The 72,089-nt window shown below is 40.3% G+C and overlaps 4 protein-coding genes across 9 annotated transcripts in view; 2 read left to right on the top strand and 2 right to left on the bottom strand.

The window, feature by feature from the left end:
* The window catches only part of LOC123758350 (serine-rich adhesin for platelets), a 246,208-nt gene extending 228,548 nt beyond the window's left edge, over positions 1 to 17,660 (bottom strand). Inside the window, exon 1 of the mRNA XM_045742651.2 lies at positions 17,261 to 17,660. The gene's annotated coding sequence lies outside the window, so the exon portion shown is untranslated. The remainder of the gene's footprint in view (positions 1 to 17,260) is intronic.
* An 11,632-nt stretch (positions 17,661 to 29,292) lies between these two features.
* Positions 29,293 to 41,804, top strand: LOC138363454 (dCTP pyrophosphatase 1-like). 3 transcript variants are annotated; one of them, XR_011228084.1, is made up of 5 exons: positions 29,293 to 29,435; positions 31,591 to 31,685; positions 32,053 to 32,209; positions 34,123 to 37,525; positions 37,613 to 41,804. XR_011228084.1 is itself a non-coding variant. In XM_069322671.1 (4 exons), exons 2-4 carry the CDS (start codon positions 31,630 to 31,632, stop codon positions 34,399 to 34,401), a joined length of 492 nt encoding a protein of 163 aa, XP_069178772.1. In that variant the 5' UTR covers positions 29,293 to 29,435; positions 31,591 to 31,629; the 3' UTR covers positions 34,402 to 41,804. The 3 variants fall into 3 exon arrangements, 2 of the variants coding, with proteins under 2 accessions (XP_069178772.1, XP_069178773.1); XM_069322671.1 differs by having other exon boundaries at positions 34,123 to 41,804; XM_069322672.1 differs by lacking the exon at positions 29,293 to 29,435 and adding an exon at positions 29,524 to 29,546 and having other exon boundaries at positions 34,123 to 41,804.
* Positions 41,805 to 43,556: 1,752 nt separating this feature from the next.
* Positions 43,557 to 61,891, top strand: LOC123758351 (aurora kinase). Of its 3 annotated transcripts, none has more exons than XM_045742652.2 (7): positions 43,557 to 43,637; positions 46,527 to 46,680; positions 49,542 to 49,745; positions 49,950 to 50,123; positions 52,001 to 52,120; positions 53,415 to 53,646; positions 59,265 to 61,891. In XM_045742652.2, the coding sequence occupies exons 2-7, from the start codon at positions 46,547 to 46,549 to the stop codon at positions 59,373 to 59,375; spliced, it is 975 nt and encodes a 324-aa protein (XP_045598608.1). In that variant the 5' UTR covers positions 43,557 to 43,637; positions 46,527 to 46,546; the 3' UTR covers positions 59,376 to 61,891. The 3 variants fall into 3 exon arrangements, with proteins under 3 accessions (XP_045598608.1, XP_045598610.2, XP_045598609.2); XM_045742654.2 differs by having other exon boundaries at positions 43,580 to 43,702; XM_045742653.2 differs by having other exon boundaries at positions 43,587 to 43,765.
* A 3,494-nt stretch (positions 61,892 to 65,385) lies between these two features.
* Positions 65,386 to 71,846, bottom strand: LOC123758352 (aminopeptidase O). Of its 2 annotated transcripts, none has more exons than XM_045742655.2 (3): positions 71,757 to 71,846; positions 69,676 to 71,451; positions 65,386 to 66,980 (listed from the first exon to the last, which is right to left on the bottom strand). In XM_045742655.2, the coding sequence occupies exons 2-3, from the start codon at positions 71,313 to 71,315 to the stop codon at positions 65,513 to 65,515; spliced, it is 3,108 nt and encodes a 1,035-aa protein (XP_045598611.2). In that variant the 5' UTR covers positions 71,316 to 71,451; positions 71,757 to 71,846; the 3' UTR covers positions 65,386 to 65,512. The 2 variants fall into 2 exon arrangements, with proteins under 2 accessions (XP_045598611.2, XP_045598612.2); XM_045742656.2 differs by having other exon boundaries at positions 71,656 to 71,836.
* Positions 71,847 to 72,089: the final 243 nt, after the last annotated feature.

Below are 72,089 nucleotides of genomic sequence, written 5' to 3'. Positions count from 1 at the left end.
TAGCAATCATAGAGACTAGTATTGACCTCATGTCTAGTTTCCTATTCATGGGTTCTCGGGTAGGTTAGGTTCAGGCAATTTAGTACATCAATTTAGTGACGATGTGAACGCTCGAGAGGACGACCTGGTATGTATGATCTCACTATACATTCAAACTGTTGCTGTTAGCCTTACGCAACTTGTCGTGGTGACAACGATTACACGGCGAGTGTCATAGGGAGGCTGGGGTCGACCCCCATGCCCACCTTTAAGAAGGATTGGTTCCTATTGCGATAACCAACGACTTCTATGATATCTGAAATGTGGGTTTAATTTTCCATAGTTTTTCTAATTGAATTTTCAGCTGTTATCGACGTTAAATTAACGTCGATAACAGCTGATATCTCTAACCCTGTCCATGGAGGACAGAAGAAAATGTATATATGCTGGTTAGCATTGTAAATGTGTGGCCACGTCTGTGGTAGAAAAACAAGTATATACACAAGTATATACACAAGTATATACACAAGTATATACAGAGGGAGCCGGTCGGCCGAGCGGACAGCACGCGGGACTTGTGATCCTGTGGTCCTGGGTTCGATCCCAGGCGCCGGCGAGAAATAATGGGCAGAGTTTCTTTCACCCTATGCCCCTGTTACCTAGCAGTAAAATAGGTACCTGGGTGTTAGTCAGCTGTCACCTGCTGCTTTCTGGGGGTGGAGGCCTGGTCGAGGACCGGGCCGCGGGGACACTAAAAGCCCCGAAATCATCTCAAGATAACCTCAAGATAACCTACACACACGAGGGAACACATGTTGACCACACACTAGAAAGTGAAGGGACGACGACGTTTCGGTCCGTCCTGGACCATTCTCAAGTCGATTGTGGTAAGAGGCTACAACCTCTCACATGTTTGTTGGAGGTTGAAGTCCAGACGCTAGGCGCTAGCCTCACCAATATTAGCAGGGTGACTGGTCGTTGGTCCAGATGGTTACAGTAACAATACTACTCATGAGTAACGTAGATGGTGACAACATTGAAGGTTGTAGGTCTGTTGACGTGCCACAACGTACACAATCCAACGTGTTAACCTAGCCAGAGATGCCGCAGCCCAGCCAACGACATTACAAGATTCATATTAATTATTAATGCTTAAATTACACCAGCTAAATAGCTGTTTCGCGAACCCCTTTTCACCATTTATAATTCTGTAATATATTTAAGGAATTTATTGCTTTTACGAACATAAATTTATAATTTTGTCAATTAGTAATTCAAAACAATTTTAAAATTTGTTGATCATAAAAGTTGTAAAGCGTGTTTGAACACGTCTAGACTGTAATACAGTCTTTAAATATATATATTACTGAACACACAACTGGTTATGGTCCGGCGGCGTACGCACGCGCGCACCAGTACTTTGTTAAAGGCACTACGGGCTCACCATAGCCCGTGCTACTTGGAACTTTTGTTCCAGGTAGCGAATCTTTAACAACAACAACAACAAGCAACAATTCCTGACTTGTGTGAGTGACTTGGTGACAGCTGTACTATACTGCAACCCGTTCTCGCAAATTCGTAAAGTCAATATTGACTTATTAAATAAGTGCATAGGTGACATACTAAACATAATAGATACCCATAAAAAGCTTCATAGAAAACACCGACCTTACCTAACCTTGTTAGTATCTTAAGATAAGCATCTTATTGCTTCGTAATTACAATTGTTACTTAACCTATTATAGGTATAGGTTAAGTAATAATTGTAAATACTGACACAGCCCCACGGGGCTCCGCAGCCTTAGTGCTGGTGTAAGCAAGCCAGGGGCCAGATTCACGAAGCAGCTACGCAAGCACTTACTAACGTGGACCTCTTACCTCACAAGATGAGTGGCGGTGCCCAATAAACTCCCCCCCCCCCCCCGGGGCAAAATTTAAAAATTTAAAATCTTACTTCAATCTTTGACGGCTTTGGTTACATTTATTGAACAGTTTACAAGTATGAAAACTTGCCAATCAACTGTTGTTATTGTTATTGTTATAAACAGCCTCCTGGTGCTTCGGAGCTCATTAACTGTTTAATAATTGTAAACAAACCCGCCAAAGATTGATAGAAGATGTACTGGTTCGTAAATGCTTGCGTAACTGTTTTGTGAATCTGGCCCCAGGTTCGTAAGTGCTTGCGTAACTGTTTTGTGAATCTGGCCCCAGGCTTGTGGGGGGTTGTAATGATTCTTCACTACATGAGCGTATGCTTGGGTTCATAGGGGTTCATGAGGAAAGAATATTTGATGTATGAGAAGCGTATGATAGGCGTAACTGGAGTATCGTATAGGATGAATGCAGGTCATGGGTTATTTTACCACATAATGAGGGAGATTTATGTAGATTAGTTGAAAGTTTAATTGACGTGTGAGAGAGAGAAGACTAAAACGGAACGTCGACTTAGTTATTGTGTGGTTGAGAGGTAAATATGTGCGTGTGTGTACAATTATGGTGAATGGTGATGTGTCGCAAGTGGGAGAGTAAGGCGGGGGTGGGGAGTGGTTGTTGTGGTGGTGGTAGTGGTGGTGGTGGCAGAGTAAGGCGGGGGTGGGGAGTGGTTGTTGTGGTGGTGGTAGTGGTGGTGGTTGTGGTGGTAGTGGTGGTGATGGTAGAGTAAGGCAGGGGTGGGGAGTGGTTGTTGTGGTGGTGGTAGTGGTGGTGATGGTAGAGTAAGGCAGGGGTGGGGAGTGGTTGTTGTGGTGGTGGTAGTGGTGGTGGTGGCAGAGCAAGGCAGGGGTGGGGAGTGGTTGTTGTGGTGGTGGTAGTGGTGGTGGTGGCAGAGCAAGGCAGGGGTGGGGAGTGGTGGTGGTTGTGGTGGTAGTGGTGGTGGCAGGAGCACCGGGGTGGCAAGGGTTGTGGTCAACATGTTACAGGTGGCGGCGCCCTTCTCTCCCCCAAAATTATTTCCTCGTTTATATACCACAGTGCCGGCATATATCGTTTATATACCACAGTGCCGGCATATATCGTTTATATACCACAGTGCCGGCATATATCGTTTATATACCACAGTGCCGGCATATATCGTTTATATACCACAGTGCCGGCATATATCGTTTATATACCACAGTGCCGGCATATATCGTTTATATACCACAGTGCCGGCATATATCGTTTATATACCACAGTGCCGGCATATATCGTTTATATACCACAGTGCCGGCATATATAGCAGTGAGAACATATATGAATAATATACTCTGAACAACTAACTTCACAGGACTGGTATTGGCTTAGCTGAATTAACTCAGAGGTTCAGTTCCTGATCCCATTATGTGCCTCTGTAACCTGTCCACCACGGGATGGGGTATGGGGTGCATAATAAAGTATAATATAGTGCATTGTACTATACTGAGGCTGGCCGCACCTGGGGTGTGTATTCACCTAGCTCTTTACGGGCTCGCCATAGCCCGTGCTACATGTACACTTCCTTCTCTGTAGCTAAATCTGAAACAACTTCACCTAGTTGTGCTTGCGGGGGTTGAGCTCTGCTCTTGTGGCCCGCCTCGCAACTGTCAATCAATCAACTGTAATTAACTACTAACTTCCCCCCCCCCCCCCCACACACACACAGGAAGCAGCTCCGTGACAGCTGTCTAACTCCCAGGTACCTATTTGCTGCTAGGTAACAGGAGCATCAGGATGAAGGAAACTTTGCCCCATTTGTTTCTGCCTGGTCCGGGAATCGAACCCGGGCCTCAGAATTACGAGTCCTGTCCGCTCAGCTGTTGTTGTTTCAGATTTAGCTACTCAGGACGAAGTGTGCATGTAGCACGGGCTATGGTGAGCCCCGTATCCACTCAGTTACCAGACCCCCAAGTTATGTGGTCACTTAGACCTGGCCAGACCCGTCCACTAAGCCCTCATAACTCTCCCTTCGGCTAAGAGCACATCTCAGAGCAGATCTCAGAGCAGATCTCAGAGCAGATCTCAGAGCACATCTCAGAGCAGATCTCAGAGCAGATCTCAGAGCAGATCTTACAGCAGATCTCAGAGCAGATCTCAGAGCAGATCTCAGAGCACATCTCAGAGCAGATCTCAGAGCAGATCTTACAGCAGATCTCAGAGCAGATCTTTTACCTCGTGCATGTTGGAGCCAATATATAAATGTCTGGTCGGCCGAGTGGACAGCACGCTGTACTTGTGATCCTGTGATCCCGGGGTCGATCCCGGGCGCCGGCGAGAAACAATGGGCAGAGTTTCTTTCACCCTATGTCCCTGTTACCTAGCAGTAAAATAGGTACCTGGGTGTTAGTCAGCTGTCACGGGCTGCTTCCTGCGGGTGGAGGGCTGGTCGAGGACCGGGCCGCGGGGACACTAAAGCCCCGAAATCATCTCAAGATAACCTCAAGATAACCTGGTGTAGCCCCAAACAGGCAGGTGAACGGGGTGAGAATAGCTTGAGCTACCTCATCCCTTTGTGTGTACTTTACCTCAATAAACTTATTTCAATTTCAATTTCAATTTCAAACAGGCAGGTGGTGGGGCCCGCGAGCTACATCTTGTTTACCGTAGCCACAAGTACACGACCAATAGCGTATATACACAAATGGAGTAAAGATTGAGAAGCGGAACCCAAGAGCCGTAGCTCATCCCCCGTAAATTGCACTGAGTGAGTACTCAGTGCACAGAAACCTATACCTATAATAGGTTAAGTAATAATTGTAATTACGAAGCAATAAGATGCTTATCTTAACATACTAAGAAGGTTAGGTAAGGTCGGTGTTTTCTATGAAGCTTTTCAAGGTAAACTAGTATGTTTAGTATGTCACATATGCACGTATTTAATAAGTCAGTATTGACTATACGAAAGTGCGAGAACGGGTTGCAGATACACACCAACAATAGGATATAAAGGTTTGAGACAATAAACAAACCATTGTCCAACAGACAATGCCAGTCAAAACAGCCGGGAATAACAAGACATGCAGAGGACACAAGAGGACCTAAAGGAGGAACACAAACGTTGCCCTCAGAGCCAAGACACCTCGGAAGCAACGCTAAAGGGAAGAGAACGACAAGGAAGTGTGTGAGGGACCTGAATGGCAGCTTTCTCGAGTTATTCACCACTCAGCCGGAACACCTCCCTCCTCTTGAAGACATTACCCAAGATGAGCGAACACCTTATTACCCTCTTCCTCTACTTCTCTCCCACTCCCTCCCTCCTCTTTCCCGCTCCCAACACATCGAAACCCCCTCCCTCACCCCCCCCTCCATCACTATACCCTCCCCCCACAGCGAGAGAACTCATCTCGACAGCTTCCGGTGCGAAGGTCTTGTGTTGTGAGGGCGTGACCCACATCCTTCACCACGAGAAAGTCTCTTATACCTGCTATGGTTCATTGGTGGTGGTGGTGGTGGTTAGTGGCTAGTGCTGGTGGTAGTTGGTGGTTTGGTGGTGGTGGCTAGTGCTGGTGGTAGTTGGTGGTGGTGGTGGTTAGTGGCTAGTGCTGGTGGTAGTTGGTGTTAGTTGGTGGTGATGGTGGTGGTGGATAGTTGACACGCTGAATTTAAATATAATAATTACAACTGCCGCTTAGCTATTGTTATAGGAGTGACGGTGGGTGCACACTCTTGCTCTACTCCACAAGTGGTGACCGCTGAAGGGTCGCCAGCCAGGCTACAGTGACGGAGTGTGTCTGGTGACACAGTAGCCACCTCTCCCCCACAACAGTACTCTGCACAGCCCCGCTCCTGTGCCAGGTAAGTCCACTACGGGCTCACCATAGCCCGTGCTACTTGCAACTTGTTCCCAGTAGCTGAATCTATAACAATAACAACAGTACTCTGTGTATCCACCTCCTGGGGTTAAATCCAAGACACACGGGTTAAATCCTCCTAACAATTTAACCTCAATTTTCTTGTCCATATTAAAGATTGAAGAACAATTTTTATTTATTTTATTTTTAAGCTGCACCTCCTGTGCCTCCATCACTGTCCTCGTGTAGCAGTGCGCAGTAGAAAGTTACCTCCTGTGTCTCCATCACTGTCCTCGTGTAGCAGTGCGCAGTAGAAAGTTACCTCCTGTGTCTCCATCACTGTCCTCGTGTAGCAGTGCGCAGTAGAAAGTTACCTCCTGTGTCTCCATCACTGTCCTCGTGTAGCAGTGCGCAGTAGAAAGTTACCTCCTGTGTCTCCATCACTGTCCTCGTGTAGCAGTGCGCAGTAGAAAGTTACCTCCTGTGTCTCCATCACTGTCCTCGTGTAGCAGTGCGCAGTAGAAAGTTACCTCCTGTGTCTCCATCACTGTCCTCGTGTAGCAGTGCGCAGTAGAAAGTTACCTCCTGTGTCTCCATCACTGTCCTCGTGTAGCAGTGCGCAGTAGAAAGTTACCTCCTGTGTCTCCATCACTGTCCTCGTGTAGCAGTGCGCAGTAGAAAGTTACCTCCTGTGTCTCCATCACTGTCCTCGTGTAGCAGTGCGCAGTAGAAAGTTACATTCATAAATCTGTATATTGCAACATGTATAGCCTAATGTAGTTGATTGTAATCATGATATACATATGTGCTTCAGGCTACAGCTATAGCCATGATATACATATGTGCTTCAGGCTACAGCTATATCCTTGATATACATATGTGCTTCAGCCTACAGCTATAGCCATGATATACATGTGCAGGCGATGAGTCACAATAACGTGGCTGAAGTATGTTGACCAGACCACACACTAGAAATTGAAGGGACAAAATAATCTTTCCTGCCTCTACTCTACACAGACGCCGTCTTGTAGAATCGGCTCTTATTAACAATGTACCCAACATGAACTTGAGTCCTGGCTTTGTTGCTGTGGACTCTTCCCTTTCACAGTATATACTCAAATGCTCTAATCTTTCTAACAAACGTGACTTAACATAAGCTTTCCCCCTTCCATTTCTTTCTTTCTCTCTTCTCCCTTTTTCTGTTCATTGTCTTCTACGCTCCCTTGCTATCCTCTTCTTATTCCTATTACTATCTCCTTCGGTGGTTATAATAGGAGCTGCCTCGTATGGGCCAATAGGCCTGCTGCAGTTCTCATTACTACTATCCCCTACACCTGACTTTCCTCCTCAGCTCTCTCTTGCCTATTTAATGCCTGTCCCTACCTGTCCTCATCACAATCGACTTGAGAATGGTCCAGGACGGACCGAAACGTCGTCGTCCCTTCAATTTCTAGTGTGTGGTCTGGTCAACATGATATACATATGTGCTTCAGCCTACAGCTATTGCCATGATATACATATGTGCTTCAGCCTACAGCTATTGCCATGATATACATATGTGCTTCAGCCTACAGCTATTGCCATGATATACATATGTGCTTCAGCCTACAGCTATAGCCATGATATACATATGTGCTTCAGCCTACAGCTATAGCCATGATATACATATGTGCTTCAGCCTACAGCAATAGCCATGATATACATATGTGCTTCAGCCTACAGCTATAGCCATGATATACATATGTGCTTCAGCCTACAGCTATATCCTTGATATACATATGTGCTTCAGCCTACAGTTTAGGCCTATTGTCTTGTGTATGACCCTCTATGTGATAGGGATTATCATCCTCATTCTAATCAGACCTAATTGAATTACTGAGATTAGGCAAAATTGTAATTAATTTTGTCAATAACGATGTTATTATTAATAATAATTAGAATTTAAGACTTTTCTTGGATGAGACCATTTTCAGTGATCAATAATTGACTTCATTTGTGTCAGAAGCATTTTGGCCGTAGATTTGTGTTATTAATGTCTCGCATATTGCTCTTTATTATCCTTATGCTTCTTCCTTCCTCCTTATTGCTCTCTCCTCCCTCTCTCGCCCGTCTCTCCTCCTCCTGCACGTGGTCCTGGTGCACGTGGTCCTGGTGCACGTTGTCCTGGTGCACGTGGTCGTGGCCATCTTGCACGTCAAGTGTCACCACCACCAGGGGGGGGGAGGGGGGGGGGATGGTCACCCCGGGCGCGTCATCGACCAGTGGACGATAGTGTCGCTTGACTCAAACTGTCACTACACCCTCTATAGTGTACCCCCCCCTCTCTCTCTCTCTGTCTCTCTCTCTCTCTCTCTCTCTCTCTCTCTCTCTCTCTCTCTCTCTCTCTCTCTCTCTCTCTCTCTCTCTCTCTCTCTCTGTCTCTCTCTCTCTCTGTCTCTCTCTCTCTGTCTCTCTCTCTCTCCAGGTCTTAAAGACTCCCGTCTCGGAACTATCTCGTCGCCATCTTCTCATGTTCGCAGTTCCCGCTCAGCGAGCCACAAAGACAAAAGAAGCGAGTCAGTCCAAACACAGTTTCCGTTAACATTTTTAATTGTGGTAAAAAGCAGCTCAGGAACACGTCGTAAAATCCGGATTGTCATGAGGACTCGCTCTCGAAATCATCATACGAGTGTGTGTGTGTGTATGTGTGTGTGTGTGTGTATGTGTGTGTGTATGTGTGTGTGTGTGTGTGTGTCTGTATTCACCTAGTTGTGTTTTGCGGGGATTGAGCTTTGCTCTTTCGGCCCGCCTCTCAACTGTCAATCAACTGTTTACTAACAAGGTAACTACTTTTTTTTCATACCACACACGCACACACACCCCAGGAAGCAGCCCGTGACAGCTGACTAACTCCCAGGTACCTATTTACTGCTAGGTAACAGGGGCATTCAGGGTGAAAGAAACTTTGCCCATTTGTTTCTGCCTCGTGCGGGAATCGAACCCGCGCCACAGAATTACGAGTCCTGCGCGCTATCCACCGGGCTACGAGGCCCCTCGTAGTGTGTGTGTGTGTGTACTCACCTATTTGTTTGTGCTTGCGGTGGTTGAGCTTTGGCTCTTTGGTCCCGCCTCTCAACTGTCAATCAACTGGTGTACAGATTCCTGAGCCTATTGGGCTCTATTATATCTACATTTGAAATTGTGTATGGAGTCAGCCTCCACCACATCACTGCCTAATGCATTCCACCTGTTAACTACTCTGACACTGAAAAAGTTCTTTCTAATATCTCTGTGGCTCATGTGGATACTCAGTTTCCACCTGTGTCCCCTTGTTTGCGTCCCACCAGTGTTAAACAGTTTATCTTTACCTACCCTGTCAATTGCTCAGAATTTTGTAGGTATTGATCATGTCTCCCCTTACTCTTCTGTCTTCTAGTGTCGTAAGGTGCATTTCCTGCAGCCTTTCCTCATAACTCATGCCTCTTAGCTCTGGGACTAGTCTAGTGGCATACCTTTGGACTTTTTCCAGCTTCGTCTTGTGCTTAACAAGGTACGGGCTCCATGCTGGGGACGCATACTCCAGGATTGGTCTTACGTATGTGGTTTACAAGCTTCTGAATGATTCCTTACACAGGTTCCTGAATGCTTTTCTGATGTTAGCCAGCCTCGCATACGCCGCAGATGTTATTCTTTTGATGTGGGCTTCAGGAGATAGGTTTGGTGTGATATCAACTCCTAGATCCTTCTCTCTGTCCGTTTCATGAAGGACTTCATCTCCAATTCTGTATCCTGTGTCTGGCCTCCTGTTTTCACTGCCTAGTTTCATTACCTTACATTTACTCGGGTTGAACTTTAGTAGCCATTTGTTGGACCATTCATGCAGTTTGTCTAGGTCATCTTGTAGTCTCATACTGTCTTTATCCGTCTTAATCCTCCTCATAATTTTTGCATCTTCAGCAAACAATGAGAGGAATGATTCTATACCATCTGGAAGATCATTTACATATATCAGAAACAGTATAGGTCCAAGGACTGAACCCTGCGGGACCCCACTGGTGACGTCTCGCCAATCTGTGACCTCACCCCTCACACAGACTCGCTGCCTTCTGTTACTTAGGTAGTCCCTTATCCAATGGAGTACCTTCCCTTTCACTCCAGCCTGTTATTTCTATAGTTTCTCCATGCTCTTTTACTTTGTTGCTTAGCTAGCATCTCTGATTACACCATGGGTTTCTCATCTCCATTTCATTTTTTATTTTTTGGGCCGGGATAAACTTTTCTGCTGCCTCCTTGCACTTCTGCGTGATGTATTCCATCATGTCTTGGGCCGTCTTTCCCCTTAGCTCCGATTCCCCATGTTATATTCGTTAAGAATTTTCTTATCTCCTCGTAATTTACCTTACGGAATGCTAGCCTTTTGCTTTCAGTTCCCTTTCTCGAGTACTTTAGCCTTTCTTTGACCAGATACTCAATCGTCAGTACACTGTGATCGCTCATTCCTACTGGGGCTTCAAAGTCAATTTCCCTTATGTCGGAGTCATTCAGAGTGAAGACTAGGTCGAGTCTCGCTGGTTCATCGTTTCCTCTCATCCTAGGGGGTTCCCTGATATGTTGGCTTAGAAAGTTTCTTGTCGCCACCTCCACTAGTTTGGCTCTCCACGTATCCTCTCCTCCATGCGGTTCCTTGTTCTCCCAGTCAATCCTTCCATGATTGAAGTCCCCCATGACGAGAAGATGGGATCTATTTCTACAGGCAGCAGAGGCTGCCTTCTCAATTATGTTATTAACTGCCATGTTGTTGTTGTCATACTCTTGCCTGGGTCTTCTGTCATTTGGTGGAGGGTTATATATTACTGCTACTACTATTCTTGGTCCTCCCATCGTCATGGTGCCTGTTATGTAGTCTCTAAACCCTTCACAGCCTGGGATAACCATCTCCTTGAAACTCCATTCCTTTCTTGTGACTAGGGTCACTCTTCCTCCCCCCCCCCCCGTACCCTCCCTCTTTCCTTATTGCAGTATAATCCTGGGGGAACACCGCATTCACTATGATTCCTGAGAGTTTTGTTTTTGTGAGTCCAATTACATCTGGGTTTACTTCTTGTGCTCTTTCCCTAAGTTCACTCGCCTTGCTTGTAATCCCATCTATGTTCGAGTACATCACCTTATAGCGGACTCTTTTCTGTCCATCCTCAGTTTCTGTTGATTCCACTGGAGTAGGTAAACATGGAGGTTCTGGGATGGGGGGGGGGGAAGGATGAGCCCTGGGTTGTGAGGGGGGCTGAGGGTGAGGAGGACCTGGGTTGTGCGGGGGGGGGGGCTGGGAGGATCTGGTTTGGAGAGGGTAGGGGACGAAGTGATGGCTTGGAGGGGTGGGAAAAAAGAGGGGAGTTTGGAGGGAAGGGGAGAAGGGCTTGGGGGGTGGGGGAGAAAGGAGGGCTTGGAGGAGAAAGGAAGGGAAGAGGTCTTGTGGGGAGCAGGAGAGGAGGGAGGGCTTGGGGGGGGGAGAAGGGAGGGCTTAGGGTGGTGGAGGAGTGTAGTGGCTTGGGTACGTAGGGATTCTATGGGTGGGAGGTGGGAGTGATCCTCCTCCCATTGGGGCTGTTGAACTGCCTGTGGAGGGTTCCCCACTCTCTTCTGGGATCGTAGGGTTCTGGGCTGTGGTTCCCTGATTCCTGTCTCTCTCCTTGCGTGCCTTCGTCGCTGCTGCTACTCTCAATCTCTCCTCCCAGGTCATATCCCTTTGCAGGAATACCTTTTTGGACGTCAGTACATTGAGTAGGGAGCATTGAGTGTGTGTGTGTGAAAAAAGTTGACTGATTGACAGTTGAGAGGCGGGCCGAAAGAGCCGGAGCTCAACCCTCCCAAGCACAACTAGGGGAATACACACACGTCTTAAGGATGCTGGCCGTAGCACCTGTGTAACTCCCAAGTGCCTCCTGACCTTCCCCGGCACCTTTCTCCATTGTGCATATAGGAACCTGCCTCTCCTTCACTATGGTCTCCCCAAGTAGTCTACCGTGAACACTAGTCCTAACAAACACCAGCTCCTCCATGACTCTAATATCTCTGTTGCTCCAACAATTATGTATTAGCGATAAGACCTGCCATTACTGTATAAATGATTTAAGGTAAATATATAGCTCTTGAAATACAACATTCGCTGTAACTTGCTGACATTGTAATTATAAGGTGTGAAGGATAGATGTAATTGATAATGTAATAATCTAAGATGAGGTTTGATATAGACCTTTTGTGCCCTTTGTAACGCTTTTGCGCTACCGCTCACAAGTAATAGGACTTAATTGAAATCCTCAGATTAGGCAAAATTGTAATTAATTTTGTCAATAAAGATGTTTAATAATAATAACCGCTCACAGGATGAGTATGGGGTGCACAATACACACATGAAAATGTGTTCTTCCGTTCCTCTCCTTATAACTTTGCATTTGCCAGGGTTAAAATCCAGTAGCCATTTTTCAGACCACCTGTAGCGTGTCTCCATCTCAGCTTGGAGGATATTACACTCACCTTCTGGTCCTTGTCATTAACTCTACATCATCAGCCAACACCGTTATGAAGGTGTCAATATTGTGTGTTAAGGTCATTAGCCATGAGCAGGATGGGTCTAGATACTGACCCTTGCGGTGCTCCGCTCGTTATCTCTCCACTTCTGCTATCTTTCTTCCCAGTAACCCTTATGTGTCTGCCAGCGAGGCGCTCCCTCGCCCAGTTCCGTGTTCTCCAATACACGCCAGCCAGTTCTTGAGTGTTCTTCAACACAGGCCAGCCAGTTCTTGAGTGTTCTTCAACACAGGCCAGCCAGTTCTTGAGTGTTCTTCAACACACGCCAGACAGTTCTTGAGTGTTCTTCAACACACGCCAGACAGTTCTTGAGTGTTCTTCAACACAGGCCAGCCAGTTCTTGAGTGTTCTTCAACACACGCCAGCCAGTTCTTGAGTGTTCTTCAACACACGCCAACCAGTTCTTCAGTGTTCTTCAACACACACCAACCAGTTCTTCATTGTTCTTCAACACACACGTCAGCCAGTTCTTGAGTGTTCTTCAACACACGCCAGCTAGTTCTTGAGTGTTCTTCAACACACGCCAGCTAGTTCTTGAGTGTTCTTCAACACACGCCAGACAGTTCTTGAGTGTTCTTCAACACACGCCAGCCAGTTCTTGAGTGTTCTTCAACACACACACCAACCAGTTCTTGAGTGTTCTTCAACACACACCAACCAGTTCTTGAGTGTTCTTCAACACACGCCAGACAGTTCTTGAGTGTTCTTCAACACACACCAACCAGTTCTTGAGTGTTCTTCAACACACACCAACCAGTTCTTGAGTGTTCTTCAACACACGCCAGACAGTTCTTGAGTGTTCTTCAACACACGCCAGCCAGTTCTTGAGTGTTCTTCAACACACACCAACCAGTTCTTGAGTGTTCTTCAACACACACACACCAACCAGTTCTTGAGTGTTCTTCAACACACACCAACCAGTTCTTGAGTGTTCTTCAACACACACCAACCAGTTCTTGAGTGTTCTTCAACACACACACCAACCAGTTCTTCAGTGTTCTTCAACACACACCAACCAGTTCTTGAGTGTTCTTCAACACACACACCAACCAGTTCTTCAGTGTTCTTCAACACACACACCAACCAGTTCTTCAGTGTTCTTCAACACACACACCAACCAGTTCTTCAGTGTTCTTCAACACACACCAACCAGTTCTTCACCAGTTCTGTACTGATTTTTTTAACAAGCAAATTTAACCAACTATTACAAATTATTTTTTCTTTGTTTTTCATATTTTTTTTTGTGATCCACAACTGGTTATATTCTGAGTCAACTTCTCAACGACTTTAGTCTAAAATTTCAATTACGACTCGGGCTAACTTTGACATTAATATAATTATTGTCTCATATAATTATGAAACTACTAAATTACTCCAACTGGCCCAACCCCAAACCACCGACCCCCTCTACCACACACAGAGATCACACTAACGTGATGCATCAAATGAACAGATCCACAAAGGGCCGTGACGAGGATTCGAACCTCGTCACGGCCCCTTGTGGATCTGTTCATTTAACCACCCTACCATTACCCCCCACACACCACCAAACAACTCCAAACCCCATTGGACCCATTCCAGCACCACCCCTCAGCCAACCCCCCACCCCCCCACCCATTACTCCCACGCTGGCACACCCCCACCCACCCCAACCCACCGCCCACACGCACCAGTAATCTTTGTTCTCACACAATAACCCCCCACCCCACACCCCCTACACACGCCCCCAGGTGAACGTGAGGCAGGTGAGGGGGGGGGGAGGGGGGGAGACATGTGATGAGTCCGTTAAGAAGACGGGGGGGGGGAGGGGGAGAAATGAAGAGGTAGAAGGTCAGGTTAGAGGAGTGTGTGAGAGAGAGAGAGAGAGAGAGAGAGAGAGAGAGAGAGAGAGAGAGAGAGAGAGAGAGAGAGAGAGAGAGAGAGAGAGAGAGAGAGAGAGAGAGAGAGAGAGAGAGAGAGAGAGGGGGGGGGGGGGTGAGGGAGGGAAGTGAGAACATACATCTTACGGTAATATAGGCATCAGCCAGAGTGTTAGGGCCCGCCATATATATATATATATATATATATATATATATATATATATATATATATATATATATATATATATATATATATATATATATATATATATATATATATATATATATATATATATATATATATATATATATATGTGCCAGCCATGGTATATATATATATACCATGGCTGGCACATATATACCAGCCCACCAAAAAGGTTCCTCATGATATACTTCCCTCGTGGCTCTGGCTGCACAAACTCAGTTAATCAACTTTCTGGGAACCTCATTAATTGACCAAAATCTCCCACGATATTAAAGTTAATGGTGTACATTAAAATAATGGGAACAATATGAAAAAAAACGTAACTTCATTAGTGTTGAGATTGTATTTAAAATTTATAAATATAAAATAAGTTAATTTACTTGAGAGACCATTGAACAATGAGGTTTCTGAAGACTGTCACACAGAGAGAGAGATGTTGGCCCTACGAGAGCCTAATGACGCCCTACGAGAGGCTAATGATGCCCTACAAGAGGCTAATGACGCCTTACGAGAGCCTAATGACGCCCTACGAGAGGCTAATGACACCCTACGAGAGCCTAATGACGAGCTCACGGCCATTCTCTTGTTTAATTCCAGTCGTTGGGGACAGGAAGCCTGCGCTTTAAGTTATCAAGGGGCCACCTGTTGGCTAGGCCCACTACTGACCGTCCTCACGATGCAACCCACATAACAAAAGCCTAACTCCCGGCTACCTATAATGGTACAGCTTGGCGACCAGAGACTTGCGGGCTCACCATACCCCGTGCTACATGGACACTTCGTTCTGCGTAGATATATATATATATATATATATATATATATATATATATATATATATATATATATATATATATATATATATATATATATATATATATATATATATATATATATATATATGGCACCATCTAATAAAAACCGTTATTGAACAACTAATATCAAAATGTTTTAATGCAATCCAATTTTTTTTTTAAACTTCAAATATTTTTGAGGAAAGCAAAAGTGCATTAGACACTTAACAGTAATTGTTGAGAAGTGTAACAAGAGACTGTGATAATTGAGAGCGGTGTGAGTGATACAATGGGTCGTGGAGGAGGAACCAGTCTTATCAACATAGACCAGTTCCTACACGTGTCCTGCCCCAGGCCGCCATTCATGAAGCATGTACACAACCACTTACGATATCTGGACATTTTTTCCCTCAATCACGTCGGCTTTGTTTACATTTCATAATCAGCTGATGAGCTCTGAAGCACTACGAGGTTGTTTATAACACATATGGTCACCCCCACACACCTGTGGTCACCCCACACATGTGGTCACCACACACATATGTGGTCACCCCACACACATGTGGTCACCCCAAAATTTGGTCTCCAATCATCCAAAATTTTACGTATAGTAAAAGAGCTGTAGCCAAACACAGCAGCTGAACTGAAACTTTGACTGAAAGAACACACATATATATATGTTTCCTGTTGACCCCAATATCACTAAGTACTCGCAAGTTGGTGCTTGCAAGCACCAAGTGTCACACACACAGCCTATGTGTTCACCCTCACAGTGCGAGGGACGCACACATCTTGCCTCTGTGCAACACCCTAAGACGGGAGACAGCTGGAGAAGTTGCAACTTTGGGTCCATTAGGTCAAGGTCGATAAGGAAAACGCTCCGACGTAATTACGACCTCGTCAAGGAAAACGGGAAACTTGCGCAGCGCCGGCTACGCGTTGCATGTCTTAGTGGGTCTCTCGTATCTTTAAGTAAAGTCTCGTTTTCTTTAGATTTGTTTTGTATATTGTTACCACAATATTATTGTTGATGAGCTTAAGTTGTTATTGTAGTTGTTATTTGCTGTGTTTCGTAACTTTTCCTTGTTTATCTTCCCATTACTGCAAACAGTATTGTTTATATTATTTAATTCGATTACCTCCACTAACTTGTTTATTTTACACGTGTTATGTAGTTAGCTAAAATATTAATATATATATAAATAAAGACAACACCATTCCTTATACTAGCTAATATTAGTAGCCTACTGGCAGTTACTAGCCTAGTATATTACAACATATATACATGCTACATGCTACAACTGGTAGCAGCAGTTGTAACATTACTTCCTCTCAACCATCGTTGTGTTGTTAAGGGATGAAAATACCCTATGTAGGGGAAGCGAAGATAATAGCGGTACATTAGAAGCAAACGCAGAATTAACACCACACACATCTCCGTTGTTTTTGTTATAGATTCAGCTACTCGGACCAAGTTCCAAGTAGCACGGGCTATGGTGATCCCGTAGTGAACTTACCTGGCACAGGAGCGGGGCTCGGCTATGTGTAACGACATCTCCGCATTGTTTCCGGGTTAAATAGGAAGGCGTGTCGGCTTGAAGACCTTGGGAAGACGATAGAGCCCGACCGACAGTTGGTTATCACAAGTCAATCTTCATTATGATGTCACACACGCAATTGGGTGACCTCCATAACAAGACAAGCGACCTAATGGGAAAATAATAGACTATTACAACTCTCTCTCCAACCACAGGTAGCAAACGCTTCTCTGAGGGTTGTGTTTAGCGACTATTGATGGTGTTTGGCTCCGGCGACAAGAGGGCGCAGCCTAATGTTCCTCCAGAGGCTTAATTATACTCAAATTCATTCAGTACGATATTATACTTGGTATAATAATCCACCGATACCGAGGATACGAAGTCAGTTAGGCTTATCGAGATCCCTCAATACCATTAACCTCCCCCCCCCCATAGGGTACAACAACTAACATTTCTTATTGTTGTCGCCAGAGACGGCTAGTTTGTTGTCAACAAACACATCTAATAAGTATATACACACACACACACACTAATGTTCCCTCAGATAACAGTTGTACTGAAAGATATCTTAGTACCTTACCTGATCACACCGACGACCAGCAGTTTGGTGACGTTGGTAATTCCGGGTAATTTGAGGTTGGAGGAGTTAGTCAGCCTGGCGCCAACAGTTGGGGATGAACCATTAACATCCAGTGACACTTAACGATGTTGAACAGTATTAACAACAACACTAATAACCGGTAAACGTTGATCACAGTTCTGGGGGATTTTGTTTAACTCGCGGACACCACAAAAGGAAGACTTTTCTCATTAGCTCTCATTAATTTCACATCTCGAAGGTGTATGGCATGACTTTATGAGAACACCTTCAGTACTCACATTTTTATAATATTAATATTATCACTTGTTTAAAGCAACAGAATTTTTCCACATTTCTGAAAACGCAACTCATCGTGAACACTAAAGGAATGATTTTTTTTCTTTTCCAAATCTATATAATTTAATGCACTGCCAAATTTTTCAAATTACTACAATAGCTTTAAATTTGTTTATCAAGAAACTGGAAAGTCACTGAATATAGGGATTATAGTTATGAAATCTAAATAATCATCAAGGATGAAGAACAAATGATGAAATTGATGAACAAATTGATGAAATAACATCAATGATGAAGAACAAAAACAAATTTATGTGTACAGTAATATCAATTTGGCATTTCTTGTACAGGTATATGTTTTTTTTGTTTTTGTTTATTAACAAGCTTAGGAATGCACAGCAATGTGCTGCTACCGTATTCTATATAAAAGATTACACAGTGTAGATAAAAAAACTAGCTATAAATATAAATTGTTCTTGTTCATCCTTGATCCGCACCAGTAGTTGGTGTTTCTATGAGTTGAATAGATATTTGACTAAAGATAAACATACAGGTGGGCTCTGAACCTAGCAGATGAGAATACGACTTCTCTGTAGATGTAAACATTCAGTTTACACAGTGTTAGGTTATCATACAATGAAACTATAATGATTAGGACTTGCATTGGATTATTAGATACTTCGTATTATGGGGGAGGGGGTAGAAATAGCCTAAGCTACTCTAGCCCTTTGAGATGTATTTCTTTCTTGTCTCAATAAACATATTTAAACTTGAACTTCGTATTAGATAAGGCCAAGGGGCCAGATTCACGACGCAGTTACGCAAGTACTTACGAACGTGTACATCTTTCCTCAATCTTTGATGGCTTTGGTTACATTTATTTAATAGTTTACAAGCATGAAAACTTCCCAATCAAATGTTGTTATTGTTATAAACAGCCTCCTGGTGCTTCGAAGCTCATTAACTGTTTAATAATTGTAAACAAAGCCGCCAAAGATTGAGAAAAGATGTACAGGTTCGTAAGTGCTTGCGTAACTGCTTTGTGAATCTGGCCCAAGGCCATTAAGGTTTGACTTTATAATCGCCCCAGAGTTTATCTTAGCTTGTACAGTGTTCTTTTAGATGAACACTGTACGTTGAACACTGCAAGTTGTACTTGTCTAAAATCAGGTACATTTGACAAATGAATACCGCTACCTTTTCACAGTTGTAATGTGTAAGTTTATTGTTTATTTGTCCCAACAGTTTTTTGGTGACTGATATTGTGACCAATGTGTTTGTCGCGTCACCAATAACTGTCCCATATTAGACGACCATAGTTTTGAGAGAATTAGGATAGATTTAGTTTATTTTGTTAACCGCAAGTGCGGCTAGGATAGGTTAATAGGCTTACTTTTAGTTACGCTTAAATTAGGATAGGATAATACATAGGATAGGATAATACATAGGATAGGATAAGTTTGATTAAATTATGATAAAACTGACAATCATTTAATTAGAAACAAGAACCGTAGTTAGTGCAGCTATATATATATTACTGCGCTAAGAGCAATTGTTCCATTTTAGATGTTCTACAACGATTCGATTTTACTCCGCTTAAAAAAATTTACTTTCCGCTTTTACGTAAGAGAACACATTAAAATTGTATTTTTGCTGTTTTTCTGCCATGTTCCCCCCTTTTTTTATTTTTAGATTTTCTCAACACATTTTATACTTTAATCTCAATTAGTATTAAGTTTTAGTCTTTAGTGTTTTTCCTGCCCGAAACGCTTTGTGTAATAGTGGCTTTAGGCATTGTATGTACTAGCTCTATCTATACATTCATCAATATATGTATCACCCCTTGTATGTATGTACTTTACCTGAATAAACATTTGATTTGATTTGTTAACACAACTCAGGATAGAATGCGACAAATGAATCCTGCGAATAAGTTATTCGGTGAGAAGTTTGTCGTGTGTGTTATTGTTATTAAAAACCTAGAAAAGGTGATGATACAGTGTGAATTTTCAGCGCTTTGGACCCTAGGCACATAACAGATCACACGATGATTCTGAACACCAACACACTGTGACAAATGACCATCAACAGAGACCATGAACACAACACTGACCACTGAATACTATAATGTGACCACTGAACACCACTATAATGTGACCACTGAACACCACTATAATGTGACCACTGAACACCACCATAATGTGACCACTGAACACCACTATAATGTGACCACTGAACACCACTATAATGTGACCACTGAACACCACCATAATGTGACCACTGAACACCACCATAATGTGACCACTGAACACCATAATGTGACCACTGAACACCACTATAATGTGACCACTGAACACCATAATGTGACCACTGAACACCACCATAATGTGACCACTGAACACCATAATGTGACCACTGAACACTATAATGTGACCACTGAACACCACCATAATGACTGGCCAATACACTGACCAATGAACACAACACACTGACCAGTGAACACAACACACTGATCAATGAACACAACACACTGATCAATGAACACAACACACTGATCAATGAACACAACACACTGGTCAATGAACACAACACACTGATCAATGAACACAACACACTGACCAGTGAACACAACACACTGACCAATGAACACAACACACTGACCAATGAACACAACACACTGACCAATGAACACAACACACTGACCAATAAACACAACACACTGACCAATGAACACAACACACTGACCAATGAACACAACACACTGACCAATGAACACAACACACTGACCAGTGAACACAACACACTGACCAATGAACACAACACATTGTGAAAGCTGAACTCAACACAGTCAACGCTTTTCACAACGTATTGGGAACATATACACAACGCATACTGAATATAATACAGCGAGACACATGAACACAACACAGTGAACACCGAACACAACACATTGTGATAACACACCGTAATAGTGTCCTGGGAACATAACATACGGTGGGTGCGACCGCTGAGAACACAAACACTGTGAACACTGAAGATATACATGCCGTGAACACTGAATACACCACAATGAACTCAGAATACACCACAGTGAACTCAGAATACACCACAGTGAACTCAGAATACACCACAATGAACTCAGAATACACCACAATGAACTCAGAATACACCACAGTGAACTCAGAATACACCACAATGAACTCAGAATACACCACAGTGAACTCAGAATACACCACAGTGAACTCAGAATACACTGAACTCAGAATACACCACAGTGAACTCAGAATACACCACAGTGAACTCAGAATACACCACAATGAACTCAGAATACACCACAGTGAACTCAGAATACACCACAGTGAACTCAGAATACACCACAGTGAACTCAGAATACACCACAGTGAACTCAGAATACACCACAGTGAACTCAGAATACACCACAATGAACTCAGAATACACCACAGTGAACTCAGAATACACCACAGTGAACTCAGAATACACCACAGTGAACTCAGAATACACCACAGTGAACTCAGAACACAAACACTGTGAACACAAAGCATTCTGAACACAACACACACACTGCGACCACTGAATACAGCTCTGTGTTCGACAAACATGTAGTGAACACTACAGATTACCAACGTGACGCTCAGTGAACACTGAACAATTATAGCACAATGCGGCTGACATTTAGCAAGACACGTGGCCTCCAGTGAACACAAGACAGAACACACGGCAGCACAAGCTGTGACCCCCATAAACAAGACCAACACCAAGCGTGACATAACGCCAAAAAAAGATGAACGTTATTAAGGTGCGGTAAACTGTGAACACGTCAAGCGGCCTGCGTCAGTAAGGCAGGCGGGCCCACGGAACCCCGAGGCTGAGCACGGAACTGACTAGGCCACACGGAACACACACACACACACACACGGCTGAGCACGGAACACAGCCAGGCACAAGACACCACAACACCACCACCACCACCTCGCCAGATTTCCCCGCGACCAAATATCCCTTCTCCGCTCTACCCGACGCCACTGTCCCCATAACCCCTCCCCTGCGCCAACCATAGCGCTCCTTCACGCACCACACAGTCGCGTGATGCAAAAAGCCAACGGTCACAAATGTATGTGTACATAGGTAATAGGCTTAAGAGCAAATAATCACACTCGTTCCCTCTAGCACGAATCTGTTGACACTGTGGAGGAATGCCAGTGTGCGCCTGCCTGCAGGTCGGCACAGGCGCACGCCGCCGCGCCCACCATAGAAAATATCCAATCAATGAATCATCATAGAAAACGTCGCGTTATTACAGTAACTTAAGTAAACAAAACATTTCGTTGACTAGTGTCGATGGCCTGTTTGGTTTACCGTAGTCGGGGACAGAAAGCCTGTTAGTCTGTTCGAGGTTTCCCCCTCCACCCCTGCAAGCTTATTACATAAAACGAAAATTGAAAAATTACAGAGGTTTGCAACTAAATCTTGCAACCCAAGGGAGACGAGAAACAGGAGATATATAATAATAATAATAATAATAATAATAATAATAATAATAATAATAATAATAATAATAATAATAATAATAATAATAATAATAATAATTCATTGTGTCGAGGGACAGGAAGCCAGAGTGTATTCATACACGTTAGGTTTTTATCGAGGTCTTCCCCCCCGAAGGTCTAATTACTGACCCCGCCCAGGATACAACCCCACAACAAGCTGACTAACTCCTGAGTACCTACTTACGAGGTGAATAGAGGCATTAGGTGAAAGAAAAGATGCCCAATCATTTCTGTCCCGCCCGGGATTCGAACCCAGAATCCTGGAGTGTGTGTCGAGAACGAACCCGACTGCACTACCGGAACCCCTGCAAGCACAACTAGGAAAGTACAACTAGGTAAGTACAGCAGTTCACTAATGCCTTGCTACCCATTTACTGCTAGGTGAAGAGAGACACCAGGCGAATGAAAACGTACTCAGTCGTCTCTATATACAAGGTAGGGATCTCCCCGCTCCTGCCCATTGTCAACAGATATATTAGGTCTACCCCCATACATAATATTATCAATTGTAATTTGTTTATATGTTAAAACTATTTAATAAGATTAAAATTAAAATGTTATTAATATGTAATTTACTTGTTTCTGTGAAGAGAAACTTCACAGTTGCTGTGTGTATTGGAAAGATCCTGAATATCTGGTCTAGTTTACAGATAATTCGAGGCATATAATTACTAATTTTTAGAATTTTGAATATACTAACAATCAATATACTTTACAATCAATATACAACAGTTTTGAATCTACTAACAATCAATATACTAACAACGAATATACTAACAATTATTCTTGTTGACGATGTCCATAATACTTAAATAACAAATATTTTATATATGCATTTATGTAACTGATTAAACCACCGTATCCTGTTATTCTGTTTAGTTTTTAATTTAAACTACTATACATTTACCTTCTTGTACTGTTAAATATGTCTCAATTAAGTCTGCTCCTCTGAATATCTGTTTCTCTGATTATATAGGCCAACCACTGAATGTTTATCAGTTTATGATATCACATTATCTCTTCCCGATTACATGCCTGTGTGATATATGTAAATTAGTTATCTTGTTTGTAGATCTACTCCAACTGTGTTTTTCAGGATTCTGTGTTTACAAATAATAATAATAATAATAATAATAATAATAATAATAATAATAATAATAATAATAATACTAATAATAATAATAATAATAATAATAATTAGTTGGGTATTGTCTTCTCACAGACATAATGACAGGATAAAAACCTCCACTTATGTATATATGAAATTTATGTAATAAATTTACCTATAAAAGTAATGATATTAGAACTAGAAAGGTAGTGGAAGGGGTTCTAATAAATACTGTGAATACATATGTTGGTAACAAACGCTTTACTTCAAAGGAAAACAACACTAGGAAAATAATTCTGAGTGAATTAAAATTAGAACTCAATAAATGGATGAATGAAAGCAGTCTTACTAGCCATAATCTTTTGGCTATGGAGAGGGTTACGATGGCTGGCATCGGATGAACACCTAATGTATGTTTATTGAGACAAGAAAAAAATACATCTCAAAGGGATAGAGTAGCTTAGGCTATTTCTACCCCCCCCCCTACATGAACACCTCGATTAATAACAACTCCAATTCCCAGAATACGGAAAGGACACATGACCATATTTCCGTGGAAGATATCACCGCAGGTACATCGTCAGTCGGGAATAAAGGCGACATGGTCAGGCGGTCAAGAAGAATAAGAAGACTAGACCCAGGATAGCAGCCTGAGGATAGCAGACGTAACACGACGCATCCAGCCACAAGCCTCCTGCCTGAACAGCCAAGCCTAATGCCAAGACAAATTGCGAGTGACCATGAAAGACCCTATTCATCCACAGATCTTCAGTATCGGCTACTGATACTGGTAATGGCTTCAGACTGCTTCCACCTGCGGGCTATTCATGCCCGTGCCATCGTTTTGCAGGCTTAATCTATATCAGTCAATCAATCGATAGCAGCCTCATTAGACGTTGAGATGTAAGTCTCGTCCTAATCACACACTCAGACCTTGATAAAGCACTCAGGGGAGTGCGAAAGACTTGGTGTCAATTTCTTACATAAATTTCACATATACACAAGTGTGGGTTTTTACCCTAAATGATAACAATAATAATGAGAAAATCCGTAGGAGCAGTGATGAGGGTTTGAACCTATGCTGTGAATTTTCTCATTGATGCAGTCACGTTAGTGTGATTACTCTCTGTGCAATAATATTAATAATAACAACAATAATATAGCATACCTTAAAATAATACGGCTTCATTATATTCATTACTAAGTTTATTATTGTCTCATTAGGTAACCTCTTTCGTATTAAGGCCTAAACGTATATCAATATTTAATTTTTGCTATTTAAAATGTCGAATTTTACGAACTACTGATTTTACAGTAATCTTTACGGCAGAGGGTGGATGGTTCTCACAGAACCCAGTACTTCCTAGTGGCTACCAGTACGGTAGCCTAGTGGCTACCAGTACTCAAGTTCAAGTTCAAGTATGTTTATTGAGACAAGAAAAAAATACATCTCAAAGGGATAGAGTAGCTTAGGCTATTTCTACCCCCCTCTACTTCAAGTCCCTCAAGGGGCGCACAAATTCAGTGAGTACAGATACACAAATCACAATACAACATTTAACATTGCATATTAATATAGTAAGTGTTACAATCATTGGGGCAAAATTCTTGTAGTTCCTAAGTATTCTGTCTATCATATCATTATCACACATCCAAACAATTTGAAGTGGTACACTACTTATTTCCTTATTTCTATGGTTATCCATAATTTGACACTTTAATACATAATGGTCTTCCAAGTTCAAGTAGGTTTATTGAGACAAGTTAAAAAAAAAAAAAAAAAAAAAAAAAAATCAAAGATTAGCTTAGGCTATTTCTACCCCTTCCCATACTTCAAGTCCCTCAAGGGGCGCACAAATTCAGTGAGTACAAATACAAGAATCCCATGTAACATATCAGGTTAATATAGTACTATCTAAGAGTATAATAGTGTACATCCACCGCACTAGATTTTAACCCATTAACGCTCCAAGATAATATTCTCACTCTACTTTCATCCATGATTTAATAAAACTACCTTTGCCCTGTCTGTCACATTCCATGAGATACGAGATTTTCTCAGACAGACTCTCCCAACACTGTAACATTTCTGCTTTCTCCTCATTTGCACAACAGCTACTAGCATCAAAGGTGATCTTATTCATATCTAATTTCTTTCTTATTTCTCTATACCGTTTTACTTTAACCTTTGTTTCGACATTTGTCACTACAGAAGGTTGAACGCTAACACTACTAGAAAGTTCATTTTCCTGACTATCCTCTATCATCAATACGTCATGTTCTTCCTTACTTTCTTCAACGCACATTTCACGTCCTGTTTCACTTTCCACTTCACGTCCTATTTCACTTTCCATTTCACGTCCTGTTTGACTTTCCATTTCACGTCCTGTTTCACTTTCCATTTCACGTCCTGTTTCACTTTCCATTTCACGTCCTGTTTGGCTTTTCATTTCACGTCCTGTTTGGCTTTCCATTTCACGTCCTGTTTGGCTTTCCATTTCACGTCCTGTTTGGCTTTCCATTTCACGTCCTGTTTCACTTTCCATTTCACGTCCTGTTTCACTTTCCATTTCACGTCCTGTTTCACTTTCCACTTCACGTCCTGTTTCACCACCATCTTCACCCCGTCTACCCCCCATAGTTAATTTTTCTAATGCCTCAATCCTCTTTTCTAGTTTTTTTAGATATTCCAATATTTGAGTACCAACCTCAGAGTTCACTATATTGACCTGAACCTTGTTTCCACAAGGTTTAATTTTTTCAGCTGCATTTCCTACTTTCCCTAGGCTCGCCTTAATTGTCTCTGTTCCTTTCTCCCACACATTGTTCATAGGCGCTGTCATTGGCTTCCAACTGTTTCCTCCATGTTCCTGCTGCACAATCTTTCCTTCCTTCGAGGATACATCTATCCTGCTTGTAGCACCCGTCCTCGAGTCTCTCAGATGAGGCTTCATGCGACATAGATAGGAACCAGCATTGTGGCTTCCTCGACAATTGCAACAAGATGGGACGATTTTTTCACCGTTTTTAATCTTGACTCTACACTCTCGAGAGTCGTGTTTCTTACCACAGTACCGACACCTGGAGTCAAACTGGCATTTCCAAGCCATATGTCCCCAACGAGAACACTTCATGCATAATATGGGCTCCTCAATGTATTTTACAACTTTCCTGTAGCCTAGTCCTTGCACAAAAATTCTTTCTGGAGCCTCACCCTTTACCAAGGCAACAACCTGGCTTTGTTTTTCACCACGAACACTGTTCCTCTTTGCCCAAACAACACTATCATTGTTGAGCAATAGATAATCAGGATCCAAATAAGTTGGATACTTAAACACTATGACCTTGGTGTACATCATACCTTTTTCCGGAGTAACCATCACAATATTCTCAAACCCATCCTTCGTTAGGTGTTCCACGGCCTCCTCTGTCCCAACTGTTATATAGGGCCGGTGAAGACCCTCCTTGAATAGTGGTTCATATTCAAAAAACTCCTTAGCCAAACGAACCGTCCACTCCAGCTTTTGATGGAAATTCAGTTGACATGCTGTAGGGAACAACAGCCTCTTCCTTCCATTAGTCTGCATCTCCCGCGTCCTGCTGAGCATGTCTTCATTTTTTGGTCTCTTTGTTATTTCCTCCTCACTGTCTTCGTCTCGCTGTCTTTGAATATTTCTCCGTTTATATCTGTTTACTACTGCTTGATACGGCCTAGTATCATCCTGTCTGCCATCCCCACTGTCACACTCTCCAGGCCCAGTACAGGATCTTCCATCACCTAGGCAGACCGCCTCAGCCATTTCCTCGATACACAAAGGCACTGTATCACTGCAACAGTCGAGAACAAATTCACAACATCTAGCTGCAGCAGCCACGTGCAAACACGAAGATGCGGAGCAACACGTCCTCCTCGCATCATGCAGCAGACCGCACTCGCTACCAGTACTACCTAGTGGCTACCACTACGGTAGCCTAGTGGCTACCAGTACTAGTGACTACCAGTACTACCTTGTGGCTACCACTAGGGTAGCCTAGTGGCTACCATTACATAGTGGCTACCAGTACCTAGTGGCTACCAGTACTTCCTAGTGGCTTCGTCAGATGATAGTGAGGCAAAATGTCCTCCTAAACAAGAATGAATCTAACTGGAGAAATGTTGTGACTGGGGTACCACAGGGGTCCATTTTTGGGCCAACCCTTTTTGTCATATACATCAGTGACACACATGAGAATATTACTAAACACATCATCAAATTTACAGATTACTTTTAGATAATTTATGGTAAAGTAGGTAGTGGAAATTATATTAAGGCCTTACAAAGAGGCCTTGGTACATGAACTCCACAAGTGATCGGATGATTGACAAATGCTTTTAAATATCGAAAAATTTAAGGCTTTGCAGGTGGGGCATAACATCCCACATCACAACTACCGGATCAACAACATTACCTTGCGACAGATTGATGAAGAAAATGACCTTGGAGTCAGAATCCACCAATCATTGACAGTTGCACAACAAGTGAGAGTGGCAGTAAACAACATATAAACATATCAAAAAACAAATCCTAGAAATATTCAGACATCCAACGATCCAAGCTTGCTGAAAAATACCAGAAGAGCACAGAAGCCAGAAGACCAGCGAATGAAGTACCATCCACTGCCAGCTGCTTTCGAGCCCAGCCCCTGTGTGGGCACTGCCAAGAACACCCCACTCAGCATTACAGAAATCAAGCCAAGTTCAAATCCGCGGTGGTTGGGCCACCGATCTTTACCACCTCTCTGCGCCTGAGACTCCAGTTCCTCGCTCAAGCTTTCTGCATCATTGTCCGATTCTTCCAGCCCCTGCTTACCAGATCTATGGGCAATTTCAAGTTTCAAGTTCAAGTAACTTTGATTTCATGGAAAAAAGGTATAGTTACTCAACTGTATAAATCTCTGGTGCTTACTTGGCTTATTGTATCCAAGCATGGAGACCTCATCTTCAGAAAGAGATAGCTTCTGAACTTGAATAGTGGTGGAGTGTTGTTCAACCTGGTGTTGCACTTGCATAGCAAATTCATAGCATAGCACAGTTGAACTTGCACAGCAAGTTCAGCAATAGGCGCTCAAATCATTCCAGAATTAATTGTCAACTCCCATACCAGGAACGGTTAAGGGCCACAAGGGTAACAACACTGTAAACCATACATTACAGGGCGGATCTCGTAGAAACTTTTAAAATACTGAAGAACTTGGAGGATGTTCCATCCCGGATGTCTGGATGGTTGATCCAGACAACTTCTTCAAACGGTCAGATATAGCAAACGAAGATCAACTGTTTCAAGCTCAATAAGCCACAATGCAGGACAGAAAACAGGAGATACTTTTTCACCCACAAGATTATAATTGGTGTGCAGGATAAACATATGAATTGTGACACTAGCTCTACACATGTCAGTTGCCTAATTTAGAGACTGAACTTGTGGTTGGTCTCGAGCCCATTGTCAAGTATGTTTATTGAGATAAGCAATAAATACATCTCAAAGGGATAGAGTAGCTTAGGCTATTTCTACCCCCCCAGCCCATTTTCGATGTGACGATGTGCACTGAATTTTGTAACTAGCTCATCAAGACTGTAACTTGCTTAGCTAAATGAATTTTGTGATTCCCCTGAGCCCATTGTGTACCTTTGTAACCCTTTCCATTACTGCTTGCAGGATGGGTATGAGGTGCCTAATAAATTAACTAAACCAACTAAGGTTAACTAACCCATGGAACCGCTAACCCGCCGAAGCCGTATAACACCAAATAAACTGCTGAAGTTGAAAATCCAGTTTGAAAAAATCACCAGGGCAAATAGGAGGACCTTCGACGAGCCGCCGGCTACCTGTCCTCGTCGAGGCCACTAGAGAGATAGTGACCCTCAAGTAAATTTAGATAAATAAACTTTGTGAAATGTAGACAGGCTGCATATCCCTAACAAAAATGGAATTTTATAATGTGACCCATCAAGCCCCTTAATTATGTATACAGTATGACACGTGTGACGCAAAGTGAAAATTAATAATGAAATTCCACGGGCAATATCAGGTAATATAATTTATACAGAACAATTAAAATCAGTTAGGGAGAGGATAGCGCTCAAGCGGAGACTTAAAATCCCAGTGGAGCGGGTAGAGGATCAGCTGATGTCAACACAAGAGGTCCACAGCGCCACTCTGGGGTGAGTCTTGGGTGCTGCTCCTGCTGCTGCCTGGGGTGCCTGGAGTGCCTGGGGTGCCTGGGGTGCCTCACACACCTCCCGGGGCAACAACCTGCTCCACTGTTACCTCATGTATATGATGTACTGTTGATTATTGAGGGTGTTGGCAGGCGGCCCTACAGGGAGCTTTCTGCTCTCCGCGGGGTAGTGTGTCGGGCCTCTCGTGTGCTTCCTTCACTCACACCTCTGGTGCTGGTGCCTCGTGTGTGTCCCTCACACCTCTGGTGCTGGTGCCTCGTGTGTGTCCCTCACACCTCTGGTGCTGGTGCCTCGTGTGTGTCCCTCACACCTCTGGTGCTGGTGCCTCGTGTGTGTCCCTCACACCTCTGGTGCTGGTGTGTGTGTCCCTCACACTTCTGGTGCTGGTGCCTCGTGTGTGTCCCTCACACCTCTGGTGCTGGTGTGTGTGTCCCTCACACCTCTGGTGCTGGTGTGTGTCCCTCACACCTCTGGTGCTAGTGCCTCGTGTGTGTGTCCCTCACACCTCTGGTGCTAGTGTCTCATGTGTGTCCCTCACACCTGAAGGAGACCATATCGAATACTTCATTGCCAAAACTGTTAACATTCCTTCTAATCAATTTTATTGTGTACGTGCAGTAGCGATCATGTCAAACCTCTTTCTTCTGCTTGTGCTTACCAGCTTGCTATTTTTATGCAGTGTGATCCTGAATATTTTCACAATATTGGAATATGCAGCACTGGCCTGGAATCCACACCTTGTGAAGCATAAAACCAAAATTGTAAAAGTATAAAGGTTTGCAACAAGACTAGTGCCATAACTATGAGAAAAGGTAAAGGGAACTAGATTTCACAATCATGAATGAGAAAAGAAATGGTGGGGACATGATTGCAATATACAAGATACTGAGGGGAATATGATTGTAATATACTGTACAAGATACTGAGGGGAATATGATTGTAATATACTGTACAAGATACTGAGGGGAATTGACAAGGTGAACACGGACAACCTCTTTAAAGTGAGAGGAAGTAGAACGAGAGAACATAAATGGAAACTGGACATGCAAATGAGTTGAAGTGTATGGAAGTTGTGGAAATCACTTCTGTCCAAAACTTTATCAATATCAGAATCAATAAAGAATTAAAATGCTAGCATACAGTAGTTGAATTATAACACAAGAAGGCTAGTAATCAGGACATAAAGAGCTAAACCTCACTGCCCCGTAATAGTACCAGTAGGTACCTTCAGATGGTTGATTGACTGAAAATCCAGATTATCAAATAAAAAAATGAGAAGCAAAATTTTTTAATACACTAATACTTATATATACTATATGTGGGAAACCAAAGAAATTTTGACATTATTTAAGATAAGGGTCTTCCTATGCCAAATCCCGCTGACACTTCACAGATAGAGGTGTTACCCCCTCTCCCCCCAAATATTTATATTTTGATAAATCTTAAATCCAGAAAATAGAGGTTCAGATAATGGGGGGTTCCACTGTACTTATACCTGATGTTGTGGTTCATATATATGGTGTACTTTGTGTGATTGTTTGTGGGAGTATATTGATGGGTGTACCAGTATGTACACATGCTTAATAGAGTATTTGTTAATGGTGTAAAAGGAATTGAGCTTAATCTAATATTCAGAGAGAACATCATTAGAACCTCAATTATGCTTTGGTCTTTGCTCGTGACACATCATAAACTGAAAAGCTTTTGTTTGTGGTTTTAGCAATGGTGAGGGATGTGGTACAGTGTAACTTGTTGTTTTGATGAGAATTACAAATTTACATTTAAGTGTACATTACATGTACAAATATTTTGTGTGGGTTTTTACATCTGTTCATTTCAGAGCGTGTTCTGTCATTGCTGTGCAGTGGATGTACAGTACCTTGTACAATTTATGAGTTCATGAATACTGAAGCTTTAAAATGCTGTAATATTCAATACACTGTACTGTCATATTCTTACAGTCCCCCTAACGTTTTTAATAATGGAAACCTGTGCCAATGAACCTGTCGATGAATCTCTATCCATTTGTTGGGACTTTTGCGGAAAATTGTTTGTGGGGCTCTTTGTACAATGTTAAATTAACATTTTGTGTTGTTGCAGTATTGCAAACACTTACGGATATTTTGTTTAATTTCAGATTGCTATTCATTGTAGAAGCCTCACTCTCACACCAAGTATGACGCACAGTGCAGTAAATGGAACGGCCTCCAACAGCCTGGATAATGAGTTCAGGTGAACCTTCAGAGATTCATAGTGCAGTAGAACAATTCTGTATAATGTGTATGTTTCCAGCACAGATGTAGACAAACACTGAAGGAAATGATGCTCTTCAAGTACCAATTTCTTTCTTTTTAACAAATTTCTCACTTCAACTGCAACATTTTCAGTGATTTTTAACTAGGAATTCTGGTACAGTAACTCTAAAAATGAACACCATAATGTGTATGGGGAATAAGGTGCTGAATGATGCTGCATATGTTTATAATTTTTTCTAAATTTTGTCATGTAATGTTCATTTGTTCATTCCGAGTTAATTTCACTTGTGAATGCTTTATTGTGTAAAATATTTCCTTTTTTCATGCAATATATTTTTCTCTAGATTCTCATCTGATCTCAGCTTGGAAGACATTCGTTCTGACCAACATAAGTTTTGTGAGGAGCGTAATTGGTCACAGTTCCATCCTCCACGTAATGTTCTGCTGGCGCTTGTAGGGGAAGTCGGGGAGCTGTCTGAGCTCTTCCAGTGGCGGGGTGAGGTAAGACGCGCTTCATGCCTTATGCTTTTACGCTTTATAAGTGCTCTCTATTTTCTTATTCTAGCAATCTGAAATTTTATTATAAATATAAGGAAATTAATCTTATACTGTACAATAATTTGTGATATTTGAGTAAGGAGTTAGAGAGTTATTATTGATTTTATGAGGTCTAAGTCGTGGCCTGGCACTGGAACTCTTGTGATTTATCAGTGCTTTACATAAACATTGAACTGTTTAAATGTGTTGCTACTAGTATTTATGGTGGACTAAATTCCATTTATATAGTACTCTACCACTAACAGGAGGGAAGTTATGATTCTTTTGCATGTTGTGTATACTGCAATGTATATTGCTACTCACACTTTGGCTGTGATTTTTTTATCCTAGAAGAAAAATAACTGCACTATATATTGAAGAACATGGCCATATACTGTACTGTGATATTCAACAGCATTCCCTTACCTCTTTTATGTGTGATACCAAGTTCCTGTCAAATATAGAGTTAGGGCTCAAAAACAAATATTTGTTTTCTAGTTTTATTATTGTTTAATAAAAATTCATGGTAATTTCATACCTGCTATTACAGTTTCTTAATAAAATATTCATATGACCTATTCTATAATAGAAACAAAATGCCCCTACCTATTCAATACCAGGCTGACTGTGTTTCTAAACCATAGAATGTCATCAAAATACAGAAAAGTTGCTATATTAATAAGCGTAATTTACTTTTAGAGAAAATACAACCAAAAAGCCATTATTCAGAGTATATTTCTGTAGTATCATGGCCCATAAAAATGTAAATAAATACATGTACACACTGGCTGTCACCTGCAAGTAGCCTGTAATAAGCTTGTAACGTTCAGTTATGTTACGTTGTTGGGTTGATTAGATACACAGTGTTTAGTGAATTTCATATTTATTTAGTAGTCCTGGATACAGCAGTGTCGTAGACATTGAGACGAAGCCTGGAGCAGAGCAGAGAGCTGAGTGAGGCCGGAGTCGTGGAGCTCTATGCAGGAGAGCGTGGCAGCTCGATTGGGAATTGCGAGTGTCTGAACTCGGGAAGCGAGAGCGTTGTAGCTGGATGCGGTCGTAGTCTGCTGTCTGCTCTGTGTCAATGCTGTAGCGTCTTGGGTCGATTAGAACTGCCCACGCCGAGCACTACATTCTTGACTGGAGATTGTACTTGTTTGCTATTCTCAAATCGCTGGCTTATATACGGTTACTACACCTCACAGTAAGATAGGAGGGTGGAAAAACCGTTACCTGTAAATAGGGATAGGATTATAGCTTGTGTAATTAGTTATGCCATTAAAATGATGAGATAATGGGGCGAGTATAGGTTTACTCGCTACAAGCTGTACTTTGTTTAAAGAACACGAGTCAATAACTAGGAGAAACAAATTTTACAGAAGAGTTGAAAAAAATATATATTATCAAGCTTGTGAATCTACACCATTGTGCATAATGTTTCTGTAACAAATTTACATATCATTTTTGGATGGAGGAGTGTATGATGCTGCTTGCTGGTGGCAGTCGGTGTAAGTATTCAAACAAAGGGTGTAGGTTCTGTAAGACTTTGAGTTTTACGTTTGAATCGATGCCGGTCATTCAGGGTTGTGTCGATTATGCTTCAGTGATTCCCAAGGACCTTAATGACCCTTCAGGAACTGTTTGAAAGGTTTCTTATGGTTGCGGTTGCGACAATATGTCATCCTGCCTATCTACATTACCTGGTCTTTTATACACAGTTAGTCTTAATTTAGGGAGCAGCAGATTTGCTCAGAAAGGTGCTCATCATGTAACTTAAGTATTATTGTCAACTTCAAGACTACAGATAATAATAATTTAGAAGATAAAAATTGTGCTTTATAAGGTACATTGTAGTCATCTTATGCTCTGATATTTAGGTAACGAGAGGCCTGCCAGATTTCACGGCGCAAGAGAAAGTGCGAGTTGGAGAGGAATTGAGTGACGTGTTGATCTACTTAGTGGACCTCGCTGAACAGTGCCACATTGACCTACCTGCAGCTGTCAAAGACAAAATGAAGAAAAATGCTGTGAAGTACCCAGTCCAGCGGGTGTCGGGAAGAAGTGACAAATACAATGTTTATCCTGATAACAAGCCAGAGACGAGTGATGTTGGAGACATACAGCGAGAGAGGGAGGAGGGGGATGGCAGTGAATAATTCACACCTTGACTTTAACATTTCATTCATTTACCTAGATTCTCATTAGTTTATAATTTCACATGTGTATTTTTTTACTTTCTCTAGTAAGTCTAGGTGTGTAAGATGAGAAAAATATGGAAGCCAGAATGAATTGAAAGGTTGGCTGTCAGAAGTGCTGGGGCAAGAGACTGCTTTTTATAGTATATATAGAATTATCCTCATCACGTATTACCTCATTACATTATGTAAGTTGATGGGTTGCATGTTTTGAGGTGGAGGAAAGGCAGGGCTGGGGAGTTAGTTAAATGATTCTAAATAAGATAATGTTTAACTGATTATTTACTGTATGCATAATATTTTGCCTACATATGAACAAGCTTCATCTCCGTACTCATACAAACTCGTATTCTCCTCAGCATAACAAGATGTACATATAAGTAAACTGTTGGCTTGCTTAGAATTGTTGGAGTTTAATGTACAGTATAACCCTGGAAGAGAATGCTCTAGCTTATTTATGTTCATATTGCAGTTAACCAGAATAGCAAAATTTGTTTTGATGTTTTGTATATTTGATTGGCATTAGTCATTCTTAAAAATGATTGAGAATTGAGAAGTATGATAGAATTATAGATGTTCTTCGATGGGTTTTTCAATGTTGTGATTAAAGAAAATATGCAGCCGAGATTAACAGATGTACATCTGATTGGTTATGATATGTGAGTTTATAATAATGAGAAATGGAAGGTACACTTAAAGAGTGTTGTGAATTTTGATGGAAGAACTCAGTGGACATAGAGAGTGCTCTAAGCTTTGATGATGAAAAGATTTATCTGGAGAGGAAGAGAGCTGAAAGAGCCTGTTCCTAAAATACTATAGTACTGGAGATATTTATGGTTGCAATATATTGCCTTGATGTAACTTGGTTGGTTAGAAAGTTGAACACCAAGAACTGGAAAAAGGAGTGAGACGAGTGCACTAGGGAAGAGTAAACAGTAATCTATACAGTATATATTTTGTCGTATCTACTATGATACGTCGTATCTACTAAAGTGTGCAGTGAACATTGTTTACTGTGCAGTCTTCAGCTGGTCAGTCACATTATGGAGGCATTCTCAGGGCTCCCTTGTAGTGACATTAAGCATTTTACATCCTCCACTGCATACCTCCTCCCACCATCCCTCTATATTTTTGTATTGATTTAAAACACTCAAAGATGATCCTGCAACTTACTCAGACCGTTACTAGTGTGGTCAGTTCTTGTCAGGTGTGCAGTGCACACTGTGCTTCACAAATGTAGTCGCTAGTTTTCTCTTATGGGCATTTTTATTGTTAAGCTTTTAAGTCAATTTGTCAGATATTTAGTTCATAAATGGGCAAATTATGTCAGAAATACCTAGCAAAAGGAAAATGTTTAGATTTTCATTACTTGAAAGATCAGATCTTCATTTGACAAATTTAAGAAAGTTTCTTGATACTGTATTAATTAAAATTTAGGTAAGTGAAAAGCAGCTTAAAGGAATGGAATAAAAAATATCTTGGATTATCCATACAAGAATGCACAAACCATTACCAAAAGAATCTATAAAAATTGTAAATGCTGCAGTATGTAAAGTATTTATAAAGACATCTACAGGCGTTATTGTATACATGGATGGGTCAAAGCTGGTACAGTATATATAAAATTTGAAGGGATTTTAGTACAAATTATGATAATATTGATTTGGTGAACCGTAAATACTGTAGTGGTGAAGAGTAGAGTAAACATTGTAATTGTTAATCATGGTTTTTTTTAGGTTACACCCACCAAACACACACCGAAACTACGACGTTGGTACAACGTTCGAACAAGTTTTAACACCTCCTAATCAGTTATAACAACCAATATAGCAAGTTGTAACAACATTCTAATACGTCACAAACATGTTAAGCCAAGATGTAACAACTTTATTACAAGTTGTAACAAGCGGAAAATAGAGACAGTTACGGTTTGTGTTTCTAGGGCAGTCCCCCAATAAGAGTACAATGTGTGGACTCCAAGTACAGAGACTGGAAGTGTGTGTATGTTGACCCTTTGTTGGGTGTGGAGCCATTGGTGGGTGTGGAGCCACTGTCTCACACAGTCACAGAATGTAAGTCAGGAGGGTGCATCGTTCTCATTTGGTTGGATATTTAAGGAAACATAAAAGTGGAAAGTGAAGTAAGATGGCAGCAAAAGCAAGGAAGTAATACAGTACTGAAATAAAGTGTAACCAAAAAATAGGATTTGTGACAATATGTTTCATAGTTGCAAAGTATTATTCATCATATGAGACAATTAAAAAAAAAAGAATTGAACAGTTGCTTCAAAGAAAAAATGTGATTTAAAATGTGTGTGTGTGTGTATTGAATGAGAAGTGACGTGCGAGTATGACTATAAAATATAATTCCGAATTTCAACAGTACAGTACCTTCATAGTAGATACTACAGTAACTTCACTGCATATAGATAGGAGAGATATAATAAAGAGTATAAATTAGATGACAAAGCTTCTTGTTCTCTTAATTTGCCACCCCCATAAAAAAATTCAACTTTTTTTTTTCCTAACCAGAAACGTTTGAATCCAAGAACCCAAATAACCTGTCACAGCTGATACATGAAGTATCAATATTACCGTTCTTTAATTTTTACTAATACATTTCATTTTGTATGGATTGGACAATTCCATTGTCCAATGGAATAGGATGGATTAGTTAAGAGACGAGTTGACAGTCAAAATGCAGAAAACATTAGGTAAAACTTTTTAGTTTGTTTGCAAGTACTGAATGGATATGATGTGTTGTGGTGTGGATATGTGGGTATATACAAATGATTAAGAACATGCCTGTATATGAGTAATATAAATCTATTATGTATTTGATTACACCCAATTCTTTAAAACACACGTTGTTATGAAAAGTCTGTGGAAAAGATTAATAACTATTAGATGTCTATGTATAGTTTGCTTGAAGGATATCTTTCTTATGATTGGGGTTGGAAGTTACCCATTAATAATTTTTTCTTGTCCTGTACTTTATGGTTGTATCTTTGGTGGTACATGGCATAGTTCAAGTACCCGGACTAGTATTGTAGATGTCATGGTTCAAGTACTGAGGGTAGTACAGGGTTCAAGTACGGAGGGTAGTACATGGTTTAAGTACCGAGGGTAGTACATGATTCAAGTACTGAGGGTAGTATACGGTTCAAGGATAGTACATGATTCAAGTACTGAGGGTAGTACATGCTACGGTCTAATTGTGTTGGGTAAATACCTTGGCTAAAATACAGGTGTTTGATTTGTTTTCACCTTCCCACAGTGGCATTTTAAGTGTTGTGCATTATTTGCAGGAGAACAAACCATTGTAAAAATATCACACATCATCACCTAACTTTTCTTTTGCCTGAAATAGAACCATAGCGACACAGTTTTAGTATTGGTTACTGTGTCGTTGTCTCGGTCGCACTGTATTCCCAACTTAAAGCAGCACATCTACTGAACATCAAAACTAAACAAATAAATTGTCTTCATTTTCAACTCGAGTTAAGTGAAAAAATTTAATTGGTTATTACGGTTAATTATTTTAGCATTTTTTTTTTTAGCTATTGCTGAAAATGGATCATACATTCTACTGAATGTCATACTACAACTACCTACATACTACATAGGCCTAGGCCACAGTTGACATTAATGTGTCAGCTTGAATGATCAAATCACTATCAATAATTTCAGTCATATGGTGCCACATACTGTGCTTGGTTATTTAATTAGTCGATCAGTAAATCACAAAAATTAAGCACTCATACTAGGTATGTACCCATTCAAAGGAGTATTTAGTATATAAAATGAAAATGGGTTGTTGAGACTACTAGTAGACAAAGTGTACGTGGGCTTCCAGGTGAGCCTGAAAAGTCTCCTATCCCCATGACTTTCCTCCTCTTACCAAAACAGGACGTAATAAATGTCTGGCTAGGTTATGTATTGGCCCCACATGAACTTGCGGACACTTTAATGGAACAGAGACCTGCTGCTTTCACAACTGCCCTGTTCCACTAATAGTCACACACCTTGCAGAATGTGCAGATTTTAAAAAAATATGGCTTTCTACAGTGTTCCTTCGAGCTGTCTGTCCCACGCTAAAATCCTCAGTGAATGTGATTAGTTTGACATCACTCATCTTGCACCTTTTTGCATTTGTATTGGCATCATAATGTTTCATAGGAACACTTGAATGTTCTGTAATGCAGTGCTATATAGCTTTTTGGGTTTAATGATTTTCTTTTGATAATTATATATTTCCAGGCAGGTCATGCCAGGAAGCAGATGAGCAGGTAGAGGCATAATCAGACAGGCCAGGTACACATGGGCTTCCAGGAAAGCCAGGTGTACATGGGCTTCCAGGAAAGCCAGGTGTACATGGGGTTCCAGGCAGGCCAGGTGTACATGGGCTTCCTGACAGGCCAGGTGTACATGGGCTTCCAGGCAGGCCAGGTGCACATGAGATTCCAGGTAAGCCATGGGCATATGGGCTTCCACGCGTCAGGTATACATGACTCCCAGGCAATCCAACTGAACATGAGGTACCAGATAGGTCAATGTGTATATGGGCTTGAAAACAGGCCAGGTGCGCATGAGCTTCTAGATAAGTTCGATACACATGGGCTTCCAAGCAGATTTGGCAATGAAATAAATTACAACTACAGTGCTGATGAACAAAGACAAAATTTTTGTTTTGTTTCACTAAAAATTCAGTACAGTATAAAGATTTAATATTTTTGTATTATTTTGCAATCATTTTTGTTCCTTGAATCATTACGTTCTGTATTAGGTTCTCCTTCCAATAAATATTAGGCTTACTATAAGGCCATTTAAATATGTAACTGGAAAATTTGTAAATATTCTGGATTCGTGTCCAAATGGGCTACATTTGGGCTGTAGAAACTATGAAATGGTGTTAAGGTATGATGTAGCAATTCTTGGGATGGCTAGTGTGACCGAGGGACCACACTGAGATGAGTAAAATGTTGCTTACTCACACTTTCTCCTTTGGCTAAAATTTATGTGCTCTTCACAGAACATTTCCAGAACCTTTTTTTAGTGACATGTATAATCATGTTTGCTACTTCTAAACAGTTAAGGATAATTTTATATTAAGAATGTTGTGAACTATTTGTTATTAAATATCTTGCACTATTTTTAATTCAAACTAATGTATGCCATGATTTTGTCAGCTTATATATTTAACTATGCATAGAACATTTTGAATATCCTCACCAAATTGAGCCGAGAGTCTCTATGAGCTAGAGTTTTGTTTTGGTTGAGATTATGTTGTGAGAAGCTTTTCTGAGCAAGCTCTTGTCGGCAGCTTCCCTGGCCTATTTCCAAGTTACTCTAGACCCAAGGAGGCAAGTGGATAGTTTGCTGCTATCCTTTGATTTACACATCTGGAGAAATTTAATCTGCTGTATTGTCATATCTTGATATTTCATTTGTGGGCATCCACAAGTCAAGTCTGGCCCCGGGCCGGGCTTGGGGAGTAGAAGAATTCCCAGAACCCCATCAACCAGGTATCAACCAGGTATTCTCTATTGATAGTCTAGTCACCAGTATAAGGTGGCCTAGAGGGCTTTGCAGTGTTTTGTAGTTATCTTTCCTTTTGGAAGATGTTTTGATGTCTTTGCCCTCATTGTCTGGTGAACAACACCTTATAAGTTAGCACTCTTAGATCCTCCTCTTTAATGTTTTAGATTAGATTTCTCCTTGGCTTCTAAGCTAAAACATTTTTTCTGTGGAGAGCCCCTTCAGCTTCCCAGAGCCACACTGGGCTGATGTGTATATACTGGTATTACACACACACTGTGTGTGTGTAATATATACACATCAGCCCGGTATATCTCCGGGAAGCCTCTGGGTCTCGCCCAGAAAATGGCGCTTCGTTACATTCAACGCTGTTTTTTTTTTTAACATGCTTGTTCCATTTTTAACATTTGCCACTGGAATCTTCCTGGTCTTTGAAAATCATCCTGGACTGACTTCTCATTTTTGAGTCTCCATCTATGGAGGATGTCACCTTTAAAGGGGCATGCCGTCTTACCATAGCTTCAAATTCTTGTGTTGGTGGATTGCATGCTTGTATTCAGCAATTTATTAGGCTGGAACCTCTACCATTCTATTTTGTTAAGAATGTATTGGGTCTGATCCATTGTGGGGCAATCATTATTTAGGCTTAGCTTGTATTTGTATGGGCTGCACCATACTTTTTCCTGTGGCAGCTCATCAGTATTACCTTGACTTACTGTTATTCTGGCTTGTCCTAAAGTTCTGCAGTTTATTTTCTTGTTTTAAAACTAAATTATCACAAATCTAGTTTTGGGTTAGATGGGTGGTTAAACCGAGTCAGTCCTACACCTAATCCCAAACATTTCCCACATTTTCGTCACCATTGCATCATGTCGGGGGTGACTGCTATCAATATAACATCATCCTTTGTCTTGCCCCAGGCTTCCCCAACACACAATGTATTAGTGCAATGGAGGAGGAACTTGCTCAGTAATAAAGCATTTATTGACATGAAACACCCCTTTCTGAACGCTACCTTGGTGGCTACCCATTTGCGTCCTACAAGTTCTGCTATATCTAAGATTTATAAAGTGCAGCATAAAGTGGGTAATGCTTTGTTGTGTGCTTGTACTTGCCTTGGGAGGCAATTGAGGTAGTTGGTGATGGTTCTCTTATTTTTGTATCTTTAGATGAAGCTTTTACAATTTTTGAATTTCCAAGATTCACTTGGAGAGAATTGTGGGTGATGTGAAGTGTTTGTGTTATAGCAAACATTTTACCTTCTGCTGGATTGAAGTATGCTCTCTATCAAGCTCCCTGGCCCATTTATATCTGGGACAAGAAATTACAATGGTACTGTCCTTGTTTTCCTCAGTCTAGAGTAATGCAGTGCCCGGTGATTACTGGTGGTTATCAACATCAGTGCATTAGGCTAAGGGAGCAGCCGAAATACAGCTCAAAAGGGAGCCATTATGTCACTTGATTTTTTTACAGCTCTTATTTTGTCTTGCACTTTTGCTATTAATGTAATTGTATAGAGGAGATGTCTGGTATAATTGTTTCTAATTTAAAATTGACAAGTATTTTCTGATGATAATTTCATTAGTGATGCATAAAGTCCTCATATTTTTGTATTTTTTTAGGCAAGTTTTTAGCTGTAAATGATTTTGGTTTAATTTTTTGTTTAATATTTTCTAATGGAGCTTGTAATGAAGATTAAGACTTGGGGTGTCAATGTTGGTCTGCTGCATTTTTTGAGAAATGTTATTTGGCAGCAACTTTGAGCTATGCATATCCATTTAGTAATGTTGAAATTCATATATGGATGCAATAAATAATTAAAAAGAATTTGTTTTGTTGTTTGTTTTTCCAGGATAAGGTCTCTAGGGGGGGGGGGGCATGGGGAAAAAGGAGCTACTATATATATAAAAGATAGTCAAAATGTTTTCAATGAAAATTAGGGGAAGGTGAAAGGAGCATATCTTAGTACTGTATGCTGAGTATAAAGTATGTTACCCCTCACTTAAATTACCATTTCGTTGTCCTACAAATACCATAATGAATTTGCTGTTTGTAGTCAGTTACTTTTGTCTGTAGTGGTAGTAAGAAATGATTGACTGGAGATCCAGTGAGATTTCATATGAAAAAATAGAAAAATATATATAAATTCAGGAAAACTTGGCCTATTAGGCAAATTGGGCCTTGCATAGTAGGCTGAATACTTCTTTCTGGCTACTAGGTACAACATTTATATAATATATATATATACCTCTACCTTTAAATCAAACAGAATGTTTGTACTGTAACTCTGCAACTATGTATGTACTTTTCCTAAATAAATTATTATTATTATTATTAAGGGTGATAGACAGGAGGCACTGAACTACAGGCTAGTTTCCCCTAACTTGCTTAGCATGCAAGATGATGGAGAAGATTGTGCAAAAAAAGCTAGTTGAACATCAAGAGCGAAAGAACTTTGTAAAACAACATCAGCATGGGTTCAGGGATGGCAAATGATGCCCCACAGGATTAACTGAATTCTATGACCAGGTAACAAAAATCAGGCAAGATAGAGAGGGGTAGGCAGACTGCAGATTTTTGGATTGCCAGAAAGCCTTTAACACAGTACCACATAAGAGACTAATGCACAAGCTGGAGATGAAGGCAGGAGTGAAAGGGAAGGTACTTTCCTTACCTGAAAGGGAAAGGTACTTCCTGAAAGGGAAGGTGCTTCAATGGATAAGGGAGTACCTAAGCAACAGAAGACAGTGAGTCACTTTGAGTGGGGGAGGTTTTGGAGTAGGGAGGCATCACCAGTGGAGTCCCACAGGGATTAGTCCTTGGACCTATACTGTTTCTGATATATGTAAATGATCTCCCAGAGGGTATAAACTCGTATCTCTCAATGTTTGCTGATGATGCACAAATTTTGAGGAGGATTAGCAGAGGAAGATAGTATGAGGCCACAAAATGACCTAGACAAACTGAAGGAATGATACAACAAATGGCTACTAAAGTTCAACCCAAGTAAATGTAAGGTAATGAAACTCGGTGAAGGAAATAGGAAGCCAGACACTGGATACCGATTGGGAGACGAAATCTTGCATGAAACAGCCAGTCATATATGGAGTCAGGAGAGAACCAGAAAGCTAAGGCCTGTTAACCTCCACTAGCAAAATCTGGTTACAGCACAAGAATATCTTCCAATATTCCTGACTATGAAGTAATTACCGAGCTCAAATTACCTCACATCATTCTGTCTGAAGGCACTGATTGATAACAAGGCAATCACAGATATTGTGTTGGAGAGTATGTCCCAGCTCCTGTTAACATAACTTACAATAAACAAGAATGTAAAAACTCTTGTATATATAAATCAATAAACAAATATATGTTAATGAAGTATGAGCGAGGCAGGGTGGTCCTTCTTTGATGAGGGGGAAGAGGCAGTTGATAAGTGGAGGGGAGATAGGTGAGGGGTCCTTAATGGAGGGTTCTATATTGGGGGGACCAGAATGGGGAGAATGGGGGATATGTTGGGCAATATGTGCAATGTACATATGGGGGGGTGATGAAGGAGGAGAGGGGGGGGGGGGGGCGCGGCCGGCCAGCCAATCAGCGGCCGCCCTCACGTTTAAACCTCCACATGTACACACATTCAAAGTGGCGGCGCCGCTGCAGGTCGGTGTCTCCTCTCTCTCTCTCGTCTCCTGGGGCCGCCCTGGCCGCCTCCTGGCTCTCTGCAGGTGTGGTGGGGCCTGCAGGAGGCCCAGCTACCGGGGTGGAGGCCAGGCTTGGCGGTGAAATAGGTGATGTGTGTGTGTAGGGGGAGGTAACTTGTCCTCTCCACCACAGGCCAGGGATATATGTATACAGTATTGATGTCCCTGGTTGATGACTGGGGGGGGGTGTTCACGCTGGTGAGGGGCAGCTATCCTGGCCGCTATCCTGGCCTGATATCACGGGAATTTGGTCCAAATATATTAGCAAGTGACGTGGCTGAGATTTTGGGCGTATCTGGTTACCAGTGATGGGGTTAAGGAGACATTGTCTGCTGTTAGGTCACTAGGAACACCACAAGTGTGGTGTGTGTGTGTGGGGTTGTGGTTCTGGTACACATGTGTACTGGCCAGGTGTGCAGGCAGTGTGGCGCACACCTGACTGCTGCCTCAAACCTTTTTGGTTTGGGGCAGAATCAAACCTAAATCCTTAACTGGTAGACTCTGTTTAACTCAACAATAAAACGGGTACCTGTTTGTTAATTTTTCGCGGGGTCGTATTCCAGGGATTAACTTACCCGAAGGCCTTCTTAAACTTCATATTCCACTCACACTAACTTTATTCTCTGCAAGTGACAATAACTGAAATTTTAGATATCAAATTGTGGAGCAGAGTTAGGCCTAGTGAACAATCGTCAAGTTAAATGAAGGAATTCATTTCAATAGGGGGCCTGACAGCTGAGACGACAGCACTCGGGGTTCGTGGTCCTAACCTGGACCTAAGGGTCCGGGTTCGATCCCTGATGGAAGCAGAAACAAATAGGCAGAGTTAATTTCACCCTAATGCCCCTGTTACCTATCTTGAGGTCATCTTGAGATGACTTCAGGGCTTAGTGTCCCCGTGGCCCGGTCTTCGACCAGGCCTCATTTTTGTTACACACCCCCAGGAAGCAGCCCGTAACAGCTGTCTAACTCCCAGGTACCTATTTACTGCTAGGAAACAGGAGCATCAGGGTGAAAGAAACTTTGCTCATTTGTTTCCGCCGCCACCGGGGATCGAACCCAAAACCTCAGGACTACGAATCCGAAGCGCTGTCCACTTGGCTCTCGGGCGCCATACCTAGCAGTAATTAGGTACCTAGGAGTTAGACAAATGCTACGGGCTGCTTCCTGGGGGGGGGGGGGGTGAAAATTAGGATTTAAGGACTTGCCCAAAATGCTGTGTGTGCTAGTGGCTGTACAAGGATGTAAGAACTTTTGTATATATATAAATTTAAAAAAGTGACAGTTGACAGTAAGGTACAAGGTATGTATTTTTTTTTTTAATATATACAAGAGTTCTTACATTTTTGTACAGCCACTTATTACGTATAGCGTTTCGGGCAGGTCCTTATTCCCATGTTCCCTGGAATACGACCCCGCGAAAAATTAACAACCAGGTACCCGTTTTACTGTTGAGTTAAACAGTCTACCAGTTAAGGATTTATGCCTGGTAAATCCTCCCTGGACAGAACGCTCACGAACCGCCAGGCGAGCGTCTTGACCACTACACCATGGGGACTGCTATGTCATAGGTTTTGTTATATGTAAGAATAAAAGCGGCCTTTTGTGCCAGATGTACAGTTTGTTGTATTAGCCTATACCACCAGTAATTGATGTCGGGGACAGGGAGCCCATGTATACGTGTACTTTGGGCTTCTATCGAGGTCCTCCCCCCAAGGTTGGACAAATGACCCTCCCCAGGATGCTACCCTACAATTGCCTAACTCCTGGGTACTTATTTACTGCTAGGTAAACAGTTGCATTAGTTGAAAGGAAATGTGGTCAGTGGTTTCTGTCCTACCTGGAAATCAAACCTGGGATCCCCAATTATGAGTTGAGAATAAATCCATCTGTACTACAAGACCTTATGTTGAGGTACACTTTATTTACATAATGCTGTGCCTCGTGGATGAGTATCCATACATTACAGCAGTAACCTAAAGAAACTGCAACGCTCATTGTTCAGTAAGCTTACTCTAAACATCTTCATATCTGGCAACTTCTGAGGAGCATTTGTACTTTTAAATTGATAAGCTGCTGGCTTCCTGTCCTTGTTGGAGCCATTAGTGTGTTAGTGGCCCTCGGGTAAGTTTCGGAGTCCTGCTGTCAAGTGTGGTGGTGGTGGTTTACCTGAATTTACCACCAATTAAATTTTCAACAATTTGAGCGAAGAAGTGTGATGCCTGGATCATTGTGTAAAGGAGCCTGATATGTCAGCAAACACACTTCAGGCTAAACTATATCTTGGATAAGTTGCTCCACAACATTGTCGCTTGGACCGACGACTTCCCATGGCGTCACCTGCTACATATTTACAGTACATACTTCTAATTTTGTTATGAAATTAGATTTCAAAGTAAAAATAAGTTTGATCATGTTCTGCATTCAGCACCAACATTATTGTGAGTAAATATACAGTGCCATATTTCTTCATTACTTACGTAATGGTAGCAGGATTTGGGTGGATTTGGGTAGGTTTCTGTAATTCTATGGACCCTGTAATAGTGGTGGTTGTGGTGGTGCTTCTTTCTGATGGCCATCATGTATTGGTGGTGTTTCTCTCCATGGCTGTTGTATCGCTGTAGTCCCTGTGTTCCTGTGCCACGGGGACTACAGGAACTTGGCCAGTTCTGTGTTGCTAGGAGTGTGGAAGTCCACTTGGAAAGGTATACAAGGTTAATAGCATACAAGAGTGGATGTATGCTTTGAATTTGTTTAAATTATTTTTGTTTGATAATATTTTTTTACAGACTCATTTAGACTTTCAGTAGAACATTTATTTATACTTACAGTATTTCCTCTTTTCCAGTGACTAAGTCTAGTATTGAAATGCAGACTAGCAAGAACGCCACAGGTGGTGGGGTGTCCGGTGGTACATCACGAGCACCACTGAAGGAAACGACCAAGGGCAATGTTGTTAATGATGAGGAAAGTGGACGGAAAGACAGCAGCGGTAGTGCAGAGTAAGTAACGTTTTGTTTAGTGTACAGTAATAGTTTTATGGTTAGAAGATGATTTTCAAGAAAGTTGTTTCTGACAGCAAGGGTTTGACTTCAATAAACATTTAAACAAATCTTGTACTGTATATAATTTTTATAACCAGTACAATATTGCTGCTGTTGAATTATTTTACCTTACGTTAATCACATTGAGAAAGAATAAAATATGGAACAATGGAGAGTATGCACTTAGCTCAATACAACTATGAAGAAAGTGACCTCCAGTTTTATTGATCCATTAATGTGGGTTCTGTGTTTTAAAGATGTAAGCGCGTACTAGTGGCTTTACAAGAATGTAAATACTGTACTATCCAATGTATTCTCACAAACCCAATGTACCTTCTTGTATATATATATAAATAAAATAAATAAAATAATATTGCAAGTAATTCCCCATTGCAGATGACTAAACCTTTCCTGCAGTAAGGTTCCACACTTTGATTAATTATAAATTCTGTTGCAACAAGATATTTCCATAGGTTACTGTAAGTTTAATTAAAAAATAAGGATTTTACCAGTTTGAATAATGAAGTCACGTACACAAGCACACTGTGTATTAGTGTATAGTGTAACAGCACCCACCTTGAATTATTTTGATGTATGCTTTATAACTGGCCTGTCAGTTTGTTATAAAAACCAGAAATCTGTGGATCCATCAATTACTTCATCTAAATAACACAATAAGTCCTCAGCTGAACTTGTAATGGTGTCAGTTGTAGGGTGGAGGCACTTGGTCTTATTAAGAATTTCTTAACGCGGTTACTTTCAGCCTCTATTCACTTTAATTACTAGGACTATTTCCCAATTTATTGGACTGGTAATGATGACAATTTTTATTTTAATGAGACCAAGGCGTCAGGATGAATGTACAATGTGGCATTGATTTTCAGTTTCTTCAGCTTCCTAAGTTGGTAATGGGATGAGAGTTAAGGGTTCTTTCTCTCGCTCTCATACCATCTCGGCAGCTTATCATGAAACACTGGCACCAGGAACAAAGGTTACAGGTGTCATAAATTGTTAGGTTCTGATAAAGAAAAAACTAGAGCAAGGACTGGTGCATCAGTTCTTCAGATTTTGGTGGGCGAGAAGCTGGCAGCAGTGTCCTGCTTTGCGAGTGTTGCCTCTGGCTTCGCTATTAATTTATTTTATTATTTAAATTATTGTACTTTCAATTGTCATACATTCACAATTTCACCAGTGGTGTGATGTATTAATGATTGTGATTCTATTCTACTGTATGATAGCACGAAATAGCATGATTCTTTGATTACTGTGCAACTTTGATATAAAATTCAGATATCCTATGTTTTTTTTACAGATTGATACTTGCTATTGAGATTAACCATGTGTAGTAATGTAAATAACACATCATCTCTCAAGTAATTCAGTAGATAGTGTTTATATTAATAAGAAAATCACAATACAGTGGTGTCTCGGTTAACGAATTTAATCCGTTCCGGCACCAAGCTCGTCATGTGAAATACTCGTCTTGCGAAACTAATTTCCGTCGAACGTCAGAGGCGTTCGAGAATTTGTGGGAACGCTAGGAAGCACCACGTGGTTTTCTCGTTAACTGAGCAGAAGCTTGTCAGTTGAGACAAATTTTCTGCGAGTGGCTTGCTCGTTATCTGAAATGCTCATAGATGGAGCTGCTTGTCACCCGAGGTTTCTCTGTACAGTACTACTATATAATAACTCAAAGTAATTATTATATTGATAAACTTAATGAAATAATTCAGATTATTAATCATTATCCACCAGCATATAAGGAAAATTTTCCCCTTATATATCTTGCTAGATCATGTAAAAGATGTGACATGAATCATGTACAGTGGCACCTCGACTTGTGATAATTTTGAGTTGCAATGTAAATTCGATCGAAAAATGACTCGACTTACGATAGTGTCGTCGACTAACGATATTTTTTTTTACACGTTTGGGTCGACCGAGCGCGTGGTTCCCAGTCACGCGGGCCGACCTGCTTCAGTTTACTAGAGCTGCCCGCTTAGTGACGATCACCCCTATAAGAAGTTCCGTTTTTGTGATGATTTTTTGCTTTTTGAACATAAAACTGATTATTATATATCCCTTCTTCATTATTAAGAAAATGTGTGAAGTATGGGAAGAACTGCAAAGTTTTGTTGAAAAAACTCACCCAGATAAAGCTGTAGCAGGCCATTGCATTGACCTTTAAATGACAATGTGATGTCTTACTACAGACAAGTGTTAAAATGTAGGAAAAAACAAGTGTCTTTAGACAGATTCTTAGTAAGACAAACAAGCAGGTCCTAGTAGTATGTAGGCAAAACATGCCAGTGTGTGTATCCCAGAAAAGTCATCACTGCCTGATGTTATAATGGCATGGGGAACGCCCCTTCCAAACAGTAACACCTGTCCTCCCCCCCTTCATCACCATCTTCCATACGCCATCAAGAGTCCTCCATAAAGGTAAGATAAACATATGTACGGTATTGTAATTAGAGAAAAAAAATTCAGTATAAAATGTATTTGTAAGTTAATATTTTGGAGGGTGGGGAACGGATTAATTAAATTCCCTTTATTTCGACTTGAAATAATCGCTTAATAGGGAAAAATCGGCTTGACTTACGATATCTCGACTTATGATAAGTCTCTGGGAACGGATTACCATTGTAAATCGAGGCCTCACTGTACATCTTTTCAAGGCCTATCAAAGGAATGATTAGATTTTTATTAATTAATATATTGTACTAACTGTAGAAAGTTTTTCCATAGATGGTACTTGTAGCAATTATTTTTTTATTAGAATATTTTCCTTTTTGTTAACCTTGTTTGATCTTCAACAGAGAGAATGAAAAGCGGAAATGGTCACTTGATAATTTTGAGATTGGGAGGCCCTTAGGGAAGGGGAAGTTTGGTAATGTTTACTTGGCTCGTGAGAAGTCTAGTAAATATATTGTGGCACTCAAGGTGTTATTCAAGTCCCAGTTGCAGAAGGCAAATGTTGAACATCAGCTGAGAAGAGAAATAGAGATTCAAGCTCATCTTAGGTGAGTTGTCATTTTAATAAAGTACACTGTATTAGTGATGCAGCACATTATACAGTGCTGTATTGGTTTTATACTTATGCTTGTATAGTTTTTATATTAAAATCGGATTATGAAAGTAACAAAATCATTGACACAATTATTTCATGCAAATCCAGTACAGTATATTTTTGCTTATTTTCATTAAAGACAAAATATTTTTCTCAGACACCCAAACATCTTGCGTCTCTATGGGTACTTTCACGATGAAGTGCGTGTGTACCTGATCTTGGAATTTGCCCCACGTGGAGAGTTATACAAAGAAATGCAAGCACAACCTCATCGTCATTTTGATGAGAAAAGGTCTGCCAAGTACATCATGCAGCTTGCCAGTGCACTAAAGTAAGTATTCTTTTATTTTTCTTTGTTAAATAAGATTGTTTGAGTAACTGGTATTTTAAGGAAACGAGGAAATCTAATATTGCAACACACCTTCTGAACATAAGGAGTATAACTAGCTGACCTCTCAGTGTTCAAAAGAGAACTTGATAAACGCCTCCAAAGGTTTCTGATCAACTGGGCTGTAATTCATGTCAGGCTGTGAGCAGCCTGGTTGACTAGACCACCGATCAAGAGGCCTGATCAGAGACTGAGCCATGGGACATTGATCCTCGGAACCAATGCTAGGTAACTGCAAAGGATCACAGGATATAAATTTTGGTACTATATTAGGGTTATGCTTCCACAATTAATTGCATTGGTGCCACAGAACATTTAAACTGTCCTTGAAAGGACAGTAAGGTGCTAGGGGGGTCATTGGTGTCATCCTCCCAGCTCAGGGCGACCAATTGCAGCTAATTCATAAACAAAAAAAATATACAGAATCTCTCCACAGTGATATTGCAAGTACTCGCCTAGTTGTGTTGTTGGGGTTGAGCTCTGGCTCTTTGGTCCTGCCTCTCAACTGTCGATCAACTGGTGTACAGATTCCTGAGCCTATTGGGCTCTATCATATCTACATTTGAAACTGTGTATGGAGTCAGCCTCCACCACAACACTACTTAATGCATTCCATTTGTTAACTACCCTGACACTGAAAAAATTCTTTCTAATGTCTCTATGGCTCATGAAAGTGATTGTCTAGTGAGGATTTTGGTATTCACCAGTTGGCCTACTTGGTAACCTGAACTGACTGCCATCAAGTAGCAGCATCACACATGCTTCCATATCCCCACAGTCCCTCTCATACTTCCTGCTTGTTTCATGTCAGTCAACAGTCAAAGACTTTATCTTTTATTTAATTTTTTTTCATTTGACCTATTGATCTTACTGGGGAACTTAGACTTCCATTGTCCGAGGCTTAGTTTCTCCATGAAACTTTGCTTGGAGTTTGTTTACAAACTTCATGCAGAATTGATCGGTATATTCAGAGTCTGTGGCCTCGTGACCACACACTTCAACCCTTATTAATGGTGGGCTGTGAAGTTGGTGACTAGAATGTTTATTGTGCCATTTTAAATGCTGGTGTTTAGCAGTTGGACAAATCACTCATGGGCAGTGATATGGGAGAAACAATGGGCAGAGTTTCTTTCACCCCTATGCCCCTGTTACCTAGCAGTAAAATAAGTACCTGGGTGTTAGCTGTCACGGGCTGCTTCCTGGGGGTGGAGGCCTGGTTGAAGACCGGGCCGCGGGGACACTAACGCCCCGAAATCGTCTCGAGATAATCTCAAGAAGAAGATCCATTGTTCACACCCAATTTCTGCTTCTTCACACACTAGATCCTCATATCCACCCATCATCATTGTTGCAGTCCTCCTCTCCTTAGAAATTCACTTCAGTACATTGTCCACAAGTCTATCATCTGTTCATTGTTCCCAAACTTTGACAGGATACTTTAATCTTCTGTAGTTTCAATAAAATATGATGGATTAGGGTGAAAGTTTATACAGTTAGTATGGAATAAGAATGTAAAGAAATACCTACTGCAGGAAGTCATTGGAAGATATGGACAAGCTAAGGGGTGTGTTTAGTGTCCTGAAGGACTTTCTATTGTGATTATTGATGTGCTTAAGTTAAATGTTGCCTAAACAGTTTAATCTGAATATCTGAAATAACTTATTCGACCCTTTTGAATCATGGTAAATTTTATGACTTGTAATACAGTGTGTGTACAATTCATGGATAATTCTTTTTACAAATTGCATTGTATATGTAAAATTTCATAAATGTTGCCTGTTCAATGATCTTGAATTATATTCATGTATACTTGCTTCCAGGTATTGCCACACAAAGAAGGTCATACATCGTGATATTAAACCAGAGAACCTCCTCCTCAGTCTACGTGGTGACCTTAAGATAGCCGACTTTGGCTGGTCAGTCCATGCTCCATCCTCCAGGTAAAATAGTTTTGGGTTTAGTGGATATGGCAAGGATTTAATGATGAATTTTAAGATTCATGTAAGCTATGCAAATATCACTCACTTGAAGAATCGCTGCCCAATAAAGTTTTATGTTTGTCGCTAGTGGCGTGGCTTTCTTGTGCCATGTAGGCAGTGGGCGCAGTTGTTGTTTGCTTCTTTCATATCAAGCACTGCATCTAGCTTCAAGGGATGACACCCACCAGAGCTGTTGCATTAATAAATGTGACACCCACCAGAGCTGTCGCATTAATAAATGTGACACCCACCAGAGCTGTCGCATTAATAAATGTGACACCCACCAGAGCTGTCGCATTAATAAATGTGACACCCACCAGAGCTGTCGCATTAATAAATGTGACACCCACCAGAGCTGTCGCATTAATAAATGTGACACCCACCAGAGCTGTCGCATTAATAAATGTGACACCCACCAGAGCTGTCGCATTAATAAATGTGACACCCACCAGAGGTGTCACATTAATAAATGTGCCACCGTTCAGTACAACATTGTGTCGGGAAAAGGTGACTCGTGAAACCCCCTACAGTGGGATTTCCTTCCAATAGGACTCCTGTTATAGATCTCTGGGGTACATAGTACTGGTTTTAGGCCATTCTGGTTGATAACTTTGCTACTGGACATGGGTAGAAAACTAAAATTATATCTGGCTGATTGAAGTTATGTTGTGACTAAGGTGCTGAAAAACATCAGGAGGTTTAACCAAGTGTTCATACTGTGTATACATTTTCAGTGATGTTGGTAAGAAATCATACATAAGTGTCTCTTATTGTTATAAAAAAAAATGGCATAAAAATTGTCATAAAAATATAGCAAAACATATTAATCAAAATTATTTCTGATCTTGTGCTGCAGTGGATTTTGTTAAGATGGATGTGGTTTTGCATGAATTTTTTATCTGTTGAAGGTAAGTTGCACTCTACATGTTAAGTGCTTTCATTCATCCCTTGTCTATATTCAGTGATTTATATTATGGTTACTCATAATGATATGTTCTTAAACCTATTCCTCCTGGTTAATTTATCATTACATCAGTGACCCGCTTCACTCGTCAAAGTGGACTGAGCCACTCTTTCTAAGGAGCCATTGTGTTCTGGAAAAGGTTTTCCCGGGTGATTAAATTTCTAAAATTGTCAAATAGATCCTTAATTAGATTTATATTAGAATTACATTACAATTATTAGAATTATATTACAATTGTCAAATAGATCCTTAGATTTATATTAGAATTCCAAGCTTTGCATTGTCTTGCAGGCGGACAACATTATGTGGCACTCTGGACTACTTGCCACCGGAGATGGTTGAAGGAAAGCCTCATGACGAGAAGGTGGATCTCTGGTCCCTGGGAGTACTGTGTTACGAGTTCCTCTGTGGTAATCCCCCTTTTGAAGCCGAGTCAAACCGAGACACGTACAGTCGTATATCAAAAGTGGATCTAATATTTCCTTCACATGTATCTGATAAAGCCAAGGATTTAATGGTGAAGGTAAGATTTGAGATAATACTGTACATTCTATAATTAATTCATGTTATATATATGAATAACTAATAATTTGCTTTTTAAGTACTTCATATATAGTCTATCAACTGGCTTAGATTTAATGGAATGCAGAAGTAGGATGTCAAATGAACAAATCCACAAGGGCTGTGACGAGGATTCGAACGTGATATGATGCATCACGTTATAGTGTGATCTCTGTGTGTGTTAGGATGTCAAGGTACTAGTGTTTGCGAGAGGTATTATGAAGTGGCAAATATTTTGGTTAGCTTTAACCACCTTTTCTTACAGGTTTCATCTGTACTTGGTGGCAGTGATGCTTGTAAACTTTTTTGTGGGAAATGTAATAATAATAATAATATGAAAGTTTATGATTGGCTACCATTGATGCTGGATGTAAGAGGTTTGAGCAGTGGTATATTCCATATTTTAGGTATCCTTTGTAAGGGATACTTTGATTTTCATTGGATTATTTTGAGATTGCATTCTGGCATTTTTGAAGCATTATGCGAACAGATTGTGTTGTCATAGGATCATTACGCAGCAGATTATTTATGCATAGATTCCGCAGGGACCTATTAAAATGGACTTCAGTCCATACTGAACTGTGCATCTGGACTTAACATTTTCACATTGGCTCCCTGTGATGGCAAGAATTGAGAGTTTAAATTGCTTAATTACTAAAAACTATTTAGTTAAATAAATCCAAATATTTGGCAGATACATGCAGTATATTTCCATTTACATTGGGTGCTTTGCACATTACCATAGACTCCTTCAGGGATGAAGAGCCTTGTGCTATTGGAGAGATTATTTACTAAAAGGGCCTATTCTTGTATTGCTTCTCAATTGTTTAGCCAGTTGCCTGTGCCTGTTGAAACTGTAAACAGATTCTAGTCACGAGTCCCACTTGAAAGCATATCTTGGCTCCAGAGCTTGTGCTGCTACTAAAACTGTCATTGGAATATAATCCCCTATCCATTCTCATTTGTCTAGCCACTTGTGAAATGTTTGAAAGAATGGGCGATCAAGACAAAACTTTTAATTATCATTATCACCCTTGACTGTCCATTATAAGGTCCTTGAGAATCAAAAATTACTTATTCTGAAAAGTCTTTTTGCAAACATGAACTTCTCAGAACTGTCACCATAATGGTGTGATAGGTTACCAGGAGCCTAATACTCAATGAAGTTGTCATATTTGATCCAGGGTCACAAGTGACCTAAATTCTATGACCGACATTTGGACTATGCTCGTGGCAGTGCATAAGCTGAAGCCTTGAGAGCTTTTTTGTTTACTACTTAGACTGGTGGGCTATTTTAGATTGAAATTGTGACATTCTGAACCTTCAGTTCAGTGAACTGTTTACCAAAGTCTATATGTAAGTGGTTTGACCTTTTGTATGTACCTCTGTCTGATAAAATTGCAGCCCATATTTGAGACTTCAGCCTGCATTAGTAGCCAGTTGTGAGGTTTTTCAATAGAGGCATTAACACAGTAACCTATTGCTGTTCATCCCTGTGTTACTGGCATGCTTAGTCAAATGTTTAATGCCGAGAGGCTTGTAACAATCTATTTATTACCCTAACCTTATCAGGGTTCCAGGTCTGTTTTACATAGTTGTCTATGCCACAATGAAAAGTACCAGTTTCTGTAATGTGCTTGCTTTCCATACTGGTTCTGGATGCAGAGAGCCATAAGAGTTGTCTTCCATATTCAGAATAATGAATGTATACTGACAATCTTCCATCCTTCCCTTGTCAAAGGTCTGTCAGTCATGTCCATATCTCTTGACCAGCACCTTCCCAAATTGTGTATTGTTACATATTTTAACAGTGAAAAGTTCTGATTTGTACAATTGACTTGGTCCTCTTTTAATTAATTCATGGTCCTCAATTAATTGTGTTTATGGTCAGTAGGGTTTCTTGAGACGTGCATTTTGTTCCCACCGTTATCCATTTCGGTAACAAGATTGTGCAATTGGCTTAGCGGCCAAGCTGAGGTTCCAAATGCTTGGCTGTGGATATCTTCGATGTTGCTTGTCTTTTAGCTCTAGGCATTCAGAGTGATTTTAGGACCTTTTAAATTTCCTGCAATACAAATGGTGTTAAATATTCTTTCTGACTTCTCTTGATAATTACAGTACTTGCTTACTTCATACTGTGAGAAGGAAATGTTTGTATATACTATTATATACGACGGCTCATAATGACCACTGTACCTAGGCCAGGGTTCAACAAGCATTTGTGTCCACTTATGAATCCTGTGCATCTTTCTTTGATCTGTATTTATTAGACAGTTTAAGCTTGGAAGCAATTTTTTAGATTTCTCTCGATCGAAGTATGTTGTTATGAACAACCTTGTAGTTGATCAGAGCTCATAACCTATATATTTAATCGATGCAAACTAACGTTTTTCCTATCTCGTGACACTATTTGAGTCCAACAATAAAATATTTATGTAAAATTAATTTTTTATTCGATCGACTTTGGGATAGTTTCAAAATAAGCGCCTTTACATTGTGTACAATTTGGTACCAAAACGAAAGATGCAACATGAAACTTGATGTCAAAACACTTGAAAGATTATAAATACATTTTTGGCAAAATTTTAAATATTTGTTAAAATTCTATTTATTGTGCTAATATTATGGGACTACAGTAGTTTTAAAATGCACGTCTTTTGATTATGAACAATTCGATACCAAAATGAAAGATGTAACATAAAAATTTGTCAGAACACTGGAAAGGTATAAGTAATTTTGTAATGATGAGCGTCCAGAATTAAAATGTTAAAATTCCAGTTATTGTTCTATTATTATGGGACTAGCTTTAAAACACACGCCTTTATATTGCGAACAATTTGATACCAAAATGAAAGACGTTAAGACGAAAATTGATGTTATCAAACTGAACGAGTATACACATTAAGCCGCTGTGTGCAAATTGGTGCTCGTTCACGGGTAATTTTAGGCTTTGCTGTGGGGAGTCACGCCGGGCTTTTGGACATTATATGCATATACACCTGTAGGGAATTTAATTGTGAACACAATGATACCAAAACAAACGACGTAGCATGAGAATTAGGGTGAGAAAACTGAAACGAGTATACACATTTTACTGATTTTGTGCGCTCACAGGTAACTTTTGCCAACTTTAGGCTTTGCTGTGGGAAGTCATGCCAGGCTTTTGGACATTATATGCATATACACCTGCAGGGAATTCTATTGCGAACACTGATACCAAAACGATCGACGTAACACGAGAATTAAGGTGAGAACTGAAACGAGTATACACATTTCGGTGTCGCTGAGCACTCGCCAGCACGCCGGGAGCATGACCTCTTAAGTTTGCGGCGGGCATGCTGGGAGTGCGAAAGTATTAAGCTGCCATGATTGAGGAAAGATGTACAGGTTTAGTATGTAGTCATATAAATTCTTGATAAATTCTGGCCCAGGTGTTCTGAAGGGGTGGGTCACTGTGGTGGATGATGGCCAAAGTGTGGCGGTGGTGGTGCTTTGTTTATCTGTGATGCTAGTATCCACTCGATTTAAGGACCTCTTATTTACCGTTCTGCCAGTACTAGTGACCGAATTTTAGATTGTTAACTGGCGCCTTATTTACAGTCGATGACTGTTAAATCCGGAATACGATATTGAGTTTACAGAGCCTGATATGCATGAATTTGGAGGCCACTATTGTGTTTGTTGTGACAAGCTTGCCCTCGCTAGGCCAGCAGTTAAATTTTCGCTTAACAGATTTCACTGCTCCTGTTATACAGCATGTCAGAGCTAGTCGCAGTCAGTCAGAGGCTGCCATAGTCAATTCAGTCAGCCATCCATTTGCAGTCACAAGTCAGTCAGTCATAACCCATCAAAGGCAGTTAGGCATTCACAGTTGTGGTAGCAACCAGTCACAGTTTATAAACATGAGTGAGGTTGTTTACAGAACACCAATGTTATGTACTCTCATAGACCCAATGTACCTTCTTGTATATGAGTAAGCAAGGAAGCAAGTGTATATGTATCAGGCAGGGCAGTCTGCCTCTAAGGCCACTAGCTGGTAGGAAGGTAGCCAAGAATCTGACCCATATGGTATTAATCTGTACTGACCATCTAGATGCTGCTGGAGGGGTGGGGGAATATTTCTGGGAGGGTCTGGTGGGTGGGGTAGGATGTAGTGGGGATGGAACAAGCATGACCACTGCCAGTCAAACCCAGTCTGCCTGCCACTCTGCCAGTCAAACCCAGTCTGCCTGCCAGAAACCATACCAACCAACCAACCACCCAGCCTGCCCATGCACCTACCCACCCCATCCACCTTCTAGCCAGCCACCAATTCATCCATCCACCTACCTACCCACGTGCCCACCCATCCAGCCAGTATGCCCATCAGTCAGCCACCCACCTGCTAACCCTGCCTGCCAGTCGGCCACCTATCCACTTACCCACCCTGCCAGCCATCCCCACCCACCAGTCAGCCACGAATCCATCCACCCCACTCACCTGCCAGTCAGCAACTAATCCATCCATCCACCCAACCTGCCTGCCCACTAGCCAGCCAGTTCACCTACCCACCCCCACTGCTGCCTGCCTGCCTGTCTGCCAACCAGCCATTTACCCATCCAGCCCACTTTCCTGCCCACCCACCCACTTGCCTCACCCACCTAGTTGTCTCGCCCATCTACCTACCAACCAGTCAGCCCACCCACCATCTATCCTGTTGCTTTCCCAAATAAACAGTTAGATATTTTAAAACCAGCGGATTTGGTAGGGCCCTGAATTTGACACCCTGAATACAGCCCCATGTAGGTTGTTGAATCGAGTGGATACTTATTGTAATAAATTAAGTAATAAATTATAATAAAAAAATGTCTTTGTACTATTTATTTTTTGTATTAGCATGGTCTCTTACCAGAACTGTAATAAATACAATTGAAGACAATTATGTAGCAAAAGGGCCCAAGAGAAAATTCTTTTAACATAAAAACACCAATGTTTTTAAGCTCCCTCTAAATATAGGGAGAATTTCTACAAGACCTCTTGTGTTTTAGGTGAGAGCTTGATAATCACTTGCAAGTGGTACCTGATTAACTGGGCTGTGGTGCCTATGATAGAATGTGAGATGCAGACACCAGCATCCTAAACTATGGTTAACCTGAGACCAGATCAGACAATGATCCCTGGAACAACCAGATGTTTGTATTCTCGACTCATACTCCCTAAACTATAATCATTATACTCCCTGTACTCATTGTAGCATTCTCTAGTTATTGTACTCTTGTATTCATTAGATATCACTGTTCATACCTTAAAATATACTGGCATAGAAGTGCCCATCTCGATTGCTTTTGTGGGATCGAAACGTATCTGGCTTTAAGAATATACTGTGTGAGATTGCCTAGAACATTGTTTGTATTGTAAGATACGTTTGGTATATGAAACCTTCCTTCCATGATCAGCTGTGATTCAATAATGGTTACTATTTTTACTGTTTTTTCTAATTCCATGAGTTTTGTCACTATCATGCATTTCTTTTATATAGATAAGCCCGTGTGTTTTTCCATTGCTTGTGTAACTCCTCCAGTATTATTTGTTCTCCAACAGCTGCTAAGACACAGACCCAGTGATCGTTTGAGCCTTGACGGTGTTCTGCAGCATCCCTGGATTTTGGAATCGACCAAAGAATCTGCCACTTCAGCATGCCATGCACACTGATCTGGCTTGGTTCAGGAAAACAAGAAAATAAATAACATTATTGGGTGTCATTAATACCATGTATTTCTTGGCAACTTCATTGTCACTTCATTGCTCTGATCTCATTCCATGTGATTTCTAATGTCTTGCTAAGTGGAACTTACAGTTCACATAACAATTCAGAGGGAATATGTGTACATGTACATCACACACACACACACACACTTCTTTCAACACTGTAAATTGTCATTACCACGTGATCGTCGTCGTCTTGCTCTTCGACTCCAAGGTCTCGGTAAGGGTCTTCACAATGTACCGACAAAGTTTCCCGGGAGTCTTGGAGGAAATGGCAGACTCAGACAGTAATATAAGTGTTCAATTTTTGCAAGGTTGCATGATTAGATCTATTAAAAAAAATGCTCACCAAGAGAACCTATTTTCTTTTTGTGTACATTCATCATCTTGTTATTGAAGAGCATCACTTGTGAGAACCCGTGTTTACCTGACTTGTTCTTGCAAGTAACCCCATATTCCACCACCACCCATATTGAACCACCCATATTCCTTTATAGACTTAATATAATTAATTGGTAAAAATGTATTATGTGCTGCTATGTTAAGCAACAGGCAAAGATTCTGGTTTATTTTCCCCATTTAAGTTTTCTAGTTCGTTATTCGGTACTTTATAATGTTGTTTATAACATGCACTGTACACAAGGTTACAGATTATTATTAGTCATTCAGGTAGTGGTGCTGGGAGGTCACGACACTGCGGCAGGCTGTCTGTTCATCTACCTTCAAGTTGCTTTGCCTTGACATGCTTTAGGTTTATAAAAAGTGTAATTCATAATAATAGATGTACAGTAAGTTGCTCTTTAATGGTGACTTTGAGTAGTCGAGCACACCATGGTGGTAGTTAGTGGTGGAAGTAATCTTTGTTCTGATTGTAACTTATAAGTTCTGTAAAGTGGAAAGCGAGTTTTATGCATATTGTTCATACATTTGCATGCTAGTAAAGTATACATTTGTTTGAATTAATATTTAGTTCATTAGTTAATGTATGTAGTATTTGTGTGAATGTTTGTACTTCATGTCACCTGAGAAACTGAGTGTAAGTGTGCTATACCTGGCTTGTAAGATGATTACAAAATAAAATGGAGTTTTACCAGTTTGTAACATTTGTTGTAATGTAACACTTCTACCCCCAGGCATATATCATGCCTCCTATTATTCTTATCTTGGTCTTAGGCTGCTTTGTAATTTCATGTTTGGATTTTTTTTATAATGTTGGGCATCATTTTCACCTGGACTTCCAGGTATGTTTATTTTAATGCTTAAATCCATATGGGTTAAGTAATCAAATTTACAGATTTTGTGAAAGCCATAGGCATTTTGCTTTGCCATTGACAGCACACATTTAACGGTATAACCAAGTTAATTAACTATTACCTTCTATTCTCTCTCTTGATAATAACCCATATTAGTTTAGTCTCATAAAATTTGGTTTGCACAAGTCTGCACCTCTAAACTCTTGCCTCTGAATCTTCCGTGTTTGGCTACCTTACCTTACCTTCTGTGCTTGGCTTGGTTCTATCCTAATTTAATCACATTTTACTTCTTGTTAATATAGAAACTACAGTAATTGTAATGGTATTGGTTCATCTTGTCAAATACCCTTCAATGTGCTACATCTTCTCGAGGTTACTTGTTTACACAGAAGCAAAGTTTCTTCGTGCAATGATGCAGAGAACACATTTTACCTTATTGTTTTTCAAATAATGTATATACTGTAATAAAATTTAGCTTCTAAAATGTTTCTCGAGGCAGTATCGGCATAGGAATTGTTAGAAATTTTCAGGAAACTGGACATAGCCGAATATACACCTGTAACTGAAATACTTTGGTTCTCGAGATGCTTGATAGTTTTCAATGTTTCTATAAACAAATTATATTTGGTAACTTTTTAATACATTTTCTGACTTGTATATTCTGGCAAACCGTCCTGCCTGGGTTCCATCATTGGATAATTTAGCCATACCTCTTGTACATTATCTGTAATTTTCTTTAAGCTCAATATAATCTAAAATTTAATACGCATTCAGTGTTCTGTACTCCTGTATAACCCTTCTCCCATTCTCACAGCTTTACCATTTAACAAAAATAAAATCCTAATTGTGATTTTATAAAATGACCGCAATCTGCACATAGAGTATAATTATGTCTTGAGTTTCAAAGTGTGTTTGTTATTCTTCAGGTTGATATCTGGGCACTGGTAAAGTTTTGTGCTTCAGCATTTATTTTAATAAGTAAATATTTTTATTCAAGTTTATACTGCTTTTAACCTCTAGTAGATTAGCTTTTAAGGTAGTTTATTATGTTGATACAGTATACTGAGATGGCCACAATGTGTTTCATTAAATGACTATTCATATGTATAGTTTGCTTCTGTAAATACAATAGGCAAGTAAGTTTCTATATATTGATAAGGCATAGATTAACTAAGCAACTTGATTGCATATATAAAATGAATGATATCTTTCTTTTTTTTATTGATACCCACTTCCAGATTCAAGGATTGAAGCATTAAATTCAAAATTGATTGTGGAGTTCATTAGAGGACTAGGTCAATAATGCCAGCCTGGAAGACTCGGTGATGTACCACAGATGGTGCTAAATTAGTAAGATGTTGATAGGACTAGTGATGTCAAGATTTTATCAAGAGAAATGACTAAACATTGGACAGCAATATTTTTGATTAGCCTGAAAATTGGATCTAAGCTGGACAACACAATGCAGGTCTGTTTGTGACAGATTCATGGGAGGGGGGGGCAATGCATTACATACCTAGAGTATTTTTTCCACTTGTAGTGGGGTTAGGTAGATCAAGGTATGTTATATTAAATGGTATACAGATGAGAATACATCAAACAGTTGCCGATTACATTATTGGCGACACCACTCCCAAGGGGTGTCCCCTTATATGCCAAGGCGGTGTTGGTTACTCTATTGTTTTTCTTGATTGCACTTGTGTGTCGCTTACCTCCAGAGACTAGCATCTTCACAGTGGAACTTTATGCTATTCTCTATGCTCTTCGTCTGCTTTCTCGTTGTCAATCTTCCTTTGTTGTTGTTGACTCTCGTAGTGCCCTCATGGCTCTCGGGTCCTTTAATCCGGTTCATCCAGTGGTTGTTAAGATCCAGCATTGGCTGTTTCTTGTTAACAGTAAATTTCAGTCGGTTGAGTTTTGTTGGGTTCCCAGCCATATTGGTGTCTTTTTAAATGAGCGTGCGGATGCTGCCGCCAGGGAAGCTGTCCGCTCTTGTCCCATGTCTCGTAAAGGTATTCCTTATTCCGACTTTTACCCGGTTATCCATTCCTCCATCCTTACCCGTTGGCAGGCTTCTTGGTCTTCTGTTACTGGTAACAAACTGCGTACTCATAAGAGTTGTCCTCGTGGCCATCGTCCTACCACCGTAACCGGCGATGGGAAACGGCTCTAGTGAGGTTGCGTATTGAACATACTCGCTTAACTCATGGTCACTTAACAGAACGCCGCCCAGCTCCTTATTGTCCACATTGCATTGTCCCTCTTACTGTCATACATATCCTTGTTGAATGTCCTGACTTCCAGGACGAGTGTGTGTCTTGCTTTTCGACCGCCCCTCGCGGTCACTTGTCCCTCGATAGAATTCTTGGCAACTCGGATACTTTTGATATCGTTCGCCTTATGCGTTTTTGTTATCGTATTGGCATCCTTGGTGATATTTAGCGCCCTCTGATTATTCCGCATATTTGATGGTGCTACATAGCCTTCCCGGTTTGGTCCCTTCTTTTGATAATTACTTATTTATATGTCGAGGGAATACAGGTACCACCTATGATAGCAGGGTACATTGTCCTGTAGTGTGCGCTCCTCCTAAAACGGAAAAAACTGCCCAGTCATTTGCCAACGGATTCCCTCGTATCCCGGCCTGGACACCCAAAACCGTTCACACAATGCGCACAGGTGACCAGATGCTGTCCAACAGGTGGGGAGATACAGATGTTCCCTGTACTCACTCAGTCCTGTTGCCATTTTTTTTTATTTTGGTAATCTGCCATTAAAAATACTTCACCAAATATGTGTAAATATGGCCATGAGATTAGAATCCAATTCTCATAATTTCTATCTAGTAGTGTAAAACTTCAGTTGACATTAGCTAAAGTATCATTTAAAAATTCCTAATGTCATTTAGGACACCAATGCGAAAATAAATCAACTGTAGCAAAAAGTATCGAATTCACCAAAGATTTTATAGTGGGAAGTGATTAAAGAACATTGGAAAAGTAAAATTTCAGAGCCTCAAAATTAGGATACTATATGTGGTGTGGAACAATACAATTCTGACAGCCAGGCGAAAGTCTTTGTTTCATTAAGTGCCTGTGAGTTAATTGTGGCCAATATGCAACCTAGACATTCCCACATCTTATTTTAGTGGCAGGGGGTATAGGTGTCACAATAACTAACCTTCCTGATGGAAGGTTAGTTATTACGAGTATACAGTACAGTACTGTATTATGGTTGTGAACAGTATGAATGATGGTGGAAATCAAAGTAAGAAATTCGCCCCTAGGAAATACAACCAACATGACTGGCCTCTTAACACTGAGGTCATTTGAGGCAACACTAATATGGCTGGGAACCAAACAACTTGAATACTGTGTATATGCTAATGACTAGGAAGTCAATTTTGGATTTTTATTAGCATGGGGTGTGAAGGGCTAAGATTCCAGAGCCTTGAGTCAACTGCAATAAATAATGTCGGCACATAAAAATTAATGGTTTCAGGATTCAAAATTTGCTTAAATATCAAAAGTAAAAAATTGAGAAGGGGATATTGTCCCTATGCTTTAGGTTGAGAACAGACTGTTCCATTTTATAATGAGCATGTTCTGATGACATCATCATTATGAGAACATAGGATGGACACCATTGCAATTTATGCAACAAATTTGTAGAGGCAGCCTGAATATGACCGGATTCTTCACAAAAAGGGCAAAAGATAAATTAATTTCGCCAAGTTGCAGCCCTGCAAACTGGCTAAACCTTCAGCAAGTATGGTACGGTACGGTACAGTTTTGCATTGGGAGTGTTTTGGGACTTGTAAGATAGTCTTATTATTGTTATGGTACCATTAATTTCAAAGATCCTTGCCTCCAACAGTGAAATGGAAAAGGAGAATAATAGTGCCCTCAACTGCATTCATCTGGACTTTTTGTTGGCGACCCTTATTAGACTCGCCAATGTGCAGCCAAGACTGATGCAAGTGAATGTACAACTGGAGTAACAATTCCATGCTCATCAGCATGAGGTCGATATATATGGCTCATATAGGTTGATTAAACTTGTTACAGAACATGAGTGCGCAGAGCCGGAGAATCAAAGAAAGGGCAATTATGATGCTGCATCCCTCCACCCCCAAGAGTGGTATCAGGACACTTTGGCATCATCAGCAGACTTTGAGCCATCCATTAACAGCTGTAGTGAATATGTTGAAGGAAAAAGGCATTTGTGTATAGTAGGTCTTTACAAAATTTATCAAGCAGGACTCCATAGGTGTAAGGACGAGACAATACGAGGGAATATATTGTGCAGAGAGAAATGGGTAGGTTATCTAATAAATTCTTCGTTGTCAAATATTACATTTTCCATTGACTTTCCATGTGTCGTCAACCAAAAATGGGAACCTTCCTTTGTATTAGTTATACTAAGTTGACTCGTGGTCATTTGATGGGAAGGAAACTTTGCCCCTTACTATTCAAACTGTCTTGCATCTTTTATATAGATGCCCTGCTGATGATCTTGTGTCATTCTGCCTTTATATTGCATCTTTAATGGTACTTTTCATAAGAGTTGAATATTAGAGTGCAGAACTATACAGGCATTCTGGCTTTGAGCTTTCTTGTGTTAATTACTTTTCTTCTAATGTACAACGTAAATGCCTATAAAAAAAAGGAATATCAAATGATTTGTGCACAAAACAAAAAAAGTAAGTTTAAGTTGGCTTACATTTGGTAGCAGTGATTTATTTCAATCTCTCATAAGTGTACAAAATAAACAATTACACCCACAGGATAAATATCTAGTTTTGGAATTATTACATGTTAATAATGAAAGTTAAATTCCATACAACATTGAAAATACAATTTGCCGAGTATTATTATCCATATCTTCTTGAATCTTATAAAATACTTCTTCTGCTAAGCGTTTATGCTTCACTCTTCTGTAGATCATTAATTCCCCATATAAATACACACCCATTGATTGGTCCTCCAATAAAAATCTTTCAACCTCTGCTAAATCCTTATAATTCTTTTTTATAACAAGTTCACACCACCTGTGACGTACGTCTCCGCTCTGAGAGCTTATGCTGTAGTGTTTGTTGACCTCGCTTAGTGTTTTTTGGCACAGCTTTGGTAACTCTAGTAAATACTCAAGGAGTAGCACCAACTGATCTGAGAAAATAAATTCTTCAACAAGTCCCTTGGCCTTCTTTATGGTATGCTCCATCCTGTTCTGAGATTTATCAAAATTTTTCCAAAAGATGAAGTGTTGCCTCACTTCGGAAACTAAGCCATTGGATATGTCTCCATACATTTCTTTTATTTCAACATTTAATCCTGGCTGATGGAGCCAAACTCTATACAAAGATTCCTGGTTAATATCTTTTTCTAAAACTTGAGGAAATGTGGAAATAAAATAATCTAATACATGTTTGGACAAAACTAGTTGTCCATGATAGACTGATACATACTCTTTTAACATTGCATCAAATTTGGCTCTTCCTACTAATCTACTTAAATACTTAAGAAGAAAGTAGCCCTTCAAATAATGTACTTGTAAGAAAGTTTTATCTGGGTTCAACCCATTTTTAACATAATTTATACCATCTTTATCAACAAGGTTTTCTCCTTGCATAGGTCTTAAAGTCTGAAGCTCTTGCATGGAATTTTCCAGTTCACTTGCAAGTATTCTATATCTTAGATGTGCTCGAAGGTCCGATAGTTCCTCCAGTCTCTTTCTTTCAAGCTTCTGGTCTAACTTGAATATAATAGTATTTGCCTTCAAAACCTGACTACTACTATTATTATTTTTTTTACCCCAAACTGAGTTCCTCAAAAATCTTTCCTCCTTTATTTTTGTCATTCTTCCCTTAACAGCCAAGTTTGAATGTTCATCAAACATGTAACAGTTGTGATCAGAATTAGCATTAGACTGTAAAACTTCACCAATATTATGTTCTTTTCCCAACTCCCTAAACGTTATACTATGTTTGCAACTCATGTTAATGCTTCTCTCAGTGTCATTAAGAACACAATCTTTTGAACTAACATTAATGACTTGAGCTGAAGTACAGGAAAGACCCACTTGAGTTTCCAACCCACTGCTGCCTTCTGCTTCCTGCTGAGAGCTGTCACAGCTCGGGCTCCCACACAGTCTCTCCTCTAAAACAGTGCATTCAGTTTTCTCACAAGCGAGGACTGCTTCTGCATAGATAGAGTCTTCCATGTAAGTGGTGAATCCTTCACTTAGCCATTCCTCTGTCCAGTCTTGTGCACCTATGTTTATGCCAAACCATGCATGGCTGCCACAAACATGTAATATTGTTAATAAGAATACAGTACATGCAACAAACTGATGATTACTCTAATTTGCTGACACAGTTAAGCACCTAAAGTATGAAAACTTTATAAATGTAAAAGTTTGTTTTCAAGAAAACAGCCCTCATTACTACTTCTATACATATTCCTTGTAGACTAATTCTTTTACCATATTAACAATTTATTCCTGACCAGGGAATTCTGTGGTACTCCAAGATTTAGTCACAATCGAGGATCCTGGGCAGAAGAAAAATGGTTAGGCATATTTTTTTTTTTACCTGATGCTTCTGTTAACTGAGCAGTAAATATATACTGTACCAGGAATTAAACAACTATTGTTGGTTGCATCCTGGAAAAGGTGACCTAGGGAAGGACTTGAATGTGCTTAAGTGCAAGCTTTCTCTTCCCAGCAACAGGAATTAAAGTTGTGCATATAAAATGATTATACAGTACTGTTATTAATATTAACCTAATCTCTTTACCAATGAAGCAAGCTCCTCTATCTCAACTCCAGGAGACCACAAAGAACTTTCTTCTGAGCTGACCTGATTGAACTAATCAAATGTAATCCCCTCAGCAGGCAGATTTGAAAAGAACAAACAGCCACCTTTTTCTCTAAGAAGAACAAGTAAAAAGCTGAGGGATCCATGGCAACACACGGCACTGAAGCAGTCATGTTCAACCTGCTATTGGGAACTGAGGCCACTCCATATTGCATTTGTCAACAGAATTCAGTATCTTAATTTCTTTGATACTCTGCCTTGAGTAGACTGTATATCCACAGCATGTTTGATCTTACTCAAACGTGTAGGTTGTTCACACTGAAAGTGAACCACCTTCCACTGCCCTTGTGAATGAGGGCGGCAAGTAGCTGCTCCTCTGTGTGGGAATAGTAAGTTATCCCAAAATGGTCACCACTTAGCCAAAATTCAGTTCCTGTTTGTCAACTAACATGAAGAGCAGTCTGGATATAAGTAAGTTAATGGCAGAATGAAGCATTATGCAGGAATGCTGCTCCTGCTGCTGCCTGGTGGTGGCAGGAGGCCACCACCTGCCACCTGGTGGTGGCAGGTGGAGGTCAGGAGGCCTGGTCGACGACCGGGCCGCGGGGACACTAAGCCCCGGAAGCACCTCAAGGTAAGGTAGGGAAAAAGCACATACTGGTTTGGATTACTTAAGTGATTTAGTCTGAAATTAGCGAGCATATACTCTGTAGGGGTTAAGCTTAGGTCTCAATTTTCAGAGTTTTGCATTTTATCCTTGGCTGTAAATATACTGTACTGTAAATATTCTTTGTAAAGGTACTGTACATCATATTTTTGTAACAACAAATCAAGTTTAATGTATTGAGAAGCTAAAAGAACATTAACTGTTATGTCAGATGTTACACTAGCCAGGGATCTTAGATGCTGAAATCTAAAAATATGAAAATGTCCATAAATGCACATTGGCCTAAACCATTTCTGATTGTACTCACCTATTTGTGCTTGCGGGGTTTGAGTTTTGGCTCTTTAGTCCCGGTTTCATTGTAAATACTTAACTGTACTGTATACAGCTTCTAAAATTAATATGACCTTTACAATATATTAACATATAAATCCAAATATGAGAAATCGTGCTGTAATTAAAGTTAAAGATGTCATCATTTATGACATGGGAAGGAAGAAGCATTATGTGGGGTTGGAGTTGCTGCCTGGTGATGGCAGGTGTTCTCACTAAACACAATTTAAAAAAATTACATAAATTAACCTCAAATTTCACATATTTCGCATAAGCCTAAGTACAGACTTCCTGTCTCTGACCATAGGAAACAATAATTGCTATGAGTAACTAAAGATAACCAATCTATTAACTTAAGTAAATTTTAAAAATATATATTTACATTTATGAAAAACTAGTTACCAGGTTTCGTTCAATTTACATAAAGCATTACTCCAGTCTTGTGTTATGGAACATATTTATTTATTTATTTATATATATACAAGAAGGTACATTGGGATTGTGAGGACATATATCACCCATATCACACAGAACCCATATTGTATCATATATCATAACATCTATACTATATCATATATTACCCATATCACACAACACCCATATGTATCATATATCATCCCATGTCACACAACACGCATTCTGTATCATACATCATCCATATCACAGGTACCCATATTGTATCACATTTGCTAAATTGCTTGAACAATTCATGTTAGATTATTTCTCATTTACTGTAGTATTGTTTGCCACATTAAACTTATTGATAAGATAAGATGTTTATTCAGGTACAGGTAAATATATTGAAAATGAGTTACTGTACAAACATAATGTTGGATTTATAGATAGAGCAAGTACTGGTACATACAATGCCTGAAACCACTAATACGCACAGCGTTTTGGGCAAATGATGATTTAAATGAATTCATTTAAGTTATGCCTAAAATGTTTTGCATATTAGTGGCTTTATATAATGTGCATTTTCTGTAGCTGCTATTAACTATGATATCATATTCTTATCTATGTTTTTACTATTCTTCTTCTTATATGAAATCTTACTTTAGCCTATTGGCTATCTGTTAGTGCCATTACAGACAGACAACTAGTAATTATAAAAGAGAGAAAACTAGTGTTTATTAAGCATTACAAGTGCTATTGACGTTGCATGCAAGGAAAGCTCACCTTATTTCGTGTGCTAAACGAATATGTGCAGCTGGATCATCTAAAACGACAGTTGGTGATAAGAAGATAAGATTAGGTGATGCTAATCCCAAACTTCCAAAACATGATGGAAGAATTACCAGCTCCACTCTGCGACAAGGATATGTGCCGAGTAGATGAACTGCAGACTTTACTGCAGAAGGAAGAAATGCACTTAAAGTATTTATTAATTTAAAACTGGATGATGGATAAACAATTCTTAATGGTGTTTCATAACTCCAAAGTATAGATTTCATGTGGCATGGGTATTCATAATGACAACAGGAGTATTTTTTGGGAACCATGTCCTTCTCTTCTTTTTTTACTTGATCATGTAAATGCTTTAAATCTATTGTTGGGAGGATTTCTGTTTCCCATTTCCCAATAGCAATAGCTATGGTAGCAATAGGAAGAACCATTGTTGTGTAATAATAAATGCAAACAGTTGAAATATTATTGTCTATAATGTCTTCCTTGCAAAATGTAATATCCTGGTTGACTTGACTTATAGTGCAGCACTTCTGTCTACTATGTTGCAAGGCTGTAGCATCTTTCATATAATCCTCTATAGAACCCATGAATTTAGTCGGTACATTATCTCCTGTCATTGAAACATAATATTCCTCACTGACTGTGACCCATGCCTGCCAAGTAGCCATGGCTGATGGGGGATCCTGACAAGGAAGAAGTGAGCGGTTATTTATTTCTGATGCTGGGGTAAATATGCAAGAATTGCCATCTTTATCATTTCTCCAGAGAATAGACTTTCCTTTGGGGGTTGTTTCATATTCAATACACACAGCTTGAGGGAATTGTTTAACATTCTTTATACCTTTTTTACATATTCTGATACTCCAAGCATCAACTGTGTATTGCAGTGGTATGTGTTCTCTGCTAGACCAGAAATTAATTGCAACGCCACACACTCTGGGATATTTTGGATCTAAATACTGAAACAGGTTGACTCCCTCGCATGATACTTCAGTTATACGGTTCACTTTGATGTCACAACAATCCAAAACAACCTCAAAATCTTTACATTCCCTGTTCTCAACATTTATTTCAGTTGTCATGCAATACTCATCATTGGTATCATAAGGGAGCTCAGGAACAATTTCCCTCTTTATCTCAAGTAAATTTCTGGCTTCATCCTTAACAGGAGATTTTGTGTGTCGGCTGATAGATGCAAAAGCACTTTCAATGTTGGGCACATCAGTGGCATGAAGATCAGTAGCATGAACATCAGTGTCAAGCACATCAGTGGCATGAACATCAGTGTCAAGAACATCAGTGGCATGAACATCACTGTCAAGAACATCAGTGGCATGAACATCAGTGTCAAGAACATCAGTGGCATGAACCTCAGTGTCAGGCACATCAGTGTCTGAACAGAAACATTTTCGTGTGCAGCAGTGTTTTCTTCTTTCACATGGAGTAGTTGGCTCAAAAAATATATAAACTCTTCCCTGAATTATCTTTGTGTTAAAGTTGGGCTTCAAATGGATAAGATAATGTCTAGCTCGAATCTCATTAATGTTTGATAAAAGTGGCAAGTCCTGGTTACTCATATTGTTCCTGCAATACTGTACTTTAATACACAGTACAGATGCAGTATTAAACATACAGTATCTATGATGAAAATGAATTAAAACTTGAAGTCATAACTTCAGGACTTCATTGGGACTACATTTAATGATTTTCATTGTTGATATCAGGAAACATTTTATTCCTCTTCAGCTGGTTGACGACACTTCAGTCCTGAAAAGGAGTTAAATATGTCAACATATATTTAACAATATCAGGTAAATCAGGTAATATATATAAAATCAGTTTACTTCAGGATTAAATTTATTTATTTATTTATATACAAGAAGGTACATTGGGTTATTAGAGTACAGAGACATTCTTGTAAAGCCACTAGCATGCATAGCGTTTCGGGCAGAAAATTTGTTTATACAGTACTGTATTAGTTAGGATAATTTAAACTTGGTTTCCCACTGTTGACGACAGGCAGTTTGTAAGATTTATCGAGGTCCAACTAGGCCAAATCTCACGACAGTCACCTATAACGACAGCAAGATCAAGGACGGCTTGTGTTTGTGCTTTTTTTTTCGTCTGTTGTGGCACACAAAGCGCTCATGACTTGTGTTGACATCGGCTAGAATATTTTTATCGGCGCAGCTTAGTCAAAGAGAGCGGAAATTTTGAGGGGGAAACTTAAATATTAATAATAAATAATAATAATAATAATAATATTAAATTTTTATTCAGGAAACGTACATACATAGTTGATTTACAAACATAATGTTGGATTTATATATAGAGCTAGTACATACAATACTTATATACAATACATACAATACGGAGAAGATTGTGCTGCCATCGTGATCCAGGAA

The sequence above is a fragment of the Procambarus clarkii genome, chromosome 11, assembly GCF_040958095.1.
Source record: "Procambarus clarkii isolate CNS0578487 chromosome 11, FALCON_Pclarkii_2.0, whole genome shotgun sequence".
NCBI lineage: Eukaryota > Metazoa > Arthropoda > Malacostraca > Decapoda > Cambaridae > Procambarus > Procambarus clarkii.
This window is presented reverse-complemented; position numbering and strand designations above follow the sequence as displayed.

Coding starts and splice junctions, on each gene's coding strand:
- LOC123758351 (XM_045742653.2), top strand. CDS start 43,603: ATGTACACACATTCAAAGTGGCGGCGCCGCTGCAGGTCGGTGTCTCCT. Junction 43,766..46,526: donor CAGGCTTGGCGGTGAAATAG/GTGATGTGTGTG, acceptor CCTCTTTTCCAG/TGACTAAGTCTAGTATTGAA. Junction 52,121..53,414: donor GTCCATGCTCCATCCTCCAG/GTAAAATAGTTT, acceptor ATTGTCTTGCAG/GCGGACAACATTATGTGGCA.
- LOC138363454 (XM_069322671.1), top strand. CDS start 31,630: ATGACGCACAGTGCAGTAAATGGAACGGCCTCCAACAGCCTGGATAAT. Junction 31,686..32,052: donor AGCCTGGATAATGAGTTCAG/GTGAACCTTCAG, acceptor ATTTTTCTCTAG/ATTCTCATCTGATCTCAGCT. Junction 32,210..34,122: donor TCTTCCAGTGGCGGGGTGAG/GTAAGACGCGCT, acceptor TCTGATATTTAG/GTAACGAGAGGCCTGCCAGA.
- LOC123758352 (XM_045742655.2), bottom strand. CDS start 71,315: ATGTTTAATACTGCATCTGTACTGTGTATTAAAGTACAGTATTGCAGG. Junction 66,981..69,675: donor CGTTTAGCACACGAAATAAG/GTGAGCTTTCCT, acceptor TGTTTGTGGCAG/CCATGCATGGTTTGGCATAA.